The 64332-nt window shown below is 32.7% G+C and overlaps 5 protein-coding genes across 5 annotated transcripts; all 5 read right to left on the reverse strand.

Annotated features, from left to right (window-relative positions):
* Positions 1 to 715: 715 nt before the first annotated feature.
* Positions 716 to 7285, reverse strand: LOC132756073 (uncharacterized). Its single transcript, XM_060747057.1, has 5 exons — positions 7126 to 7285; positions 4807 to 5073; positions 3449 to 3595; positions 2338 to 2591; positions 716 to 1805 (listed from the first exon to the last, which is right to left on the reverse strand). Exons 1-5 carry the CDS (start codon positions 7211 to 7213, stop codon positions 1482 to 1484), a joined length of 1080 nt encoding a protein of 359 aa, XP_060603040.1. The 5' UTR covers positions 7214 to 7285; the 3' UTR covers positions 716 to 1481.
* Positions 7286 to 10666: 3381 nt separating this feature from the next.
* On the reverse strand, positions 10667 to 20043 carry LOC132756074 (uncharacterized). Its single transcript, XM_060747058.1, has 5 exons — positions 19893 to 20043; positions 16609 to 16878; positions 15324 to 15467; positions 12928 to 13160; positions 10667 to 11282 (listed from the first exon to the last, which is right to left on the reverse strand). Exons 1-5 carry the CDS (start codon positions 19987 to 19989, stop codon positions 11037 to 11039), a joined length of 990 nt encoding a protein of 329 aa, XP_060603041.1. The 5' UTR covers positions 19990 to 20043; the 3' UTR covers positions 10667 to 11036.
* A 924-nt stretch (positions 20044 to 20967) lies between these two features.
* On the reverse strand, positions 20968 to 38431 carry LOC132756075 (alkaline phosphatase-like). The gene is made up of 11 exons (XM_060747059.1): positions 38227 to 38431; positions 29239 to 29304; positions 28366 to 28586; positions 27424 to 27598; positions 26759 to 26931; positions 26079 to 26189; positions 25150 to 25252; positions 24334 to 24474; positions 23348 to 23539; positions 22228 to 22353; positions 20968 to 21347 (listed from the first exon to the last, which is right to left on the reverse strand). Exons 2-11 carry the CDS (start codon positions 29297 to 29299, stop codon positions 21043 to 21045), a joined length of 1608 nt encoding a protein of 535 aa, XP_060603042.1. The 5' UTR covers positions 29300 to 29304; positions 38227 to 38431; the 3' UTR covers positions 20968 to 21042.
* A 4877-nt stretch (positions 38432 to 43308) lies between these two features.
* Positions 43309 to 44472, reverse strand: LOC132756078 (enterin neuropeptides-like). Its single transcript, XM_060747063.1, has 2 exons — positions 44139 to 44472; positions 43309 to 43682 (listed from the first exon to the last, which is right to left on the reverse strand). Exons 1-2 carry the CDS (start codon positions 44470 to 44472, stop codon positions 43309 to 43311), a joined length of 708 nt encoding a protein of 235 aa, XP_060603046.1.
* A 4401-nt stretch (positions 44473 to 48873) lies between these two features.
* LOC132756076 (CARD- and ANK-domain containing inflammasome adapter protein-like) lies at positions 48874 to 54534 on the reverse strand. Its single transcript, XM_060747061.1, has 2 exons — positions 54378 to 54534; positions 48874 to 52093 (listed from the first exon to the last, which is right to left on the reverse strand). The coding sequence occupies exon 2, from the start codon at positions 51189 to 51191 to the stop codon at positions 49863 to 49865; it is 1329 nt and encodes a 442-aa protein (XP_060603044.1). The 5' UTR covers positions 51192 to 52093; positions 54378 to 54534; the 3' UTR covers positions 48874 to 49862.
* Between the last annotated feature and the right edge of the window lie 9798 nt (positions 54535 to 64332).

A 64332-nucleotide genomic window follows, 5' to 3' on the forward strand; every position in this document is an offset into this window, starting at 1 on the left:
GGTGTAATAGTAATTAGGCGTAATGTTGACCTGGCGTTATGAAAAGGCGTAACGTTGACATGGCGTTATGAAAAGGCGTAATTTTTTTTTTTTTTTTTTTTTTTTTTTTTTTTTTTTTTTTGGATTTTACGTCACATCGACACAGTATAGGTCATATCGCGACGTTCAAGCTTAACTGGTGGAGGAAGACCTCACGAGAATGATAGTTAAATACAGAAATGAGTTTTGTTCGATTGTTAATCAGTTTATAAACGCACACTTAATCTTGTTCTTGGAACCAACCGGTACCGAGCAATGAGGGTGCAGTTTTATGCTCAAGTAAACAATTGTAGCGCCGATATATGTCGCTTAACATTTTTCGTTAATTTTTGGACGTTTATCGTTAAAGGAGTTTTGGACATTTATCGGCGATTGAGACATTTATCGTCAATTTTTGGACATTTATCGTCGTTTGGACATTTTTCGACGTTTGGACATATATCGGCGCTACAGACATGTATTCTGACAATACTACTATGCACGCATCAAATAAAATCATACCAGTGATTCAGTGAACCAAACAATGTGATGTTGAAAATATAAGTAAATGATGTAAACTGAATAACATCCCCAAAAAGACCACTTGTATGGTAATTGGGCCAGAAAAGAAATTGAAATCCAAACCTTCATTAGTTATAAATATAGAAGGTATATGCCTAAGTCAAACGAAATCTCAGAAATTATTACTTATTTATTTAGATGGAAGCTTACAATAGTATATATCAATATACAAATAAAGTATGTCTGAAATAAATTTTTAAAAAATTGCTCTCTTCAAATGTATAACTTTCTTTTATCAGCTGAAATGAAAGAAATGAAAGAAATGTTTTACAATAACTGTAGTTTACCTTGTTTTGATTATTGTTGTATTATATGGAGCACTTTCAACAAAACTGATTTTGAATTGCGCAGCTACGATTAAATTGTGTAAACCAATTAAAACGCCATCTTTTCAACTATTCCATAACTTAAAGTGTTTAACTTTTGAAAATAGATGCACGTCGCATACTGCATTCTTCATTTTAGATATCCTATTGTTCTCGAAAAATGAAACATATTCACTTAGATTTACTACAAATAGAAACATGATACATGTACAAAATACAAATGTATGTTAAAGGAATTTTTAGAAATAATGCTATGAAAGTTAGGGATAATTTACATTTATATATTAAAGAAACTCCGTCTCTATATGTATTTAAAAGAAATATGAAAAACATAATTATTTACTTAATATTAAACTAAAAAGAATCGGATGAATGCATGTGTCTGTCGATTTAAATGTTTGTTATTTATATTTTATATGTATGTTTCTTTCACTTGTTTAATAGAAAGCCATATTCTTAATAGGACATGTATGTTTCCGTCTTCTCTTCAGTTAGGTTTATAATCAAGCAAATATGTTGATCCAATTTCAAAGACCACAAAACCTTCATAATTTTTCAAGCTTTCGCGCTATCTAGTTTCACGTGCACATGTTCTTCTTTGGCGGTTAGGGGCGGTGCTTGGATATCAGGTGGCCCGTAAATTTCCGAATAAGCCGGTGGTGCCATAGGAATGTTTTCATACGAAAAAAGTTCGGCTGGTTCTTGGTAGCTGTATTGTTGCCCCGTTGTTTCTGGAGCTGTTGGGAAAACATTCCTGGAAGTCGAAGGGTTTGGTGCTTGCATTGTCTGGTACACTCCTCCCTGCCCAACACCATACAGCGGTTGATTGTACCCCTGGTGTTGGCCTGTAGAGCTCACTACCACAGGGCTCTGTTGATACTAAAAATAATATCAGATTATTAAAGAACAAAGAAAGTTAAACCTACACTAACAATGCCAACAAATATTCTTCTTCATAAAAACACGACTGTAGATGAATTTATGACATTATGTAATGGAATAATTTGCAATCTCGATACATTATACAAATTATCATTTTGAAGAGGTTATCCACGGTGTATAACCAACGTGGACAATGGCTGTCAAAAACGCGTTGCTGAGACCTGCAACGGACATCCTTCTTTCCATTCTCGATAGAAGAGACAGATATCACAAAAGATGATGTTATTTCGAATAGAGAGAAGTAAGTATTTGAAAAAAAGAAAAATACTACAGCCCTCTGCTGTATTGTTCTCAATATACATATAAATTATACTATTATGTTATAAACCTACATTTATTATAAATAATATAATATCTGTAATTAAGACAACATTCAATTCTTAGCAGTTTTTTGTTTATTTGTTTATTTTTTTTTTTTGGAGGTGGGGGGAGTTTTTTTACAAATACCGTAATTCATTAATACACGTACCTGATTTTCGACCGTCGATTTCCTGGTTGGCCGTTTACAACACAAACAGCAGACGATGATGCATGTGATAAACCCTAGCAGACACAGGCCACCAATTGTTGCACCAATAATAGTCCCCGCAATCCCACTGACGTCATCATCACAATCATCAGACTCGTCATCATCACAGGCATCTGGACTAATATCGTCACAGTCAATACCTTTGTTGATACAGAGCGAATTGTCACATTTGTGTGAATAAGTTGGGCAGGAACCTGGAAAGTTTAAAAAATTAGATATGTTAGAGTTGCATGGGATACGAGGTATTACCAGTTCAAGATGAATATTGAATTTTGCTTAAGCTGGTGCTAGAGTGTGTGGATGGTAGCTTGCAATCACAATGTACCCATCCGCTCCACGAATAGGCTAAATCAAACCAAGACTGTAATATTTTCAATTTTGCTGTGCTTGGCTTTCCTTAGGGATTCCGTTTTTCTTTATTGAAAAGATAAAAAAAGAAACAATCTCTTCTAACAATAAACACTGATTTAAGTTCTGATTTAAGTTATTTTTACGCGTGGAATTATGCACATACACTTGCGTCATATCGTCAGTGGCCCAATGGGTCAAACGTTTTTTCTCGGATTTGACAGAATAGAATTGCTTCCGTGACGTTTTTGGTTAACACATAATGTTGCTCTTGCAAATCATTTCTTTTGTATTGTTTACAGTAACTTGCATAAAAATCAGGTTATACGTGGAAAAGCCGAGCAGGGCCATCCACAAGGGTTGAAGCGCTCTTAGCTTGCATGTATGACGGGTATAAGTTAAATTGAAACCTCATTAAAACCAATAAGAATATATTTCTAAGTCTAACAAATTTGAGAAAAATCCTTAGTTAACTGGGCGCCGCCATTTTGAAAATCTTGGAAGCTACAATTAGATTTCAAGACGCTTTTGATAAATGTTAATGAGTCCAAGAGCGCGCAAAGCACTATAATTATAACACGTGACTGGAAGACTTTTACTTGCCAATAGCTAGGCAAATGAATAATTATGCCAGAAAAATGCGCCAAAATTATAAAGATGGTTAAACGGGTGGAAAAAAAGTTAATTTTCTAACGTAACTTACCATCATCTGTGAAGGCTGTTATTGTAATAGAAAACACGTCCTTTATATACTGCCCCCTGGTAGGTACATATTTAATACGTAGGTATGGAGAATCAACCCTGAATGAACCTCTTTGTGCGGCTTTTCCACAAATATTGTTCTCCAGTCCTGAGGTAAAAGAAAACTCTTTTAGATCCGTGTAAAGTATATATATTTTAAAGAAGCAAACCTTAGGCTTATCATAAGTCATCATTTCAGATTTTAAAGCTAGAATTTATTATTTATTATATTTACTATGTTTCAAAGTGTCAATAAGATCATCTCCACTAGTATTTGCTTTTTATCGGATGAAAGGTGAATATAAGCATAAACGCTTGACAAGTCATGCTGTTTACTAAAAATAGAATGATTACGTAGAGGATATATTCTTTATACAACTACAAAATGCAAATTAAAAGTGTGTATATACTTAAAACTGTTAAAGAACGCATAAACAAGTTTATATTTACAATTTTAAAGGTTTTGACAATATATTTGTATAATAATAATAATAATAATAATAATAATAATAATAATAATAATGATAATAATAATAATAAAATAATAATAATAATAATAATCATTATATTTATAATAATGATAATTCAATAATAATTGTTTAAAGACTTATACACCATCATTGCTGTGTGGTATTTTTCAACCTAAAATTTCAGTCATTTAAGTTTATTATTAAAAATGTCTAATTTTGGTGAACGTATCGGCCTGTATGACCTGATATTAAAGATTAAAATGCTATATATAACTCGGGACGCGAGGCGAAGGTTATATAGTAAATAACTGTTTAAAATATGGCCATATAAACTGTCATTCTTACATCGAACTTGTAATTCAATGTACTTCACGTTCTTTTTCTTTTTATTTTGATAAAACGAATCATATTTTTAAGTATCTGCGTAGATGTTTAAAACATTATTTTCTTGATTGTCCAATGGAAATCGACGTTACAAACATGCAATATCATAATTCATTCAAATGCAAACAAACTAGGAGTGCAATAATAAATTTTGAACGATTGCTTTTCTTTCAGTTTAAGCAATAAAAAAGCATTTAATTGCACGAAGTTACCTCGAAAGAATTCGTTAAATAATCACATGTATATTGATCGATTACATGTATCTAAATTACGTATGCTGTTTGTTTAAGTTTCATTTAAGTTTATATTTATTTCATTTTTTAATAATTCATATTTTTGTCAACTCTGGTTTTTCCTGCAATAATATCACTCGTTATGGATTACGATACAATTTTGTGCATGGCCCTTTTTTAAACCAGCGTTATTTTTGTAGAACTATCTTAATTTCATTATTTTACAAACTTACCCGGTACTCGTGTTTCGCTTGTCTGACCAACGTAAAGTTCTAGATGACCATTCTTGCAGTCAAGGTCAAGGTCATCGAAATAAAACATCAATTTCGGATATGTACCATACCACGCTAACACAGTAATCTCGCAGGAGCGCTGCTGCTTCGGGTTTGTCCAAGGATAGATGTTGGTGTATATATTGTTATCAGTCAGTTCGAGCTCCAGCTGATAGGTAGCTTTAAGGGACATGCTCAGTTGTCGGCCGCAATAGTCTTCCATCTTGTCTGAAGAGACATTGTCAATAACTTATCAGATGTTACTCATATAAAGAACTTAAAGCATATAAGGATTATATACAATACAAAGTGTTGTACCAAACCTTCACGCATGCGTCAAGTATCGTATGTTTACAATGTCTATTTATCGTCTGCGAATGGCTTACTGTGCTAGGATGTCTGTCGGTTTGACTTTCTGTAAAATTTACAGGGAAGAACTTAATATTAAAACGATTTTCATTGGTCATTTTAAAATTACAAACTGAAATCCGGGACTCTCATTGGCTATTGGCCATTCTAAAATTAGTTTAATAATCTAAAGGATCTTTCTGAAACGTATACACGTCCAAATAAAACAATAATCTAAAGGAGTGTCGGAAACAAAATTTCTTGTTAAATTTCTTGAATGTTTGAGATCTAATAAATGTTTTATTCAACAGAAGAATTTACCGAGTTATAAATGACATTCTAAAATGACGAGACTACGATCCCGGAAAAACAAGTGCATCCGAAAGACACAATGCAAGTAAACGCAATTTTACCTCGTCCGAGATACTTCCTGTTATATATAACATAATTCTTACTCGCATGTAATGTTGTAAGTTTAATTTAATTAATTTAGTTTGTATTATAAGTGTGTATTTTGGATTTTCAAAATTGTCTTCATATATCTAGTATTAAATTAACAAAAATTGGCCGAGGGTTATGTCGGGAGGTGTACCGGGGTGAAGTATTAATCATCCATAACATTTTGTCGTAAATCTACATGTATATTATTAAATCGTGTACGTAACATTCAAAAAACTTTAATCATTATCAGTCAACTTAATTTGTTACTAATGAATATTCATAGTCATGATATTTAACAAGTGTTGAAGTCACGTCAAGTCAAGTAAAACATTAGCATAGACTTATAAACATGATTGTGATAAAATGCGGAGAGTTAGTATCTTTAGTAAATAAACAAAGCCGGTGAGCATGCCGTAGGAGGGACACTGTAAAATTCCACTCAATTTATGAATTACCCATATTAACAAGTACATGTGTATATTTGACTAAAGCGTCCCAGCACGTCACACCTTTATCGTTTCAACGTCACTGACTTCAAATTACTTGCCACTTACCGATGCGGCGGGTTCGAGTAATGCGAAGAAGCCATCCAGCTAGCTTACTGAATGTCGGTGGTTCTACTCAGATACTTGCTCGTGCCTGAAATATTGCACGACAAGGTACCTTAAGCACTCATCTGCAAGTCGCTATAATTATGGCTTTTATAGAGTCGGAAAACTTTTAATGAAAAGCGTTCACACAAGCGTTGAACATTTCTACCTTTTAGATCAAGACAGGCAGATTTATTGCCCTAAATAAGAACATTCCTTTCATGAGGAAACCATTTTGTACTGTTTGTCCATGTAACGTCATTGCTCTGGCATGTATAAAGCTTATGGAGCAATGTCTTTCATGATTCTCATGCATGGAGTTCTTATTAACGTGTTATGGTCTACCTTTGAACAATATATATTTTGCTTCTGAAATACGTAGTCTTTACACGCAATTTATGGAATTAAGAAAAAAATAAAAATGACGTAAGCGACACATTTTAATATTGATATATAACGTCTTAAGTGGTTCTTGATAACTAATATATGTCACAAACCGACCGTTTTAAAAATCATTGTTATATCAATGCTTAAATGACTGGCGGCTTGATCGAGCGGTTAACGCGTCCAACTATTAATCTATAAGGAATACTGACCGCGTGGGCTCAAACCCTAACAGAGGCAAGCCGTTGTTTCCATGCGAAATAAACTTTACACTCATTGCTTCGTCCTGGTTTGTTGCCAGGAACGAATTCGAGAGTATTTTAATAAGTTTATAGCTTTAAACCATGCATTTGACTATATTTTTGAGTATTTTCTGTATTTCTTCCCAATAAAACAATTTTACGTATAAATTCACGGTAGTTTTGATGTTTTCCGTTATTCCTAACCTGCTTCCTAAATTAAGAAACAATTATTATTATAACGAACATGTTTCATGAAATTACGAAAAACTACTTACAATCGTGGCGCGCATTAATCCAAGGTAGAAAAAGTCCGAAAATAATGAACGTTACTGTCCGGGACGCCATTGTGTTTTGATAAAACATATGACGATATTCAATACAGGTTACCGTATCTTAAAGGACTGAGATTTACGATGCAAGTAAATAAACAAATAAAGGGTATTCAAAAGCGAGGCTTATCAGCAATTCTGAATTTATTGCCCGTACACGTGATGTGAGTAATGCCAGTACACAAATTCTTTTTATAGGAATATATGTCACGTAAAACATACAACAAGAGTGCATTAACTGTGACAATGAATAAATCTGAAAATTATGTGATATTTAATTCTTAAACATGCACCATAAACTCATTATTATTATTATTATCAGTTGATAATGATGATGATGATGATGATGATGATGGTGGAGTGGTGGTGGTAGTGATGATGCCGACGACTATGATGATGTTAATTATTAATGATGAAGGTATCATCATCATCATATCTTCATTATCATCATTATCATCATCTAATCATCATCTTAATTGTCATCATAATCATCTTAATTGTCATAACTTCATCATCATCATCGACATCAACAACAAGAGCAACGACAACACTATTCTTGTCATCATCATCATCATTATCTTTATTGTCATCATCATCATCAACATATTCTTCTTCTTCATCTTCTTCCTCTTCTTCCACTTAATCATCTTTATCATCATCATCTTCTTCTTCAGCATCATCATCATCATCATCATAAAAATCATCATCATCATCATCTTCTTCTTCTTCTTTTTCTTCTCCTCCTTCTTCATCATCATCATCATCATCTTCATCTTTATCATCGTCATCATCTCCATCATCATCACCTTTATTGTCACCATATCCATCATCATCATTCCTCTTCTTGCAGCCTTCTGTTCTTCATTATATCTTTTCTATAGTTTATAGATTCGGAAGAAAAAATTATATATAGGGTACTTTAGATACTTAAATTTGTTGAGGTTCAGTTTTATAGTTCTGGGGTGTTAGATAAGAATTTGGAGTTTTATTGGACTGGGTTTTATTGTGTGTATTTATTGTCGATATATGTTTTAATTCAGAGCGTTGTTCGACAGAGATCTTAATATATCCCGGTGTATCTAAAGTTTAGATATACTTAAATAAGTCTTGCATGCATTGCGTAGCGTTAATTTTGAGCTGTCTTAATTACATTGTCATATATATCTATTCTATGTTCCGTCCAATATATGATAAATGAACCGACTTCATTTCTTCATTCTTCAAAGGCTGGAACAAACAGAATATGTGCTTTTTATTTTAGCATTACAGTTGACAATAAGTCGGCATTGCTAATGCAATTGGTAAAACTCAATCGGAACACATCGACACTACAATAGAGTGAACTAGTTCTACCACGTGACTTGATGCAAAATATACCGCAGTGTGTTTTTTTAATGATGGGTAACAACGACATCTGCCGAATGTTTTTAAAGTAAAAATATCCTATGTATATGTTAGTGTTCATCCGAAACAGAAACTTGACGGAAGCGATAGCTTTTTGTAGTACAGCTACGGATGAAAACTAACATATTTAGTGTCAAGTTTTATTTGTCCTTTATAACGTCACAACCTTTTTTACAAACGCATGCATTTCTATGAATCACTATGAAAAATAGAAGGCGAATATGAGCGGAATTTGATATAGTATCTCTGAAAATTAACACACATAGTTTTTAAGAAATACAGCGTTTTCATTGGCTGACAAGTAAAGCTGGACTTTGATTTAAAAATATGCCTGAAAACCAAAAGTAGTTTTAAAATACACACTGTCATACAATAATAATAAAATATTGTCGTTCCAGTTTTAACGAATATATAATCAAGATGGCATATGTATTTTAATATGAACTGTTTACTTTCATAACTATAAATTTATCTAATTCAGATGAACCTTTACATCATAGTTATGGAATAAATTAAGTCAACAACTTCCACCATTTACTTACTTTTTTACAACAATGTTAAAGTTTTACATTAATACATTAATACCGTATCCTTAGTATTGTGTTCGAGGTCCTTATCCGAAAATTGAAAGTTGCGAATGTACATGTATATGAAACGGTATTGTACACATTTGTAAGGTTTGATTTAATAAACAATTATTATGTTGTTGATGTAAATGTATTAATAGAAAGATAAAATACTTTTAGCTTAACCTTTACTTACATACACAATGTATTGATTTCAACGGAAAAATGGTTGGAATAGCTTAAATGCGTTGACACTGAATGGAACGTGAGGGGAGATAAATGGAACGGAATGGAATGGAACCTATTCCACTGTTCCACATGCTATGTTTTCATAATAACTCTAAGAAAACAAATATATTAAGCTATGGGTTAGTGTGTTATAAATTAAAAAAAAAACAGTAACACCGACATCTGAATAATAATCTAATGCCCAAGATTTTGAAAAAATAACGTTCCGGAAATAACCGTTTTGCTACGATATTAGAATATTTGGCGGGAAAGCATTACCTAAGACTATGCTTGTATGTTTTATTCTGGTTTGGAATTGGGGGAGTTGCAGTTACCTCTTCTAGTTACAGCCTGTCCTCTCTCAGATAAATTCCTTCCTTAACCACGCAAACCAGAGTAATTGCAATAAAAAAAATCTTATTTGTATATGCTTAATTGTATTTTTTAGCAAGTGAAAAGGTGTGCAATATATATGTCGAAATATTGTAAAGGATATTGTTTTGTTATTTGTAAACCTATTTCATAAAACTCATGAAATTCTGCATACAAGATTGGAATAAATTGAATTTACACAAACGCTATGACGATCTGTTGTATATTTTATAGGAGCATTATGGGAACGCTTGGACAGACCTCGTATGGAGAAGCGTAAAATGTCAAGGGCTCGAATTCTTCTGTCCATTTTCTGCTTGGTTGCTCAAGTATAAAATTTAAATCATATTTAAGCATTACTTACTATCATAAGCCATAATTATCTTAGATATAATCTGAACCTATTTAAATCTTGCGGGAGTTTCAGTTTCGACATTTTACGCGATACATTTATCGCTGCATGTATTCATCGATATATCGATGGATATATCGCTGGCTATAATAGCTTAGCAGCCGTATCATTTACTTTGATTTACTATAAAATATGTTATATATTGTACGCATTCGGCTTTACTATTCCACAAAACCTGTATAAACTATGGTGGTTATTTAAACTTTCCTGCGTTGAGGGATGTACATGTACAGTGTTTATAAGAAGATAGAAAACCTCAAATAAAAGCATGTGTTTTTGGATAAAATCAAATATTTATGAAAATAAATAACCAATTTCCGTTTGTTTAGTAATTACAAGTGTTTTCAACTGGTTTTTAGCTATAAAATCTGCAATTCTGATATAAATATCTGTGTTATTTGAATGCGTTATCACTATTCTGTTGTTAAAAGATTTCAAGCTGAAAGGAAAATGTAACTTGATTTGTGTAGCACCAGAGTGAATAAAATGAATACAAGTACGAAAATACGATGAAAATGAAATTTTTTTATAAAACATTACAAAATGATATATATCACAGCTTTTTCCAATTACCCATATTTTTTACCCATTAAGATACAAAATGTTAATTCTGAATATATTTACGTAGTCTGTTATTGTCCAGTATAAAACTAAGAGGCAGTTTTACACATGAATTAAAAATGATGCAAGTTTATCAACTGTTCGCTTATTGTTATGGGATACATTTTGTTCTTGATGTTTCCCTAGATATTGAGGTACAAGCTTTTGTGAGTCACACAGGTTAGACATATTCTTATAGTCATTCAGTAGCTCTTATATTGAATATTTCATAACATTGTATCGTGATGACGTAGTTTACATATGACGTTGTTTTGTTATGAAGGCACATTGTAAGTGCCTGCAGCACTTTGATTATTGATGTTGTTGTCAGACGGTACAGTTGGATACATGGCAGAGCTGGCAGGATACGGCGAACCCTGATTTTGTATAGTGACAGACTGTTGTTGTCCCGGGGGTATGTTGTAATTCACTCCGTACATAGGCTGATTCACTCCGTACATAGGTTGACTGTATCGGTTCTGGTCCTGTGCGGTATATACAACAACAGGTGCACCTGTATTCTGCAATAAACGAGAGAAAAAATCTGATCTGTTAATTTTGTATAATACGGGCATTAGAGTCCTTGGTATTGACTTACACAACAAGTCATAAAAGTACCATTAAACTATTTATCTGTAAATGAAAGGTTATGTTACTGTATTAGATTAATATTTTTGAATAGATTTTTTAACGAGAGAGCCGTATGAAATGTTCTTGCATAGCAGACTGTCGTTTCGCGAGCTTTACCCTTGCCGGAACTATCTGCCTAGGATGACATCATTTTGTCGTTGTTATTAAAGTTGTAAATTCATACGCTATTGAAAGAAAATAGTTATGGATGAATTGACATTAATTTCCATGAACAAATATCTTATTGAGACAAACCACTTTAAATATGAAATATGTGGCAAAATATGCAAGAAAAAATATCTGACATCAGATCGGAATATCCCCGCCCATGGTTATTTTTTTCTATTTTATTCCTAAATACATACCTACAAATTGTTCATCGTTTGACACTTTTAACCTTGTATTTGTTACAAAAAACGGCCTACTTTCACTTTACCTCAATTCAATGATTGCTAACAATTGGTATTTATATTATAAACAAAAGGATTAATGGAAAACAATGGAAAACACTTAAGGAAAAACTATCAAATGATTCCAAGCTTATGCGTCCATTTGCAACCATTTCATTCGATCATTGTCCCTTGATTAACTCATAATTAATCCAATTTAATATAACTATTGGCTTTCCCTCGGCAAAATAGTAAGACATAAGAAAAGAAATTCACACAACATTATATACATGAAGTACTAGGAATATTGTAAAAATAAATACAAAGTTTGTTGAAAAAAATACCATAACGCCAGACTCTTTCCAATCATTCTCCTACTGTGTGTTTATTATACACGTAGCCTTATTTCCCCTGATAGATATCAGTTACTTGTTAAATAAAAAAGAAGATGAGTAACTTGTAAACTAACCAGACACTACCTCAAGAAAACAAGCCAAAAATATATTACTTAGTTGATTTTACGAAGGTATCTAGAAGCCTAAAGTAAATAAATAAATAAATAAATAAATAAATAAATAAATAAATAAATAAATAAATAAATAAATAAATAAATAAATAAATAAATAAATAAATAAATAAATAAATAAATAAATAAATAAATAAATAAATAAATAAATAAATAAATAAATAAATAAATAAATAAATAAAAATAAATAAATAAATAAATAAATAAATAAATAAATAAATAAATAAATAAATAAATAAATAAATAAATAAATAAATAAATAAATAAATAAATAAATAAATAAATAAATAAATAAATAAATAAATAAATAAATAAATAAATAAATAAATAAATAAATAAATAAATAAATAAATAAATAAATAAATAAATAAATAAATAAATAAATAAATAAATAAATAAATAAATAAATAAATAAATAAAAACTGTTTCTGTTTGATCAAAACCTTTATTATGACATGAACGTTTATCTCGACATTTCGTTATCTCGATATTTTTCGAAGGTCCCGGCGACTTCAAGATAATCAGAGTCGATTGTACATGTTAATGAACAGATTTGCAGATTGTGCATAGGGCGTTATTGATTATAGCTATTGAGTTCTATAAAAACTCCTAAAAATTTACCTGCACAGTCGTTCCTTGCCTCATCCCAGTTCGTTTTGCACAGCATATACAGCAAATGATCGCACTGATGACAATAGCTAACCCAGCCACAGCCCCGACAACAATACCAATTATAGCACCCGTGCTTAGATCACATGATGAATTGTCACCGCACGAGTTATAACCATTACACACTATATCATCATCTATACATCTTCCGTTAGAACACGTGTGTCCATAGCTGGGACAATATCCTGTAAAAAGATATAAAAAATGGTACTGAATTAACAACACATATATGTCACTTTACAGGGGCAGGGGAACTCTCTTATTTAATTGCTGTGTCGCCTTAATGGTGAAGTAATTTTTTTAAAAAGAATGTAAAATAATCGATTATAAATCAAACCATCTTAAATAACATATAATAAACCATACTTAAAAGCAAAATATTTTCTACAGTAGTGAACAAAGAAAGTACTAATTACATATTGAAAACAGCACTTTCAATCCACGACAATTACGAAAATAAAGGTCAAAATATGCAAAAATATTCCTTACTGTGTTAGTCACGCAGTGGAAATATGTTAATAAATACTGCAAAAATCAGTCATTCATTGCATATAACATGTAAATCACTACTGTGAATATGTATATTTTTCTCAAAGTGGATTTTCTTGATATTTTTTATCGTCCGGAGGCACGTGGCTTTCATAAATTGAATAATGGAGACACATATATATAGGATTAAAAATAATAACGATAAAACTTGTATAGATTCTTCCAAAGCAGAATGTAACAAGTCTCCCCTTATTTGTCACAGGGACATACACATTGTACATTATTCATAATTTCTCAATTAAATGGATGAAAAAAATGGTATGAAACTTTGTATGTTTATGAACTGTTATCGCATATTCTGTCAAACATTTTTATAAAAGAAAACTATCCATATCTCTGACGCAGTTCAGTAAGTTTCGCCATTCATGTCTTGATTGTTTATTTGTTTGTTAGTTTGTTCGTTCGTATGTATGTTTGTATGTTTGTTTGTATACACTTTATTGAATATATTGAATAAGCAATAACCACTCATTTAATGCATGCAGAATAAACCTATGTAACATACTTTATTAAGTGTTATGAAATGCAACAAACCAGATGGCTTGGTGCGAAACAGCGCATCTTGTACTTTATGATATATGAGCTTAAACCGTGTCTCAACAAACCCTCGATAATGGTTATACATTTTAATTAGACCATTTAATTAGAACACAATTTTTTTATTTTTCTAAAGGAAAGGTCGGATGATGCTGGCTAGGTTTAAAAGTACTAATCAACTCGACTTCCGTATCTTTAAATCTAATGCCATTTTCACCATTTCTATCCACAGAAATAAAATAATTTCCGGCCAAAGATACCGCCATTCGCTAAATAAATTATATAAGATCGTGGGAACTGTGACATCCGACACCTTCATATAGGGCTCATCGTGAAGTCGGGGGTACTCCTGAATCCCGACCGTCACTGGGAAGTCGAGGGTCAGTAGTGCACCTGGCACGGCCTGGGGCGCGTGTCATCGCAGGAAGACTTTATTGGAGCTTCCATGCCCCAGGTCGTGCTCTGGTTGAGTTAAGGTCCACGATAGAGTAGGCGGAGACCACCAGTTCCCGCCGATCTGAAAACTTTTCTATAAAATACATTATAAATTATATTCAATTAACTTTGCATAAAAATACTTGAATATTAGGTAACTTTAACAAAAGGGAAGTAAATCTACTATGTAAAGCTATTTTTTGTTATCTCCCCTCATCTGCCATATTGAGATTATTTAAGTTACCATGGATTTTCTGTTCTATACCCTATCTTGTTTGTTATTGTTCAACATTAGACTTCTCAGTTAATACCTTGAAAATGATTCGCATGTTTACTGAAATACATGTAGTATATTCACTTTGTTTCATTTTTGTTTCGCATCATGATATTGTGATATGTTAAAAATGTTGATTATTATAATGACTTATCGTCGATTTAATTTTATACATGTATTATTTTTTCCCCTTTACTTCTGTTTTTTTTTTTTTTTTTTTTTTTTTTTTTTTTTTTTTTTTCTTTTTTTTTCTCTCCAAACCTAAATTTTAACTACATTTTTCATTGTAAATTTTCTAGGTCCATCCAGTGACACTTTTTTTTACAATCGAATCACATTGGTGAAAAACAAATACAGAAAGAAAAAAAAATAAAGAAAAAAATAAAACACTACCTTTGAGTGTAAGATCAGCTTTCGCTATCAGTTAATATGTTTTAGCAATATATACAATAGTTTTGCCTCTTCACGTACTTGAAATTTGAAAGTATACAAATCTAACATGTAATATCAAATTATTTACCATTATATTCTTCTTTTCGCTACTTATACATACCTGTACCATAAGCTGTTATGACCACTGTGAATATATCACTAATATACTGACGTTTCTTTGGGACGTATCTTATTCTGAAAGACATGTCTTTTACTGTATAAACACTATTCGGTTTACTAGACCCACAAATCTCTCCTTCCAATCCTGAAAAAAAACAGGACAGACTTGCATTGGTGTAATCAGAACCTTTTGAACGCGTAGACAGACATTACATGTACAGCGTTTCTCAAAACGTTACAAACAAGGTTTTACGTATCAAAAGGTATGTTAAATAACGCGCACTTTCTCATTATTCAAACATATAGATAAAATGAAGTACTTACAATTGAAAATCTGCAAAGTATCTTAAAAAATATGTTCAAAATTTAATGGAAAATCGGAAGGTTAGTGCAATTCTTACTCCGATTCAAGTGAAAATGCGTTGCAACGATTTTCATTTATGAGACGTTTTGCACAATAAAATTGATTATTCTAGAAAATGGGATGACCTACATCAAATGGTACACAGATCTCAGAGAAATAAATTCCAGTCACGATATGTTAAAAAAAACATCAGTGGAGTACCTTTAATCAGTTAGAAACTATCGACTGTCTTGCAAGATCCCTTTAAGCATGTTACATGCAAACTCAATGGCGTTGTTAAGGCGTGACCGGCTTATTGATTACGCACTTATGAAATTATGGAGATATTTTAAGGCCTTCTTGCTTAATAATAACTTAACAAAAATTTGAAACGTTACTCCATCACCACATTTAATTATTCGTAACATTTTCGCTGTGCTTTATTTGTTTTCATTTTTTCATGCCAAGGTGAAAGGCATCAAATGTAAATATGTGTCAAAAGCAAAATGTTTGGTAGAAAAGCAATTAAACATGTTATAATGATATTTTTATCTCCCGTGTGTACAAACAGGACTTAATAGAAAAAGATCGTCCTAAAAACCTTAGGTCAGTTAAATGCGATCGCAAAAAACAAATATTATTTTTTCACACGTAGGCTTGACGACGCGATATATTATATATTAAATGGAAAGAATAGTACAGACTCCGCCTTTACCAGTCCTGGTGATGACGAAAATTGCATCGTAGAAGGTTTTGGGTGGGTAACGATTAAAAAAAAAAGATAATCTATTGAGCGGCAAACTAACAGAAACTAACAGAGAACTAACATATACATAATATCTTGACATAAAATATTGATTTTCTTGAAAAATATGCTACCTTAAGTTAAGTCATGCCCGTTGCATTCAGTGCTTTCAGCACTTTGGTTTAATATGATGCTTACCATTGACTCTCGAGTGTCCACTTTTGCCACTGTAAAACTCAAGATGTCCATCGCTACAGTCTAGGTCTAAATCATCAAAATAGATCATGAAGTCAGAATAGTACGAATACCAGGCTTCAAACGTAGTCTCGCACACTCTGTCCGTGCTTCCGTACGGATAATTATTATGATGGAGTTCATAGATGTATTCGTCATCCATTTTGAGCTCAATTTGTTGTTCATCTTTGAGGATGAAACTAAACTCCTGGTTGCAGTAATCCTGCATGTTATCTGGAGACAATATACATAAAATGTAGCATAACTGTGGTTTCTTTAATTGATATAATAGTGTAAAACTTAGTGAAATATTCGAGTCCTAATCTCTAAATTGAAGACCCAGTTGATAATTTAATGATAAATTAGATGGGTACTTTAAGTAAATGCATGTTGCAGTAAAGCTGCAAGTCATCTAGACACAAACTACATAAAGATATAGCAAAACTGTGGTTTCTTAAACTGATATAAGACTTTATCGCATACCCGTGCCGCTTTTGCGGCTTCGTAAAAAATGGTATTGCACGGCCGTGCATATATATTTTGACGTGACACGTTTGCGTTATACAAACAGTGTAAAGAAGCGTTAAATCTTAGCGTTATATACTATAATATATATACTGTAGGCTTGTCAATGCAAAATGACTCTTATTCACTTTAAACGATCTTTATAAACTTAATTTCGTTTAAGTTCATTACTAAATTTATTGAACTCGTTGATGATCGCCAGAGGCTCGTGCAATATAATTTTATTCAACTCGTTCAATAAATTCAGTATTGAACTTACAGTCATTCAATATCCTATATGTAAAACACAGTTTAAACATTCGAGCCTTAATCTCTTATTTGAAGACCCAGTTGATATATAATACTATGATAACAAAATTGTGTATTTAGGAAATATATATCAGTTTTGAGTGCATTGTTGTAGAATAATGTATGGTTATGGTTCAAATGCGTAGGATTATAATCATGAAGGCCTAATGTCTAAGTAATGAACTACAAAGCATTTGAACTATAAACCGTGCATTGTTATACTATAATACAAGAAATACAAGATACTGAATGAGTGTTCAATACTGAGCCTCTGGCGAGCATAATATTATTTTATTCAGCGAGTTCAATTAAATTCAATAATGAACTTACACGAATGTAATAGCGAGCTCGACGAGCTGGCCCGAAGGCTTTACGGTAACGCGAGTACCTGCTAAGTGATGGTTTTAAAAACTTTCGTCCGAAGTACCGAATTGGACACATCGCAACTTTTCGAATTACAAGATGACGATACAAGCCGATGTACTCTGATTGAAAACGGAAGCGTAGACTGGTGTCCTGAGCACTTATATAGGAACCATAATAGAAAGGAGGAACCAGAATAAACGGAAGCAGTGTATAAAATACCGAATGACAACTTTGAAACGGAAAATGTAAAATAAAAATGAACGATTATTTTAAACTATCTTACGGTAAAAGAAAATCGAGCTCGCTTTGAGCCTTGCCTTTTTCATTTTAGCGAGCTCGAAGAGCTGGCCCAAAGGGCCTGCTTGCAAAGCGAACTTCACAGAAACGCGAGTACCTGATAGTTAGTGATGGTTTTGAAACAATACAGGATTGGAGCAGTACCTCTCGATGCTTGCAGAAATCATGATCACAAAATAGACAAATATCGTCTTTTTCGCCGATTTTTACATTTTTCGTTCAGTATCATTCATAAATCGGTGTGAAAACATGAATTGGACCTATTAAAGTTCATTCCGTTGCATAAAAAGGCAAGATTTTAGAAACTTTTCGAATTACATGATAACTATAAAAGCCGAGGTATTCTGATTGAAAACGGAAGTGTAGATTGGTGTCCTGCGCAATTTTATGGGAACCATAATGCGACAGGGAACCAGAATAAACGGAAGCAGTGTATAAAATACCGAATGACAATTTTAAAAAGGAAAATGTAAAATAAAAATGAACGATTATTTTATACGAGGCTTGACCGGCTATAGACTACACGTGTATGTAAAATAAAATAAAATAAAATATATAGAATTTAATACCTATTGAACAATGAAATTTTCACTGTCAGTTCTAGTTGGGCGCCGCCATTTACAATGTAACTCAATGATAATGGGGGGGGGGGGTACAATAACGGAACAAAATTTTTCGGATTAGTAATACTCGTTTAGTGTTCCGAGTGAAAACGGAAGCGGTGCATGAAATACCGAATAACACCTTTAACACCCCCCATATAAGACAAGTCGCGTGCTTTAAATGACGTACCATTGACCCGCGCCTTTTATGAATGAATTGCGTTCTTAGGATGACGTCATTTTTCCGTTATGATGTTCATACGCTACTATAAGAATAAAGTGCGTAATGAGAATATCAGTTTTCGATCATAATTTCTGTTTCGAAAATAATTGACATGCAATATGCAAGAAAAACAATAAAACACCGGCTGTTGGTACAAAGGGGAATATCTAGCTCTCGGGTAACTGTTTAGCGGCGGAAACTCGACAGGGCCTCGTTACCGCTTTAAACATTTACCCTCGAGCTATATATTCCGGTCTGTACCGGCAGTCGGTAGTTCGTATGAGGCAAATGACGTCACGTCTAAATATATACACGGCCGTGCAATACCATTTTACGGAGTTGCAAAGTGGCACGGGTATATGATAAAAATAAATATATATATTGATGAATATTATGAAGGCCGGTTACCAGCCAACTTTTTGTGATTATTAGTAACGTAGTAACAGGGCCAAGTAATCAGGACTAAACAATATGTTGAACTACAATGAGCGTAGAAGTAAAATGTCTTGACGTCACTAAGTTAATAAACGATATATATGACGTCATATCACGTCTGAGCATTTCCTTTTATGTTGCGCAAAATTATATGGTGTAATAATGCACTTGCCTGCCCTGTCTGTTTGAGGAATATTGTTGCGTTAGAATAAATTCTATCTTTATATTATTAAAAAAAAACGCTTTAAAAAAAGAGTTCTAAACACATTAATTTTGCCCACTCAGAATTTCCTTTCAGGCAGAACTGTAAAAGTTTACAACGATCGAATAGTTCAAAAGGATGATATCAAAATATATTTCATTGATGAAATACAGTACTTTATTGGTTTTAAAGGCTGACGGTATAATACTTACATATTATTTAAAGTTTGAATGGTTAATATATCAACAAGCAAATGTAGACATAATCATTAAGTCATATTGTTTACAATTTACAAAAATAAGTTACTTACATCCGTGACATATCCCATCTAAAGCCAGCAACACTATTCCAAATAACAGTAATTTCGCCATATACCATTCTTTTCTATAATGTTTAACGTCCGCCATTTAAAGAATGTTTTAGATATCTGACCTTAATATGAGTTTGTTATCTCTACGCCAGATAGGATTGGTCGTTTATTACGTATGGGGCTGTGATGTAAAAATCTAAAACACTTAGTTACCCATATCTTCTGTTTACATTAAGTTGTCATTTCGCCAGACGACTTAAAATGATCAATATGTGTTGAAATACCAATATACATGTATTATATAGCATACATATTGCAAAATACATGGCTTATCAGACAAGGTATTTCATTCAATACATTCATAATTTATTTTTTTGTGAAAAGAACTGAACTGTAGGATTTATCTTCCCATTGATCAAAAAGATTCTCATATTCTACCCTATCTAGAATCACGTGCGTTGAGTCCAATATACGTTGATGCTTCCCTTATATAGAATTATAAAGTCAATATTTGTTGTTGCTTTGCTTGTAGAATACACGTTAATGTTTTCCTTATGTAGAATTAAAAAATCAACATAGATTTATGCTTCCCTAATATGAACCTTAAAGGTCAATATTCGTTGATACTTCCCTTGTTTGAAGCTAATAAGAATCGATGTGCATGCGTCTCTCTGTTTCCAGGAGAAAAATCAATGGAAACATGTTAATATCAATATATTTAAAACATTTCTATCATTTAATGTTATGAAAAACGACACATTCCATGGCAATAAACCCGTCAGTATTCTACATTGGGCACCTGGACATAATGTTAAGGTCCATCTTTGGGTAAGGATGTACATAGTGTTATGCATTTACTATCAAATTCATGTGTATAAAACAAAGATTTTTGCTATTCGTTTGGTAACGCTAAACACATTTGTTTGTGATTTGTTATTTTCAAAGACAACTAATATATGACTTATTTCATAATCTAAAAAATGCAATGGGAATCTGGGCGTATCTGTTGTTGAATGAAAACATAATCAACATTTTTTTGCTTTCATTTATTGAAGAAAAAACAACAAACCATCAATTCGCATTAGGTTTTTTTTTTATTTTGATATGTTAAATTATGGAATTAAACAACTAAATTGTAGTCTATCTGGTTTCATATAGAAAGATAATAAAGTAAAAAATAAACAAATATATAATTCGTAGGGACATATGAAAAAGCACCATTAAAATTATGATGATCAGTGTCTGTATCATTTTTATTTTCACGCCCACTTTCACAAGGGACACCAACATCACCGATGCATGCCGCATGGGCCATGACGTAAGCGATGACGTTCTGCTCTTTAACACCGGTCAAAAGATGCGCCATTGGTCCGCGTGCGTAAATCGGCACATCTTCACCACTATGCGTCTCCCAGGGTAGATCTACGACAACGTCCTGCTTGAATTTTACATCAGCTAAATAAATAGAATAGTTACTAAATTCACACAAAAGCAGAATCTTATCTACGATAGATCGTCAATATGTTTTAATAGATTAGATTTGACCTATATCATTTACCGATAATATTAATACTGTAAATATCTTGGACATAATATAATTATACTATATCCCAGTTAAAATATAAAAAGAATTTATTCAACTACTTATTTAAAGAAAAAGTATGCTCATCTTTAGGTAAGATATTTTTGCAACAAAACTTCACTGAAGTCTAGGAAACCTAGAAAAAATGTATAAATTTAATACGAGAATGCACAAACTTTGTTTTAAAAATCTGTATATCCTATTACTAACCAAGTAAGTTTGATCTTTTGTTAAAAAAACTGCCAGTTTACATTTATAAAAATGACACGTCTATGAGTTTTTACTGTGTTTAACCTATAATGTGTATAGTTTCAGACGTAACGTTAACGTAACATAAATGTAACGTAACGTAAATCTTCTCTTTGTGTAATAATCTTGTATTTCATAAATGCAGTTTTTTAGAAGAGAGACAACCTTGGCATGTATTTATGTTCATATTTATACTAGTTATCTCCCTTTATAAGTTATGTGTCTTTTTTTTTTTTTTGAATTTTGTTTTGAGTTGATTTCCATCATAAGGTTTAGTTAAAAAAAACTTTACAGGCAAAATACTGCCAAACCTAATTTCCCTCGGTAAAACGTTATCAATCTAAGATAGAGTTGTTTTTCATTGTTTTATTTCAAACTTAAAAAGAGACGTCAACTCCTAATCATACACGAAATAATTTCAGTAGATCTGATTGAGACTACAGCAGCTATAAGTTTTTTCAAATACCAAATTTTAGCATCATATATCTTTATTTTTAAACTTACTTGTATCAACATCTGTGAGATTTCGTCTAAAGTAGGAATGTTTTGGACCATTGGCATACGAGAGTGTTGTATAAGGTAATTCATCTACTGCTAGATATGCCGACCCATTGTCAATTTTAACGACATCTACGAATAATGTAAAAAGCATTTGTAAATCAATCATTGCAAATAAGGATCTAAGTATTGATTAAAGTCGTGGTATACCTTAATTTTTGTATCAAATATTGATTTTGAAGTGTATAAATCTTAATCTATATAATTATCTGATGCAAAAAATATGTTTTGAATTATACAAAAAAATGCTTCCAAAATACTTGCTTGAAGTAAGAATGGAAGTAATTTGCCATAAAAGAGAATGGCGCATGCGCGAAATCATTACTTAAAGTTGAATTCCCGAGTATTATTTTTTTCTGCAACATTTTATTCTGTGTACGTTCACTATTCACGTGTAGGATATAACTGAGACATTCTGTGTTCAAACAATTCCGAGAATCGACCATACAATTATGGAACCAATAAAATTTTAATGTGGATAAATGCATGTACTCCCTGGTATCACAAAACGTAAAATCAGTTGTTTTCATAAGCTGGCGGTGATACACTGCACGTGACCGGAAGTAAAAGATATTTATTCACCCATATACACATTGGGTTATATAGGCTTGCAATAAATAATAATTGTCCAATTTCTACTCAGTGCATTACACTATCAAAAAGCTATTTAAGTCATTTAATAAAATAAAATTCGATCTAACAATTAAAGCTTGCTTGAAAACTAGCGAAAATAACAACAACAACAATAACAATAATAATAGGTATAATAATAATAAATATAATAATAAAAATAATAATAATAATAATAATAATAATAATTTAATAATAATAATAATAATAATAATAATAATAATAATATTAATAATAATGATAACAATAATTATGATGATACTGATGATGATTCTGATGATGATACTGATGATGATTCTAATGATGATGACGATGATGATGATGATGATGACGACGACTATGATGATGATGATGATGATGATGATGCTTCTGATGGTGACGATGATGATGATGATGATGGCGACGACTATGATGATGATGATGATGATCTATTTACCTAATATGTTATTTCCTCTTTCCGGGTAACCAGCTATTGTCATTGTGTGAGAATGGTCAGCTGTAACAATCACCAATGTCTCGTGTTCATTTGTCATATCTAGCACGGTTTGCACGGCCTCTTCAAACGCTATGGTCTCTGTAAGCGCTCTTTTTGCCTGTATTGCGTGATGACCATGGTCAATCCTAGCACCTTACCGTGAAATAAAATCAAAGTTATTATAATAACTAAAGGATATGAAAAAATATTCATTTAGTTCTCACTAGAGAAACCATTTGAGGGGCGGGGGGTAAATGTGTAAGAATTTAATCCATTGATCACGGTAAAGTTCTATATGTTGTGTTAAGCTACTGCACTGATCAGGGAAGTTAACTGCTACGGGCAATTATTATTCAAGTGCACGTGCAACGGGTTCATGAATTGTATATTTTTCCATAAACTTTTTTTCCAAGTTTTAATATGAAACGTTGTTCAAGAAACTGATAACTTAATACAATGTTTTGAAAGAATCTTAATCTGATTGAACTATTTTGTTACGCGTAGTAATTGTGGAATTGAATACTGCGGCATATGACGGCGATACCGCCTTACAAAAATCCTTCCATTTCTATTGTGCAAAATAACGCAAAAATAAAAAAGGTTGCAACACTTTCACTTAAATCGGGCTTAAGAATCGCACATATATCAATATGCCATTTAATTTTTAGTTTATTCTTTTATTAGCCTTTGCAAATTTTTTCTATTAAGTGTTTCACTTTCTATATGTAAGAATTTCAATTTTACGTTTTTAGGCCTGAGTTCCCAGGTAAAAACAAAATTATTTTACTTGTAACATATTTTTAAGAAGAATTCCCTCTATGTTTTTGAAAAATAAAAACAAAATCAAGTTACTTCTAACATAAAATTATGTTTAAGAACATGTGTCTGGGTGTTTTGTGAAGCCAGTTATTCTTGATATACCATTTACGAAATGAATCGATTGTTACCTTCTACCATTAGAAAGAATCCGTTTTCATTCTTATTCAGAATTTGAATGGCTTTACGAGTCATTTCTGCTAAGCTCGGTTCCCCAGCATCGCTGGTGTTTCTTTCATGCTCATATGACATGTGGCTTTTGTGAAACAGTCCTAAAATATAATAAAACAAAAGTGAATACAGCCATATATATCAATTACCAGCTTCGGTTGTTCATCGTTTCACATCTTAGATCAAGACGTTTTGTGTACTTTTCATTGGCCAGTAACCAGATACCGCGGGCACATCCGCGCAAGCACACTCTTAGACACACCAAGTGTTCTAGCCACATCATCATGCGAATGTCAAACACTATAGTTTGCACCGTGATAGTGACCTTAGGTGCATAAAATGTCGCATGACATAGTTGCAAGTGATAGTCGACACAAAGGTCCTAAAAATTCCAAAGGAGATTACAAAATTATGAACGAAAAGGATGATGGTATATGACTGGCAAACTTAAACATCTTAAACCAAAGTCATTAAAACGTGTCTTTTTAATATTTACCGTATATCGCATGCGAAATGATTTTATGGGTAAATGATAACGCATAAAATTGTCATTTACGTTTGATATATATAATCACGTCAACGCTGCATATGTCGTATGACAACCCTTCAACTTAAATGGAGGCTGTACAACCCAGATCTTCCGTTAGCTAGCTAGATAAATTCTTAACAGAATTGAAAGCCGACTCTTTTGATAAACCATTTATTATTAAACCACAATATCCATTGAAATAAGTAAGCAGGTAACTACGACAATACGAAAATAAACTGCAATTTACCAAGTAAATAGTCGGTATGTTCAGGGCGAACATCTCTGAGCTGACCTGTGTTATGTACAACCCGGTGTCTCAGCTGTTTTCTCCTTTTATCTTCCTTCCATTCCTTTAACCAAAGACAAACCGTAGTAACTTCAGTAATAATTAGCATTTTTTTTTAAAAAATGGCTTAAGTGTCATATTTTATAATATTTTCCCAAAGATTTCGTAGAAATGCATGAAATATTAATACATGTACACTTCAAAAATGGCTTAGTAGACTTAGTACCGTTTAAGTATATTAGGGCTCATTTTAAGCCAGTAACCTGAAGGGACCGAATGTGCAAAGCGTATCCTTACAGTACTTCCAATATCATGTGAAATACCAATGAATTTATTTCAAAAATTCATACACATGCTACCCCTAGTCCTCTCTATGGATTGTTCAAAGTATGGCATATCCATTAAACTTCAACTTCAGTTTATCGGTAAATTGCTACTTATCAATTGTTAATAATCGGAAAATCAATCTCAAAATGTTGCAACGATCGTCCATCAACTGGCCTTAAGTTTACTTTTTGGCGCGGTTTGCATCATGTTATATGCAGACGACATAGCAAGTTATGAGTGCAAATAGGCACTAAATATGTTCACATTTGTTTTGTTTTGTTTTGCGGCCCACCAACCCAATTTTGGTCATATGGCGCCGAAACAGGGAAGATGATTTTGGCTAACCTCGGATGTTAGAAACTTAAAGCAACACCAAGGATCAAAACCACCTCACTTGCTTGAGCTTAGAGATGCATAGATTTTCCACAGATTCGAACCCATTTAGTCGTCTCTTACGATCACTCAGGGTTAGGTGGTGGCGGCAATTCAAATGCCTCAATCCGTAAAGGCAACCCCGCAGCCACAAGAGGCAAATATTCTAACGTCTGCGAATACTTGAGTACCTTTAAAAGATTCTGATCATCCCGTCGTTGCTCCCTATAATCTATCTCATTGGTGGTAGGGTCCGGGATGGTATTGGGGATAAAGTTGCGCGTTCCTCCTCCCAGGATAACCTTGAATATATAATATTAATAGATTACATTACTTGTATAATATAATGTTATTATAATACAGATATAAAATTTACCCAATCTGATTAAAATCAGCTCCTAAATAACGCTACGCATTAGGAGTTAAGTACATGTGCACTGTAGTCAGATTGCAATAATGAGTGTAGTACAACTGTCCTAAGTGTTGATATATTTCTTACCATTTATGTCATGAATAATATTAGTATTGTTAACATATCAATAGCGTTTTGGTCAGGGGTTACGTGGTGACAACCATGTAATGAAAGTTGCACTTTTAACAGTTGATATTATTACCCCTCACTTTTTCGTAATGTTAATTTCCCATAGGCCAATGGAGTTATTTATACTGTTAATGCAAGAAGAAATTTATACTGTTACAAAGCAAGCACAGCAAACTGCCGCTCCGCTTCAAAATTGTGGTGCACTGAAAAACCAACGGACGGCATTTCCGAGCGGAAAAATAAATAAAACTCTTGAGAACTGAAGTGAAAATAAAAGCTATATTTTTGCGTGAGTCAACAAGCTGGGGTATATATAAACTGTTCACAGACCTGTATATGACTGGCATTGCGAACAAGCTGTGTAGCTATATCTGTACAATAACCTTCACGTGTAAAAGGAATTTTGTGGTCATTTTCCCAGTCGCGGTTTGATGTCGCGGCGTATAACGCTGCAGGCGTCGCGTGCGTTACACGTGCTGTTGTCACAAATCCATTTGATTTACCTATAAATAGATGCGTTGCATTAAGTAAGATGCTGTCTATCTTTTCAGCGAATACATAAATGTGGCTACAAATACTTTTTCCTATTGATTTATAATGTACCATATGTAACAAACAAAAATGTAGTTAAAGGTTTTGAAACAAATCACTGGGACTGTCTTCAACATTCAACACGTTTATTTTATAGCTCGACTATTCGAAGAATATGGTAAACTGCTTTACACATCCCGACGCCGGTGTCACACTTTAGTTAAGTTTTTGGTATCTGCAAAACTACGGCAGAAAATGTGATGAAACTTCACACACTTATTTAAATGCATATTAGAGCGTCACTAGCCAAGGTCTATAACTCTAGCATGGACTTTGGTATCATTATGGTCCTTTTTGAATTGAGAAAATTTTACATTATCCAGGTTCTTTTCTTTTTCTTTTTGTTCTCCTATTATTTTATACTTACGATATAAACTATATAAAAAAAAACAATTAAAACGCACCAGCATCTTTTGACCAATGGAGTATATTTTGGAGCTTGTAGTCTGTGAGATCATGGCATACATCATAATTGACGGCACTATCAACTCCTAATGTCCTACTTTTTACCTTCACTCCCGACACAATAGCTGTCATGGTGGCCGCCGAGTCGGGGACCTGATAGTCTGTTGTGTATACCTTGTTAAATACAAACAATGGTTATGTGTCTCTTTTCTGAGAATTCCCTTCTTTGGTATAGAGAAATTGGTTTAAACATATTTATTTAAGCTCGATTGCGAAACAAGTTCTTGCAACTTATATTAATCACTTTCGAGTCCGCTTCCTGGCACCCAACCAGTACTGGTGTCATAGGAAGAAACATGGTCATGACCCGATTAGGGCTCGAACCCATGATCACTGGGTTGAGAGAAAGACGCCTTAACCACTAGGCCGCCGCTACTCTTGAATATGTGTAGTATGGAGAAATAGACCATAATATTGTTATTGCTGTTATCAAATTTGCTTTCTTCTCGTAGGCATAATGTTCTCGAATTTAAATATAGTCATTTGAGTGTAACACAAATGCTCTGTATGTGGTATTATTGCAAATTTGCTTTATGATATGGAAAGACAAGACAAAGATAATTATATAAAAAGTGCATGTCTTATTGAGAGATATCCTTTTGTGCATTTTCATTGCAGAAAAGGTACATACAACCTTTAGTAGTATTTTATAATGATGGGGTCAAATTTTTCGTGCCTTAATCCATACCAGGGTCTTTCAAATAGAAATTTATTTGAAAGACCCTGTCCATACATATACATGATTATTAGTTAAACCTCATTTTAATAGTATTCTTCGTTAACTTGAAATACAATTTCGTTTGGAACAGAGGTATTTACATGGTATGTAATATACTAGGACATGTATCATAAGAAATAAAAAATGAAGAAAGAAATAATACCTTTGCTAAGGCCGTGTAGGGGAATTTTTCGAAATTTAGTTCTGTTTCTTCCCCACTGTTTCCTTGCATTTGACCTTTGAGTGTCCTTGCTGCGGTGATTGTGCTTAGGCCCATTCCATCACCAATCATTAATACGATGTTCCTCGCTCTGCCGGTGTTGTGTTTGAGATTCAAATAGCGATTAAGGTTGTCCTTTGCGATGTTCCGCCAATAGTTGACATCTTTGTAAGTTTAAATGAATTAAAATATAGATGAAGCAATACTTTGGTAACATTTTTGTTCGAGACATACATATTTGCATATTATTCTTCTTGTAACATATGTTATTTATATGATTACAAAAGATGAGATATTGATAAGAAGTTTGTTGATAGAAATTATATTAATTATATCAAAAGCAATTGAAGAAAAAAAAGATAAAACATACTTATCGAACTTTTGACAGTCTTTGATAAAATATTTGAAAAAAAAGACAGTGCGACAGAGTTTTAAAGCTGCATGCCTCAAGGTGAGCCAGATAAATTTAAGAGGATCAACTTTGTGAAAAATGTACTGAGATTTTAAGGAAAGTAAAAAAGTCACAATTCAAGTAATTCTTTAATTTAAGATCTGTATGAAATGAACGACTGGTTTGGTAGTATCATCATATTTCTATTGCGTGACTAACGCAGTCAAGCAGATTTTGCATATTCTGACCTTTATTTGGTAATTTACTTGTATTGAAAGTGCCTTTTGTAATGTGTACATTACTTTCTTTGTTCAATTGTCGAAATTTTACTTTAAAGTACATTTTCGGAGTTTTTATGAAAACTATCAATAATCTGGAGACATGCTGTTTTTAAGGAAGATAATATTCAAAAAAGGAAAGGTTACCTTCTATTGCTGAAACGACTGTTAGAGATGTTACTAACAAAACATTCAGATTTAGCAGCATATTATCTGAAATAATTCAAATGCACATGTATATCATAGTCATAAATTATAATAAAGTGTTTTCCAGTTAATCACAAATACACTGAGTGTATAACTGAGCCTAAAATAATTGCAAACTGAAAATTATATATCTAAGTACTAGTATATATAAATAATTGGAAAAAAAACGAAAGTATTAATTAAAACTGATTTGATCAATGTTGTAATCATTAACATAACATTAACATACAATCTTTAAACTTATGATAGAGAGAACTTCCAAAGGGCCAGAAGTAAAGACACGCTCAGTATCTCCAGAGCTGTGTAGGGTTTCCAGAAATATACAAGACATTGTATTAATTTTACAGAATTTAAAGGTGATTTGGCCAGAGTGAGAAGGCAAAGAAGCACACAGCGTCAGTCGATGGTTGTTTAGAACCCAGTAGACTGTTTAGCCTTGTCAGAAAAATAGAATGGACCCCTGTGTTATTATAATGTTGTGAGTTTGATGAAAGATGTCCTTCCGCAACCAGTTGCAAGTGGTTGCCAAGGGAAGACTTCGGTACGTGAGTAGATCAGATACGTTGTTGTCAACAAAATGATTCTTTCAAAAGTTTGAACCGTCTTTGAAGAAGCTGGCATTTAAACCAATATAAACGTTTCTTATGTCAGGTAAATTGATTGTATCTCAAGAAATGTAACAATCGGTCAAATTCTAGGTATTGCTCCTGACTTGCGTCATTACAATTCTCCACTACTTGAAATGGGTTATGTCATCTCTGTTAAATGAATTATCTAAGCTATCACGAAACATTTAACTATTTCAGCTGTTTGATATATGTCGGTTTGAGCAATGGTTCGCCAAAAACGTACTAATCCTGGTTCAACAAAGGTCATCACTGGGTGAAATTTTGGGACCTTATTTCTATAAGATCGTCGATTTAAAACAGATATTCTTTGTTGATGTTTGGTTTCACACTTTGGATATTATAGTATAATACTGGCTTTTTTGAAGTTGGGTTGATTGCCAAAATTATAATTAGGAGTTGAAGAACTGTTGGAGCCACATGGTTCAGACCGGACATGATGAGGGATACTGTGTTTGTGTAGGAGACAGTAGTGTAAGTAGATTGGAAGATATTGTCACTGAGTAAATAAACGGATTTTTTAAAATCTATAAATAGGTCGGTTGACCGCAGCATATGCAAAACCACCAGACGAGTAAGTTTGAAGACCTAATCGAGTCCCCCACCCCCTAACAGTCTTTGTAAAACCATTGTTCATGTACCTAATACTTTAGCTTTTTAAAACCATGAGACTTTTAGGTCAACAATATCAATGAATGAATGATGTGCATAAATAACAAAACACAGTATTATTCAAATTGTAATATAGTGAAACACAGACTTAAAAATAAAATGCTGAAAGACTTGTGTCTGCCATTTTGTTACTCAGTAAACACACTCTTAAATATTATTCGGAGGCAAATGAGGATTTTTTTCGGGGTATATACATACATTAATATATAATGCAATAAAGTGCGTGTCAAACGAAGAAAATGGTCATGAAATGTGATGATTTAATTCATCATTTAGATTAATAATAGTAAACATTCTACTGCACATCTATTATCATCGCTCAAAATTTGTTCAGATCTGATTGATCACTGTTCATATAAAACAATTTTACTTTACAAAAATGCTCTGATTTTTTCATAATATTCATGATGAATCCTCCCTATTAATATATACATGTACATGTATACGCTTTATAAACATTTGAATTTCAAAACGTTATGAAAAAAAGGTGTTTTAACGAAGTATATTTGTTATTATATCTAATTATTATCATTTTTTATTACTAATCTTGGTTGGAAAACATTCTCCTGAAATTACAAGTTATCATGTCTTCATCAAATAAGAACAAATTATTTCGTTTCTCAAAATTTGGTAAAGAGGCTTTTGAAACACGTTAAAATGCTCCTGAAGTTATATATTATTATTAAGTTTTATGAAAACTTATCATAACATATTTAATAATTCTAATCCAATTTATTGCATTATTATCATTATTGTATTGTGTGTCGAAGTCATACTTCACATGATTGGATGTTTTGTAAATGGTCAAAGGCAATTGTTTTTATAAACTCGAAACTTGTCTAACTATATGGTGTACATTACACTTCGTTCATAAAGAGCTGTTTTCAGAGTAAAAAACTTTATTTTGCTAATAACCGCTTTGTTCAGGAACATTTTGATGACGTAAAATTAAGCATCATTTTATTTGTAGACTCAATGATTAGCGGGAACATAATGTTATATTTATTGAAAGGGTCACTCTCATTACGACAATATTCTCTTTGATCCAGCCATATTATCATAATTATTATGGTATCTATTACGTTATCAAATTATACTTTTAAGTACAGGGAGATGTATTGTTCATATTTTCCTGAGTTTGTTTGTCAAAACATTATTATTCATAAGTTACGTTAAATTCTGTATTTTGCCACAGAACTGACAAGGCTTGAGAAGAATATCTTTTTCCACTATGACAATCGCAACTACTCGGCCCTTTCCGTCAGTCTCCGGATAGGTTTTTATAGATAATAGCCGAGGCAGTTCCGAATGCCACTATGATTCAACAATTCAATAATAAACACGGTCAAAGACCGGATCCCTTGGTAACCCCGGATCATGTATTGTAGGACTGGTGTAACCTCAAAGTGCCGACTGACAAATAATTGTCGGGTAACAATAAAAAACAACGTTTCTAGGTAACCTTTATATATAACGACAAGAGGATTGTACTTGCATGTATTACATTTAACCAAACTTTGAAAATTTCCACGAATCATGTATAGATCAAGGGTATGCATCAAACATGCATCAAAATATATACCATGTACTTCTGCATCACAAGTTACCATTTTCACATAAAAATCAGTTTCGCAAAGCAGATGAATGATATCATTATCATTAAATACAAAACGTTGAAACTTCAAACATTTTTGAGAGCATAATAGGAGGTCACTATCCAAGGTCTATATCTCAAACATGCATTTTGACAAAATTATGGCCCTTTTTGAACTTAGAAAAGTTTACATTATCCAGGCTCTTGTTTTACCATTAGGCACTGAGAAAATACGAGCACGCTGTCCTACCGACAGCTCGATCTTGTTAATTATGTTCTCTATTCATTTTTTCATCATGTTAACATTATGCTTGTAGTGTGATTGATGATTCTAGTACTGTTTGATTATAAAATACAGACGTATGTCTTACTTATCATACTTACCCCAAAATTTTTATAGATGTACTGAAATAATCTTTCACTGCACGTAAAGAATAAATATTTAACATAAAAAAATGACAGGCGTATACTCACATTTGGTGTGAAAAAAATCATCAAGTTGTCAAACAAGTGTTTCTGCATGTCAAATGTATATTTATGTAACGCCAATTACAATGGTCATTCACCGTACAGGATGACACAATGATGTGTACTGAAAATAACTTTTTTTCTTGTATTTTTTTGTAAAATTATCTGTTTTATTTCTAATCAAAAGGCATATATACTTTTTCCTACTTTTTTCAAATTGTGAATGCATGGAAATATATTGAAAAGGTTACAAAACGGACAAGATCAATGGAAAACGGACATTTAATGAATTTAGCAAAATAATAATGATAATAATTATAATGATGATGATAATATAATGAAGTAACATGTTATTCCTCTCCCATGCTAAAGTAATGTAACAATACATGTATTAACATGTTGTATATCAAAATACATGTAGTAGTAACATGCTGTTTATCTCTCATAACATTTGGTAACATGTTGTTCCTCTCACGTGAAAATATGATAAAACATGTAGTTTATCTCACGTGCTTATGTCATGATACATGTAGTAACATGCTGTTTATCTCTCATGACATTTGATTACATGTTGTTCCTCTCACGAGAAAATATGATAATACATGTAGTTTATCTCACGTGCTTATGTCATGATACATGCAGTAACATGATGTTTATCTCTCATAACATTTGGTAACATGTTGTTCCTCTCACGTGAAAATATGATAATACATGTAGTTTATCTCACGTGCTTATGTCATGATACATGCAGTAACATGATGTTTATCTCTCATATACATTTGGTTACATATTGTTCCTCTCACGAGAAAATATGATTATACATGTAGTTTATCTCATGTGCTTATGTCATGATACATGCAGTAACATGATGTTTATCTCTCAAGACATTTGGTTACATATTGTTCCTCTCACGAGAAAATATGATAATACATGTAGTTTATCTCATGTGCTTATGTCATGATACATGCAGTAACATGATGTTTATCTCTCATGACATTTGGTTACATATTGTTCCTCTCACGAGAAAATATGATAATAAATGTAGTTTATCTCACGTGCTTATGTCATGATACATGCAGTAACATGATGTTTATCTCTCATGACATTTGGTTACATATTGTTCCTTTCACAAGAAAATATGATAATACATGTAGTTTATCTCACGTGCTTATGTCATGATACATGCAGTAACATAATGTTTATCTCTCATGACATTTGGTTACATATTGTTCCTCTCACAAGAAAATATGATAATACATGTAGTTTATCTAACGTGCTTATGTCATGAAACATGCAGTAACATAATGTTTATCTCTCATGACATTTGGTTACATATTGTTCCTTTCACAAGAAAATATGATAATACATGTAGTTTATCTAACGTGCTTATGTCATGAAACATGCAGTAACATAATGTTTATCTCTTATGACATTTGGTTACATATTGTTCCTCTCAGAAGAAAATATGATAATACATGTAGTTTATCTCACGTGCTTATGTCATGAAACATGCAGTAACATAATGTTTATCTCTCATGACATTTGGTTACATATTGTTCCTCTCACGTGAAAATATGATAATAAATGTAGTTTATCTCACGTGCTTATGTCATGAAACATGCAGTAACATAATGTTTATCTCTTATGACATTTGGTTACATATTGTTCCTCTCACAAGAAAACATGATAATACATGTAGTTTATCTCACGTGCTTATGTCATGATACATGTAGTAACATGATGTTTATCTCTCATAACATTTGGTTACATATTGTTCCTCTCACAAGAAAATATAATAATACATGTAGTTTATCTCACGTGCTTATGTCATGATACATGTAGTTACATGCTGTTTATCTCTCATAACATTTGTTTACATATTGTTCCTCTCACAAGAAAATATGATAATACATGTAGTTTATCTCACGTGCTTATGTCATGATACATGTAGTAACATGATGTTTATCTCTCATAACATTTGGTTACATAGTGTTCCTCTCACAAGAAAATATGATAATACATGTAGTTTATCTCACGTGCTTATGTCATGAAACATGTAGTTACATGCTGTTTATCTCTCAAGCTAATATGATAATACATTTGTTGACCTGTTGTTCCTCTCACATGTTAGTATCATAAAACATGTAATAACATATTATTCCTCGCTCAAGCTTATATGATAAAACATATATTAACATTTTATTTCTCTCACATGTTATTATTATCATACATATTTTAACATGTTGTTCCTCTCACTTTATAGAATGATAACATATGTATTAACATTTTGTTCCTTTCACTTGCTAATATGATAATACATGTAGTAACATGTTTTTCCTCTCACGTACTAATTTAAATATGATAGTACATTATGTAACACGTTGTTCCTCTCACGTGCTAATATGATAATACATGAAGTAACACGTTGTTCCTCTCACGTGCTAATATGATAATACATGAAGTAACACGTTGTTCCTCTCACGTGCTAATATGATAATACATGAAGTAACATGTTGTTCCACTCACGTGATAATGTGTTTATTCATGTAGTGACATGTTGTTCCTTTCACGTAATAATATATAAGTACATGAAGTAATGCCCCGGTCACATATTCACGGATAATGCCACGGAAGAGCTACGGTCTAATCGTTCACGGATTACTACGGAAATGTGAAATTTCGTAGTCCGCTACGGTTCCAGTACGGGCACACAACGGTATAAGTACGGAGTCCGACGGATTTACCACCAAAAGCCCACGGAGAGACACGGATTGTTACGGACCGACACGGTTTAATACGGAGCGACACGAATCAGGACGGACGCACTACGGATACACTACGGTCTGCTACGGTATAAGCACGGGTTAGTACGAATAAGTACGGTCTGATACGGAGAAGAACGAATTGATACGGAGAAGAACAAATTGCCACGGATCTATACGGACCTAATACATCCGTCCACAACCTACTGCATGCTCATTTTCAAAATGCCTCAAAGAAAAGAACACCTGGAAATCGAATTGCAGAGTTGAATGATTTTGGCGGAGAGGATTCGGCCTGATCGCGTCCGACCCCCGAGACACATCAGGTCCGATTAAAGTGAATTTCTTCCTCAACAATATCGGCCGTCAGAGCCTCATACTAAACATGAAGGGGTCGTCGTAAAAGCCCATCTCTAGTCCACCATCTCGTCTGTCTTCTCTTACCTGATTAGATATGGACTAGTAATCGTTAAAGAAAAATGTTGATCAATACTGCTTCTCTTATAATTTAAAATTGGCTGTTCATTTTGCAATTACATTAATTATCGTGAATGTTTATGTTTTAAAAATATGTAAAAAAGCTTGTTAATTAATCTTCTTAATTATCACTCAAGGGCCAGTGTCCAAGGCTTATGAGACACTTCGTTTTATGTACATATTTACTCAAATTTCACGATCCAATGTTTCGTCGTGCTAGTATAATAAGGTCCTAAGTGCCATTATGTAACATTGCGGGAAATCGAGCTTAAAAATTTAGTTAACAGAAAAATGTTACTGGACCATGTCATGATGGAGATTTTTTGAATGAATCATTAATATGTTCTATCATAACTTGCAAACAAAGACTTTACACGATATCTTTAGAGATATTTTCTAAAACCGGATATTTCATTTTGAGATAGAGCTTTTTGCTTATTTGTACTTGCCGGAAGCTTAGAATTATGTTGCACCCGGAGATAGAGCGTTTTAAAACTGCCCAGGATAGTATGAACTAGGATATAGGATATTTTAAAACTTATAAATATGTTCAATTCTAATGAAAACAAATAGGATTAGTATGGTATTTGTATAAACAAACTTAAAATTCTGGTCAATAATAAACTTTGTAAAATGTTATAATTCTATTACTTATGAATTGTAGTACGATATTAATATATTTTACCTCTATGCATGTCATCAAGCAGTTCGACCACTGCCTCCGGATTCTGAGGCATTTCAATATAAAGTTGCAGCCAGTAAATGGCAATTATCATTTATTGAATGTTCCCGCAAATATGTTTTTAACAAGAAGGTAGTACCCTTGAAATAGTACATGATACCTGATTCATCCCTACTAAACAGTGGTGGACCGTACAATTCCGTACCATTACGCAATAAACCGTATAAGACCGTGCTAATCCCTGCCTCTCCGTAGTACAACGTATTACGGTCGTGGCTTTCCGTGACAATGCCGTATTAATCCGTATTAAAACCGTAGCTTATACGTAGGGTAACCGTACAAATACGTAGTTCTCCGTACCAAACTGGAAATCCTTGACAAGTTGTTGGGCTACGAATCAGTACGGACTAGTACGGTTTTCGTACGAACCAGTAAGTATAGGTACGTTTTAATACGGACTAGCAGGGATACGCTACGGTGGATTTTTCCGTAGCAAATTTTTGTGCATGTTCAAAAATTGTCAAGGATCGCTACGGATATACCAGGACTACTACGGTTGATTACGGTTACAACACGGAGAGCTACTGACCAGTACGGGTAGCTACGGACGATGCCGGAATTAATCCGTGGCTCTTCCGTGGGCGTATTCCGTGAATATGTGACCGGGGTATAACATGTTGTTCCTCTCACGTGCTGATATTATAATACATGAAGTAACATGTTATTCCTTTCACGTGCTCATATGATAATACATAAAGTAACATGCTGTAACTTCACGTGCTAGTATGATAAAACAACAGGTTGTTCTTAGGTCATGAAGTAACGTGCTGTAACTTTCACGTGCTTTTATGATAACACGTAAGTACATGTTGTTCCTTTCACGTGCTGATTTGCTAAAACACGAAGTTACATATTATTCCTCTCACGTAATTATATTTGAATAGTGATATATTCTCTTTCAAGAATTATTTTTCTAATATCTTTGCTCGTATTATTACTTATTTTTCATATTTGATAAGTTACATAATGTTCCCTGTCCTCCAATAATGACTACTCTTCACAGAAACTAATTAAGTATTTAAGACACTCGTTCTCATCGTGTAAGTACACATTTCAACATTTTCAACGTTTCGAAAATGAATGTTCATACATATATTAAAATCAAATTAGGAGTCATCTCTAAGATTATATTCAAACATTTTAACCGTGACATTTAAAAACAACATCTCCAGATCTCTCAAAAAGCGTGTTGTGAAATTTGCCTCGAAGCTCAAAATAAGTACTTTTAAAAAAGGAATAATACTATTTGGAAAATTAGTACAAACATTAAAAATAAATCAGAATTTTGTAAGTCTTAGTTATACATGTAAAATTATATTATTATTCTATTTATATGTATATATGTAGTCGTGTTAAATAACTATTAACTTAAAACACTTCCTTGTCTTTTCATCTCTAAAGTTAGGTGGGGTTTTTTTTAAAATAAAACCTGCAAAATTTAACTTGTTAAAACCAAATCGTCGTGAAATTTGAAGAAAAAAATCAACATTCTTACAAAAAAATAAATATATGAATTATTAACAAAACTTACAATATAAGTCTTAACAGTTTTTGAATTTATAACGAGAGAAAGAAAACTCCATTTACCTGCTTGCTTTTAAATCCAGTCGCTTCTGTAACCAGGACGTAAAACTGACCAGCGCGTTACGCGCACGTGATATATAATCACGTGATCTACTCGTATAATCTACTTAACATTGACATCTGATTGTTGTTTTATTTCTGTTTCATTGAAATAAAAAGATACAAATGCCGTAGGGATAATTACCGTGTTTTGTTACACAACTGTCGTACATCCGCAAAATTACAACATTAACAGAAGCGTTAACTTCTTGTTTGTCCAATTTATCATGTTAAACGGAGTCAATGAAAACGTTAAATCATTTGAAGTTGGTTCATATGACATTATGTTGTGTTTACAAATAAAACACACATTTCTTTTCTTTTCTTTTTTTTTTGGGGGGGGGGGGGGGCGGTCTCTTCACTTTTTACGTTTATTTTAATACAAGTAGTTAAGAACAGTCTATAACATAATTTTCATCATTTCCAAGATATGGTTTCTGACATTTGTACCAAATTACTTAAACGAACTCATATTAGGGCAAACTATACATTTGAACATACTTAACTGAAATTAAATCAATCGATGTCATTCCCATAGCTTATAAGATAAGATTTCGACCATAGTTATTTTTGAAAGGTTGTGTGTAAAGTTCCCTATTATTGTTTAAAAAAACATAAAATATAACCACTTTTTATAATTATGATACGTGATTTACCACAAGTGTACGAGGGCCATTCAATAAGTTCTGTCACTGGGTAACTGCTACGTTTCATAAAAATGTTTTGTATTTCAAACCTTCAAAGTTATCCCAATATACCGTAATGCATCTGTTCAGTTCGAAGACCTGAAAATAATCTTCTTTTTGAATTGCCAAGAGAACTCCTATAGCTAGTGGGATATCTTTTACCAAAAAGCATTTTATTAAGCCCGGGAAACAGAAAGAAGTCGCAGAAACTTAAATCAGGTGAAAAAGGCGGATGATTTACAACTTTAACATTTACAGAGTCATTGAATGAGTTTACATTCTCGCTTTTGTGAGGAGGCATTGTCATGTCATGTATAAGATGGACTCCTGACCATACATTGCCTGTAAAATACCTTTCAGTCCAGAATTCTTGTAGAACTGCCTACAGTGTGACCAGATGGCGACTGGTCCATTGGAATTAAAAAGAATCAAATACAACATCTTCTGTATTGATGGTCCTTTTGGAAGTATAGGACTGTTTTTTCACTGTTTGTAATCATCCCTTCTTTGAAGCTGCAACATATGCACCAAAGTTTCATTACGTAATACATTGCTGATACCAAAAACAGAGAATTTAAGTTTCGCGTGATCTCATATATTTGTTCACTTACATTTTTGATGATACTCATTATGGTTAATTATTTGTATTACATTGCTATGTTATGATACAAGGGAAATGTAAGTGCAAAATAGATAAAATCTTCTAAATAACACTAAAATATCAACAATTTCAACTTAACTCAGCTAATCTTCTTATTCTTAGTAATTGCACTTAAATGCTGTAAATGTACACCCAATAAAACTATTATATAGAGGATATTTGTTTGTTTGTGTGTAAGATGAAATTTTATTTCATCGAGTGGGCTTTAAAAACAGTATTCTCACGAGTGGCGTAGCCACGAGTGAGAATACTGTTTTTAAAGTTCACGAGATGAAATAAAATTACATCTTACACAACAAACAGACAAATTTTCTTTTTATTTTATGCTTTAAAACAAGTTAAAACGAAATTTCCATAATTTTAACGTTGATATTAAAATCTGTTTCCCCCATTGAGAGCCCCATTTAGAGGGAATTTCTCATTAAAAACAAGAAGTCTTGAGCTGAAAAATAAGTCCGCCAATGGAGGTTAAATGAATGTGATATTTATTCATTTTATTAAAAAATATGAATGATCACTTGTTTTAATAATAAAAACAAACAATTCTTGTAGGAGAAAAAGTCCAACCATCCATCCATATTTCTGTTACTTACTGCGAATTTATATTAGACCTGGCTTTGTAAAATGTAAACGGCAGCCATTTTTTAAAGTCGTGTATTTCATGGGAGGAAAATAATTGTGTAAGATACAGAAGGATATAATTTGGATTTGTTAGTCATACACCTTTTTAAAAGAAAGAAAACTTATTTGAAGATTGTAACAGACAAAAAATAAGTGTTGACAGAAGTGAAAACATTCAGAAAAGGAGCTAGGAAAATGGAAAACTTGGAAGTTTGCTAAGGCATTGTAAGGAACGCTGGGTTGATTTACTTATTTTACGAGTGATAGCTGTCCATGCTTTTCAATTTTTCATAAAGCATACGGCAGTTTTTGCTCGTAGGATACTTTAATATGCCCAAATGTCATCAAGAGCAGTTTTGCATGGGGTAGGAATGTATTTTTCAGACTGTAAAAACGAAACAAAAAAATTTAGAGACGAAATTTTGTGATTGGAATTTGAAGGAATAGAAGTAAGTTTTCTCTCTTTATTTTACTTTTGACATTTATGTTATTTATCTATTGCAGCTTTGCTATTTTTTTAACAGCCTGATATTGTCAGAATTGTCAGTAAAAATATAATTGAGGTACCACATGGGGAAAATCTTAAAAAGTAGTTTCGTCATTGAAAAAAGTGAAATTATATTTTGATAATTTTCACTGTGAAATTATCAAATATAATTTTCACGGATAAATCAGTAATCCACTGAAAAGCATAAAATAAAATTTTCTACGGAACAATTGTGTTTACAATTGTTCTAATGATTTTACTTCTATGAGTCAGTATCAAATTTGGCAGGTTTTTAGGTACGAAAATACAAGTTCATATAGAACAAATAAAATCTTTATACTGATGGTGTGAATATAAGGATGCAGTGGTATTATGTATAATGCTTTATAAAAATTAGATTTGCATTTAACCGGCCTAAACCTGTAAAAATGACGCTGTACCAAATCGTAAGGTTCTAGTCTTACTTAATAAAATATTCTACCAATTGTGGCTGACGAGTGGCCTTTAAGGGTTGAGGCATCAGAATTGCGGCCACCGTGTATCCCTGCGTGATCAATTATCCATGGTGTTTTCTAATAATAGTCTTTATTCTTAAATGTTTTGAAGGGCAAATTTTTGATTGATATAGGAAGCCCAAAAATATGGTCTGTGCAGGGTTTCATTATAAGTAATATTTCTGTAGAAAAGTTTCTTTCTATCGGTTCAAAAGATACAGAGCACACACGAAATTTAAATGTTACCTTGACCTGACAAAGGTCAAACCTGCGCTCTGCACATCGTCTCATTATGGTTATTAAACATTCTGCCAAGTGGTTTCACTTTTAAAGATACAGAGCGGACACGAATTATGTTAACTTATTTAAGATGTTTGGTTTTACATTTAAGGAATCTGTTTCGCTTAAGAAATTAGTATAGTAATTTTGGCAGACTGTCCTCGCAAACTGCGGCCTTGCATTTTAAACAGGAATAATATCTAGGGTAACAAGACAACTCACCCCCCAGACGATTCACCCCACAAAAAAGCAAGACAACTCACCCCTCAAGACAGTTCACCCCTCAAAATAGATAAGACAATTCACCCCTCATAAATGATAATCATGTTTATGGGTAGAAAGGATTAAAAAAGTCTGTATATTTCAAAGATTTAAGATAATTACCATATCTATCCATCTATCTAGATAATACAGACTTCCCGAAAGTTGAAAAAAACTGTCAGACATTCGGTCTGACAAACCATGAAAATCCGTCAGACCGAAACGAAATCTTTCGGACCAAATAAAATTGATCAAAATCAAAGAATAACGTGTGTTTGTATTTCTAAGACACTTTTTGTTTTTAATTTTTTCGCCGTAAAAATCGGCACATTCCTTACAGCGCATTTTCATCTCCTCCCTATCATACACCAACGATTCACTGTCTTGCTTCTAATTTTCATTATATTTTGTCTCAGGTCCTTCTTTTTATCCTTTTACTACTGTTCTGCGCGTTCCTCTGACGTAAATTTTTGATTTTTCCAAGGTTTGGCACCTTTAGCGACGCCATTTTGTATACTTGCGGCTTGGATAAAAGCCGGACAGTCGGACCGATCCGGAATAAAAACTCGTCGGACCTGATCAAAATTTATCGGACATGTCCGTCGGACCGACGTATTTCGGGAAGTCTGATAATAGTCACTTAACACCTAATTAGAGATAATTACGATCAAAGGAAGTGTGAAAGGGATTAAGGCCTATTGATAATCATTAATTAATTCCTTTCAAAATGAAAGGGATTAAAGAGCAAATGATTATCACATGTTAATATCTTTGATATGTCATCTTATAATAGCATCACTAGCACTTAAACAAATTAAGACAAATTTATGGTGAATTTGTAATTTTTATAGTTTGTATGTAAATAAAATGTAAAAATATAATCACATAGTAACAAATATTATTTTTTAAGTAAAAAATTATTATAATTAATTTAAATATGACTAATTTATAAATATCAATTTAGTAAAGAAACACAACAAATTTGTTAATTGCATCTTCTAATTTTAAGATAAATTTCATCAAAATTAAAGTTAAGAAAATGGGGGGTGAATTGTCTGTGTCAAAAATCCAATAATGTGGGATGAACTGTCTGGGGGGTGAGTTGTCTGGAAAAAATGGCTTAGGGTGAATCGTCTGGGGGGTGAGTTGTCTGTAAGCCATATCTAGCGTTGAAGCAGTTCTCATCTCCAACATTCAAGCACATATTGATATATAAACAAGTGGGTCGCAATTATACTTACTTACTTACTAACCTTACTTTACTGACTGACTGACTCACTGACTGACTCACTCACTCACTCACTGACTCACTCACTCACTCACTCACTCACTCACTCACTCACTCACTCACTCACTCACTCACTCACTCACTCACTCACTCACTCACTCACTCACTCACTCACTCACCAACTCACTCACTCACTCACTCACTCACATGCATCAAGCTCTTGTCTTGGCTTTATTAAAGCTTTGATGATGGTGACTTTCTCCTTGTATGATGGTGACTTTCTCCTTATATGATGGTGACTTTCTCCTTGTATGATGGTGACTTTCTCCTTATATGATGGTGACTTTCTCCTTGTATGATGGTGACTTTCTCCTTATATGATGGTGACTTTCTCCTTGTATGATGGTGACTTTCTCCTTACATGATGGTGACTTTCTCCTTATATGATGGTGACTTTCTCCTTGTATGATGGTGACTTTCTCCTTATATGATGGTGAGACTTTCTCCTTGTATGATGGTGACTTTCTCCTTATATGATGGTGACTTTCTTCAGTATGATGGTGACTTTCTCCTTGTATGATGGTGACTTTCTCCTTATATGATGGTGACTTTCTCCTTGTATGATGGTGACTTTCTCCTTGTATGATGGTGACTTTCTCCTTGTATGATGGTGACTTTCTCCTTGTATGATGGTGACTTTCTCCTTATATGATGGTGACTTTCTCCTTATATGATGGTGACTTTCTCCTTATATGATGGTGACTTTCTCCTTATATGATGGTGACTTTCTTCTTGTATGATGGTGACTTTCTCCTTGTATGATGGTGACTTTCTCCTTGTATGATGGTGACTTTCTCCTTATATGATGGTGACTTTCTCCTTATATGATGGTGACTTTCTCCTTATATGATGGTGACTTTCTCCTTGTATGATGGTGGCTTTCTCCTTGTATGATGGTGACTTTCTCCTTATATGATGGTGACTTTCTCCTTATATGATGGTGACTTTCTCCTTGTATGATGGTGACTTTCTCCTTATATGATGGTGACTTTCTCCTTATATGATGGTGACTTTCTCCTTGTATGATGGTGCATTTCTCCTTATATGATGGTGACTTTCTCCTTATATGATGGTGACTTTCTCCTTGTATGATGGTGACTTTCTCCTTGTATGATGGTGACTTTCTCCTTGTATGATGGTGACTTTCTCCTTATATGATGGTGACTTTCTCCTTGTATGATGGTGACTTTCTCCTTACATGATGGTGACTTTCTCCTTGTATGATGGTGACTTTCTCCTTGTATGATGGTGCATTTCTCCTTATATGATGGTGACTTTCTCCTTGTATGATGGTGACTTTCTCCTTGTATGATGGTGACTTTCTCCTTATATGATGGTGACTTTCTCCTTGTATGATGGTGACTTTCTCCTTGTATGATGGTGACTTTCTCCTTGTATGATGGTGACTTTCTCCTTATATGAGACTTGGACATCTGGTTGCTCTGACTGTCATATTACACTGTCGCAATTATCAGTCTGGAATGTTGCCATTTATAGAAATAGTTATACTTTATTTTAAAAAGAAAATGTGTTTTTGTTTCTTAAAAATGATATTTGGTTATAGTTTGAATTACATCTGAATAAAATTACCATGAATACCATAATCTTACTTGGCCTGGTAATTTCATGCAATATGAAGGTCAAGGGAAGTAATCGAAGTATACTGTACAGTTCTTTATCATGCTACAATACATTCCCTTTTTTCAAAATTTGCTCAATGCATAAGTAGAAAATTATCGCAGTGTTTTGTTTTATTTTCAGCAACATATAAACGAGTCAAACTCCAATTCATACTCCCTTTAAAACTGTATCAAAACAGCATTATATGTGAATTGAATAACTCTGACATGGCAATATGAATAATAATATCTGGAGCCTGAAGTATGTAATGCACTTTTAAAATCCTTTACATAACATCAACATTATAAAAACGTGACCTTGTTTAGACATTGAGTTGATTTTTTATCACAATAGATAAAAATCCAAACTCGTTCTCGAGTCTTCCGATCTTCGTCTTAAACGATATCCTTAATAGGCAGATATCTACAATTATAAAATTTACACATATTCCAGTAATAATAGTGTTTAAATCCTGCAAAGGGATTCATTTTGAGGGAAATGTTTTGAATTGAAACCTGATGATTCATATAATAAAGAATTACGGTCTGAATGCAAGTGTTGTGTTGCTTTTTTCAAAATTGTATATGATATATTGAATTAGTGTAATACAATTAAAATAAGGCTCAAAATTATAGTACCATAAAGTGTGTTCTTTTGAAGTGTTTTATGTATAAAATGTTTTATTGGATTAAGCATAATTAAGACTGAAAATGCTGAAAATAGTATTTATTCCTATTTCTGAATTGTATTTTTTTTTACTTTTCTTTGTTTTTCTTCATTCAATCATTTACTTTGTTTCCCAAAGTAAATTTACATAGAATCAAACAAATTTGTTAAGAATTGAAAGATTTTATAAGACTATTTCAGAAAATAATTTTAGTTTAAATTATGCTTATATGCTGCATTGACTATTAACATGAATTGCATATGGGGCAAAGTTGGTAGTTTACCCTAAGAATCACGGCAGTAAGCCACATTAAATTTACCAAAGCACAGTTCCGCCACCGCATCATTCCTGGGCAGGCTGTCAAGCAGTTTATCATCACTTTCGCAAGTAACTGATAACTTCTGCACGTGCCAGAACAGAGGAACAGTGCGAATGACAGTAGAAAGGATTTAATGATCAATCACTGCAACGTTTGGAAATCGGACCCAGGGCGCTGTATCATTAATTCTATTGAGCTAACCGGACGGTCTTGAGGTGTATATTCATATACTTTGTAAACTTATACCAAACGAGGAAAGAACTGGATACGTATAAGTCGGTTCATGGTTTTATTTCATCTACCCTAAAGTTTTGTTATTTGCAACATTAATCTTAATACATGTATATAAATGACAAATACAAAATCATACAAGATTTAGATTATAAATTGGCATGATTTACATGTACAAATAGACAATCATTATTATCATCAATGTATGTGTAACTAAGGAAATATGAAGGTCAAGGGAAATAATCGAAATAAAACTGTACAGTATTTTATTATGCTGCGATACATTCCCCTTTTTCAAAATTTACAAAATCATTTAATCGCATTTATTTATATATTTTATTATTTCATTTATTTATTGTTTCATTTTCAATTTTAAGCCTTCTCTGCATTACTACATTTATTGGAGTCAATCAGCATTTTCATATTTCCTTTAAACTCTATCAAAACACCTGAATTAAGGGGCTCCACTGCGATTTTCTTTTTGACGTGAAGCGACCGAAAATATTTTATCAAGATTTTTGTTTAACTAGATCAATACCTCATGTACAACATTTCAGATCATTCGCTCACTCTAATCAATTTTATTGTGCAAATTGGACTAATAAATGAAAATCGTTTCAACGTTTTTCATTCAAACTGGCCAAAAATCACATAAAATCGATTATAAATTGAATACCGTGCATATTTATATATCATCTATTGCTTGGTTTCAAATTTAAGTGTACCAATTTATTTAAGAATGAATTTCAAAATTTGATATTTTAGACTATTGGACCACAGTGGAGATCCTTTAACTAATGCATGACCAGTACTTTCAAAATCCTTAACTTACTTCTCAAAAGACATCAGTCAATGTTTAGATGTTGAGTGTAAAGTTGATCACCAAACTTCTAACCCCGTGTTAACAGTGATATAGGGATCAGGATCAAGATCATGAACAAAACTTCTACAAAAAATATCTACATTGTTTATTCTGATCGATTAAATATTCAATATCTATAAGTAAAAAGTGAACTTAAAATGACATATGTTAATGAAATTTTAGCACAAAATCATAAATGATTTACAAAATAATTATGCGCGTTGAAATATCAAAATATTGATCTTGATCCTAAAACTGATCCTTATTTTGATGCACTTATTATTGTTATTTGTTTTATGTATCCTAACTTATATCCTAATATGACCAATGTGTGTTTCAAACAACAAGGAAAAAAATACACAGGGCCTTGAGATAGATGTTAAGACAAACGTGTCGTCCATGTCGATGTCCCACTATGTCGATGTCCCACTATAATGATGTCCCACTATGTCGATGTCCCACTATGTCGATGTCCCAAGTAAAACAAAAAGTTAATTTCTATACGTTTTATTATGTTAAACATATATCGGTCTACAAATAAATGTATATAAATACAAAGATAAAATGTTTACAAAAAAGAATACTATTACGTTTGCAAATAAAAATCGGACTAAATACATATGAAAGACAGTTCTATCAACTTTGAAACTTTTTTTTAATACTCTCTTGTACTTGGGTCGGGTCAATATCCACCCGGTGCAATAGCTTTGAAAAGTAAAGTACAGAATAAAATTAAGAATTGATTCCACCTCAAACATGCAATCTTACATGAATGACATTATATTGTACTTTTAATGGTAATACTAGTATTTTTTAAACATGTAACGCATAAACAAGATGACTTTGGCACCTACAGTGTGTGTTGCAACATGCATACATACCAAATAAGTAGTTCTAAATAAAAACGAAATGCAATATATGATTAAAACTTTGACTCGAAACTACACCTTGCTTGAAAGGTTAAAGTTAAAATACTTGTAGATTCGCTCCTCCCAAAATCGGAAGTAGCATGTGCTTAATTGTTGTCGCAAGACAGGGTGCACATTGAACTGTATAGGCTTGCAAGGCAGGGGTTTCGTCTACGTATTTCTGAATTAGCGCAAGGTCATACATATAATAGAGCCTTCTTAATATAACTTCATGAATATTCATAATTGACAGCACCAAGTTGAAGTGGATCGAGTCTAAGATAATTTCACATGCAATTTTTTTTCTCATTTAACCTATGGTTATGTGTAAACTACATGCATAGCATGTAGATTTCATACTGATGCATAGTTATATAATTATTATGTATAAAAGATAAATGCTAAAGTATAATATATTTTTCGATGTGTCACATTCAAATTGAAAGAATATACTTGGTATATATATATAAGTCTTCTGACCGGATATTTCTTAAATGCTGAGAGAGTGTGATTAGCCACAGATTGCGCTTAGCATGTGACAGATTGCACAGTTCACAATACTGGTTACTTGAGATTATATGTATCTCATTGCAAAATCACGTAAAGCAATGAAATCTTTCAGTGTCTTTGGATATTTTAGACTATTGGACCACAGTGGAGTTCCTTTAAGTAATGCATGACCAGTCCTTAACTTACTTCTCAAAAGACATCAGTCAATGTTTAGATGTTGAGTGTAAAGTTGACCACCAAACTTCTTACCCCGTGTTAACAGTGATATAGGGATCAGGATCAAGATCAAGAACAAAACTTCTACAAAAAATATCTACATTGTTTATTCTGATCGATTAAATATTCAATATCTATAAGTAAAAAGTGAACTTAAAATGGCATATGTTAATGAAATTTTAGCACAAAATCATGAATGATTTACAAAATATGCGCGTTGAAATATCAAATATTGATCTTGATCCTAAAACTGATCCTTATTTTGATGCACTTATTATTGTTATTTGTTTTATTTATCCTAACTTATATCGTAATATGACCAATGTGTGTTTCAAACAACAAGGAAAAAATACACAGGGCATTGAGATAGGTGTTAAGACAAACGTGTCGTCTATGACGATGTCCCACTATATCGATGTCCCACTATGTCGATGTCCCACTATAATGATGTCCCACTATGTCGATGTCCCACTATGTCGATGTCCCAAGTAAAACAAAAAGTTAATTTCTATACGTTTTATTATGTTAAACATATATCGGTCTACAAATAAATGTATATAAATACAAAGATAAAATGTTTACAAAAAAGAATACTATTACGTTTGCAAATAAAAATCGGACTAAATACATATGAAAGACAGTTCTATCAACTTTGAAACTTTTTTTAATACTCTCTTGTACTTGGGTCGGGTCAATATCCACCCGGTGCAATATCTTTGAAAAGTTAAGTACAGAATAAAATTAAGAATTGATTCCACCTCAAGCATGCAATCTTACATGAATGACATTATATTGTACTTTTAATGGTAATACTAGTATTTTTTAAACATGTAATGCATAAACAAGATGACTTTGGCACCTACAGTATGTGTTGCAACATGCATACATACCAAATAAGTAGTTCTAAATAAAAACGAAATACAGTATATGATTAAAACTTTGACTCGAAACTACACCTTGCTTGAAAGGTTAAAGTTAAAATACTTGTAGATTCGCTCCTCCCAAAATCGGAAGTAGCATTTGCTTAATTGTTGTCGCAAGACAGGGTGCACATTGAACTGTATAGGCTTGCAAGGCAGGGGTTTCGTCTACGTATTTCTGAATTAGCGCAAGGTCATATATATAATTGAGCCATCTTAATGTAACTTCATGAATATTTATAATTGACAGCACCAAGTTGAACTGGATCGAGTCTAAGATAATTTCACATGCATTTTTTTTCTCATTTAACCTATGGTTATGTGTAAACTACATGCATAGCATGTAGATTTCATACTGATGCATAGTTATATAATTATTATGTATAAAAGATAAATGCTAAAGTATAATATATTTTTCGATGTGTCACATTCAAATTGAAAGAATATACTTGGTATATATATATAAGTCTTCTGACCGGATATTTCTTAAATGCTGAGAGAGTGTGATTAGCCACAGATTGCGCTTAGCATGTGACAGATTGCACAGTTCACAATACTGGTTACTTGAGATTATATGTATCTCATTGCAAAATCACGTAAAGCAATGAAATCTTTCAGTGTCTTTGGAAGAGGAAGTAACGGAATGCGTCCTAAAATAGACGTATCACGTGATGCGGTATTTATTCCTACGCGTATTGACTTCCGGCAAATCTCTTGCAGAGTAAGCGGTTGACTAGCCCTCTGGCGTAGAAACTTCAAAATTTCGATTTCTTGCCGCCCTCTGGTATCATATCCCGGAAAAGCTAACTTCAGAAATGAAAGAGAAAACGTTGGTATTCTTTTGGCACATAAATCGACTTCGTCGGGAGTGACTCTGTATCCAGCATGGATAAGCAGTTTGACCACGTAATTATCACATTTTGTAAATGCATCGACGAGAATGCTCCTTCCATATCCCTGAGACTCTGGCAACAAGCAGCCATGATAAATAAGTTTTCCGGCGATTCGGCTGTTATATACCGACATGGCAGCAGTTAACGGAGACCATTGACCGTCAGAATAGCTGAGTTGACAGCCATTGTCGATAAGTACACTGAGAATCGGTTCTAAACATAAATAGGAAGACCTATGAGCAATACGATAATAGAACACTGCGGTAAGAAACGGGGAAGCATTGCATTCAGCTATTGCATTAACGTCAGCGCCGTCTTTAATCAGCTTTCTCAAAACGTACTCATTGCCCATGCGCGCAGCTTCGTGTAATGGAGTCCATCCGGTTTTAGTTTTGGCGTTGACATCTGCGCCTAGATTACACAGCATGCATGCAACAGTTTCTAAATTTGTATGTATCGCTCTATGTAGAGGTGTACAGCCGTTTAAGTCCTGTGTTCGAAACTTACACGCATGCGCAATCATACATGCAGCAACGTTGCCATTGTGATGGTCACAAGCCACGTGTAATGGAGTGTGTTTCTTATTATCCAAAAGATTAATATCCCAACCTGCTTCCACTAAAGTATAAACCACCCTCATATATCCATATTCCGCAGCCCAATGAAGCGCAGAACGGTTGTTTTCATCAACATAATCCTTCGAAATATCATCGCCTAATAAAGTTTTAACTTTTGAATCTTTGCCAGCTTTTGCTGCTTCTAGTAGCAATTCATTACTGTCAAGTCCAGTGTTCTCCGCGAATCTGTCCTCGTGAGCTTCCTTAAACAATAACTTCTTCCTTTGAGACAACCTGTTGAGTCTAGCTTTGGTAAACAGAATTCGCTCTGAAAGACATAATCGTTTTGTCGGTCCTCGAGGTAAAACAGGCGTCGATCCACTAGCACCGCCCGAACAGCTTGGCATAGGATTGAAAGACGTCGAAGTGCTTGCTCGTACTTCCATCATATTTAAGTCCTTTTTAAATTTCAAAAGAACGGGTGTTAAGAAATATCCTTGTTTAACTCCGATGTGAGCACTTTAAGTGTATGCTTTTGTTGAACTTATATAACATAGAAGAGAAATATCTTTGTATAACTGCGAGGTTAACACTTTCAGTATGCTTTTTGGTGAACTTATATAGCATTGAAGAGAAATATCTTTGTATAACTCCGAGGTTAGCACTTTAAGTGTGCTTTTGGTGAACTTATACAGCGTGGAAGTGAAATCTCAAAATGTAAATATCTGCCCATTAGCGTCTCTGATAATGTTATTGATTAATTAACAGTCTAGACGGTTCCAGCATCATTTTCACTGAACAGATACCTATATACATGCCATTCAGAAAGTTCGGTGAAAGTAATCTAAATATTATTCCAATCTTTTTACACGACTTCTTATCACCCAGCGATGAAACTATTCAAGATTTTTTAATCCTAATCCCGCTGTTTTAGTTGATTTATATCTGACAGATTATAATTATCTTCATAAATGTATAGAAAGAATATAAACTTTCTCTGTATCTGTTTCCCTCGAACACGTGGAATTCTAAACACTAGGCATTTGTTTAATATACTCATAAAGCATTTCTCAAAACTCCGAGAGAAAAAAAACAGTTACAATATCAGTTATTTTTCCCTCGAAAACAGACCTATGAAATTAAATACTGTTTTAAAAAAATCAACGTGGTTCCAACTGTTTTGTAATATAATGTTTGTTCATAACAGAACATGGCACAATTCCATGTAATTTTGCGATTTCGTCTGGCTATCTGTGTAATCTCTCAATGCTGTTTTAAGATCGAAATAACTTCTAAAAAGTTGTGTTACTACGCAGTGAAAACTTCATGCTGCTTTCTTCTCAATGGTTATCTAAAAATAAAAAAGAGGAAAAAAAACTTTGTGAGAAAACGATATGCACAGATATATCCGGAAATTAAGATTTTGTGTTCTTTTTTTTTTTTTTTTTTGAATAAAAAACTAGCAAACAAACTCGCATGGATCCAGACCAGCCTTGCTCATCCGCGCAGTCTGATCAGGATCCATGCTGTTCGCTTACAAAGTCTATAACAAGTAGAGAAACTGATAGCGAACAGCATGGATCCTGATCAGACTGCGCGGATGCGCAGGCTGGTCTGGATCCATGCTGGTCGCAAACCCATTATGTTTGTTTTGTCGTAATGCGGTTCAAATTTAGAATACGGTGGGTTTAAATCTGCAATATATTGCAATACATACTGTCATTAATCATGGGAACTGGGAAATGAATTTTGAGATTTTTAAAGTGACCATTCTCTACTTTTTTATTTTTGTTTGTACTCCCGCTTGAGATTAAAAAGTTCCATCACTTATGATTTGTGGGAACTTGGTAATGATATTTTAATATTTTGTAAGCGTAGTCCAGTACCGCATGTAAATACTGAATTAAAGTAGGCAAATTGCATATCTAGTCTAACAAAAATATATAACCAATATTATGGGTAGCACCTGGTTATTTCGGTTATATTGAGAGCGGATATTTTATTTCAAAAATAAATTGCTCACAGCGAGAGGCATGTGGATAAAATTCATTCCGAATGTGTACTCAACATTTCGAGCATCGCTAAGGAGAAATCATCTAATTACATATATTCTACAGGTAGCTATGCTAAACATGTAGATTTTATCGATATATTCTGCATGTATAATGTGTTATCGCGATATATATCGCCGATGACATGATAAAACCGGTATGATAGGTGCTTAACACGGTTCGATAATTAGATTCCTGTTTTTCTCTAATCTTATTGAATAATTAGTGCGTGATAATACCAACGGTGGTGTATCTAAGAACCAAGTTATAAGAATGATTTTAAAGATAATTGATTGGAGGTTATTCTGAAATAAAGAAGAAGAAATACAGTTACAATAATAATAGAAATTTAAGTGTCTGTTTGTTGTCTTGCATAACTTCAGTGAATAAAGTACGGAAAACGTTCTCTGTAAAAACCTAGAGAAAGAAGAAGTTTATGAATTCCCTATTACATCTAGTTCGTGATTTCACAATTTTAATTCACGAAGTTGAAATCGTGATGTTCAAAAGTGCATTAATGAAATTGAATCCATGAAGTTGAAATCGTGAATTCATGAAGTTGAAATATTGCATTAATGAATTCCGTATGTTAATCGTGATTTTGTGAATTCGTGAAGATAAAGAATTCAAGTAGTTGAATTGTGACCACCGGTCGTAATTATTATCTCTACTTCAATGTATGAATTGAACTGCAGTCATTTATCATTTTAATTCACCCTCAAAAACGTTCTATAGAAAATAAAGGGTATTATGTATATTTTATTTTAAAACATTGCCTTAAATACTGGTATATTTAACAGAGTTTCTGTTAGCTGTAAAGAAATGCGTTATATAACATGATGTTTGTTTGTTTGTTTTTGGGTTTTACGTCACATCGACAAAGTATAGGTCATATCGCGACGTTCCAGCTTTACTGGTGGAGGAAGACCTCAGGTGCCCTTCCGTGCATTATTTCAGGCACGAACGGGCACCTGAGTAGAACCACCGACGTTCCGTAAGCTAGCTGGATAGCTTCCTCACATGAAAGAATCCAAAGTCCCTGTCGGAATTAGAACCCACAGCGGTGAGGGGCAAGTGGTTTGCAGTCAACGACCTTAACCACTCGGCCACGGACGCCCAAATACAACATGATGTGTAGATATGATACTTCGATTATATTAATTATATATGTGGTTTTTATGACATAAATTGTCAGTATAACTGTTACAAAGAGTCGTTGAACACCTGTCTTATTGACCACTGTGACATATTCATATTATAATTATGATAAGTTAAGTGTTGTAAGCAAATAAATAACCAACAGCATGATTGCAGCATTTTTCGGTGGAAGTAAGCAATTTTTTTTCGTTTTTCTAATTAAACGACCGAAATATACGACAGACTATTTAAGAAAGAAAGATACAATAGACCTATACTTAGTGTTTTATTTTAAAGCGCGCGGATTTTAATTCAAGAATTTTAGGTCCCATAATATTATATAAGCTTAATGCATGTTTGGTTGTTTTGTTGCAGTTTCGCGTTAACGCTGACTAGAAAAGTCCCTGGAGCATTTGAAATGCCGTCAAAATAAAGTATAATTTTTACCTTGGAAAGATAATCCGTATAGCATCACATATTATATCTTTTTTATATTATTTTCACCAATGTTTATGTTCTTAAGTTCCGAAATCATATGCTAACGTTCAAATTGTTGCATAGAATCTGCGCAGTGATTCCTTAAAAACAAAGAAGCTATACTATTACCGTAATATCTCAAAATTGAGAAAATAAGAAAATAATTACGCAGAAAGAATAAATGATTAAACGGCACGATCGTTTGGTTATCTGTCTATCTAAAACATGTCTAAATTAAAAATCCGTGTATTCCTTGCTTTTGTACACATACTTAAGAATATTATCATTTAATCAGTTCAAAATTGAGATCAATTTTTCCGCGTACATTACTTAGAAAGAAAAAAAAACTAATATACATGTACGTTTTGAATACAAAAAAAAGAAAGAGCAAATGTTTTGTTTTGTAATTATTATAGTTTATCAAATACTGATTCACGGTGACTATGCATTGGTGTTTTAACTAGTTTATTGTTTTAAACGAATTATTAAAAACAGTTTTATATGATTAGGGAATTCGAATAATTTCAGCTATATAGCGTAGTTTAATCCTAAGTCTACGGGCGGGAACGTAATATGCCATGTGACCAGTGCCGACCAATCAGCCAGCACATCCCTGTCGTCTGATCATGGTCTGTACTGCTTTGCTATTCATTCAGTACTTATTTTGAAATATCCCTAAAATGATGAATGGTTTTGTCCGGAATGAATGATGGACGAGTCCATTCAGGATATTAAGCGTGGGAAAATTTAAAGTAAAGTAGCAATTTAACTTCCTGTAATAATACACTTACTGAACTAACAATGATGAGTTTCGTTTGTATTTATTTATAGTTTTATAGTCCCGTGAAAATCCAGATGACTGTGTGTAAAGTACTTCCTTATTCATATTGAGGAAAAAAACTTCAACATGATACAGTAATTTAAGCTGTACATTTCCTTATATAAGAGATATCGATAAAGTTAGCCACTTTATAAATAACGGAACTATTTTTATTACGCTTAAGCTATGCCGTTTTACGCATACTATATATACATGTAATGTAGCATTTGAAAATAAAAATATATATTATTATTTTATATATGTATGTCAAATGTATCCATGTTTAAATTGTCATAGTCATAGTGGATAAACAAAATTACTGAACTATATCTTGCAATGAGTACTATTATTGTACATTTTTATTTATTTTTATTTATTATTATTTTTTTATTATTATTATTATTATTATTATTATTATTATTATTATTGCGGCTACAAGCATCTGCTATTTCCGGTCACTGTACTTTTCTTGGGAGCCGTTTTACCCTCTTTCAAAAACAAGATGTAGACTCATTTATCCACGGCGATCATGTGCGAACATTTTTATAGAATAACCTGATAAACTCTCATATAAAATTAAAATGCCTAAACAAGTGTACATTAAATGAGATTCTATGTGAACAAAATACAATAAAACATATAAACTCCTGTCATTTGAATTCATTTCATGAGCTTAAATAGCGAGCAGCCTCGGAATCTGTTGATATTTATTAATCCCGTATTTACACCCCACCCACTCGTTTTAGTATAATGATTTGACTATAAGTCTTTTATGGTAACTACGGTAACCGGCCAGGTAAAAGATAAGTAATGATTGCATATTCACACGAACCTAGGAGATTTTTACTATCTACCATGAAAATATTGGCATTAGTTTATAAGACATCTCTTGTTCCGTAAATATACCTTGGAAACATCTTCCTGTAATTTCTCAATGAGCTAATGCTGATAGTATAATGTTCCGGGGAAACAGTTATAAATATCGGCTGCTTGTACTTAGTTTAAAGGAACTCCGCTGAGATCTAAAAGAATTAACCTTAACATAAAATTTGAACTTCTTACATGGATCAGCTGGGGCACTTAAAACAGAAATACATTCAAAAGATAATTAAGAATACGAAATATACTCAGAAATAAATAGAAAATCGTAATTTTTGTGCTTTTCTTGGAACAAAATGCTTTGCAACGGTTTTCAATTTTGGTTCATTTTCACTCAAAATAATCATTCTGGAAAAACAGAGTGAGTTAATGATCAGAAAGTTTACAAGCAAGCTATTGATCTAGACCTACATCAAATTGAAAATCAATCTCGAAAAAATATTTCCAGTCCCGAAACGTCAATAAACTTTAGCGAAGTCCCTTTAAAAACACTTTTAAACAACAAAAACAAGACAAAAGAGTTTCTGGATTATTTCCGGTTACTGTTAAAGTGTCTGACAATATTGTATAGCAAAATGTGAAGCTCTTTGCACGTAGGTTATAATTAGGATATGAATGAAAACTAAATGTTTAAATGAAGGGACACCTAAAACCTTTTTTCCTCTGTAAATATTTAAAGGCACATTATGCATCGTTAATCCTTATTTTTTAATAGTTTAGAAATGTCAAACATGTGTTTAATTATGTTCTAATAAATGTTTTAGAACACGTCAGACCTGTGTTTTATGAGAGGAGGAAAAAGCGCTCAACGTGAAGTAATGTGTAATGTAAACTAAGAAGTACGAGTATTTTTACTTCCATACAAAGTAATAATAATAGTTTTTGTGAAGTAAAAGAAATAGCATTCCTAAAAATGATAATTGTATCCTGTTCTATTCTTTGTGAAAACGTGGCCAGGTGTACATTTCCCATAGTTTATGCTAAATAAACATTGTATATGATGTTAAAAGTGAACTTAAAGCTGCATGCCTCCAGATGAGCCAAAATATTCGAGAAAACCAATTTTGAGAAAAATGTACTGATATTGTAAGGTAAAAAAACCAATTCAAGATAGATGTAATAATTTCCATGTTATTTGCGGTAAATGACCGATTTTTACAGTATTTTTCACCGTATTTCTACTGATTAACTTAGGCAGTAGGGGCTATTTTTGCATATTTTCAACTCTTTTGGGTTGTAAGTGCTGTTTGCATGTATAATTTATTTTCTTTGTTCACTTTAAAACATTTTTTTTTCTTTTTCATACATCTTAAAAAATTCTCGAAAATAAGCATGAATCTGAAGGCGTTCTGCTTTAAATTGGCACAATATGGTGGGACAAAAAACGAAAATCGAAAAAAGAAGTTTATTTCTCTGTTAAGATCACTTTACGGATATGCAATGCAGTTGTGCCAAATAAAATACGGCTAAAAATAAAATAACAGGATGTTATTTTTTGTATTTCTTTTAATGGAAAAAATGAGGAAATCTTTTCCAAGTTTTATCAAAATTATAAGAAAAAAGACAACTGTAAATTTGAAACTTACATTAGTCCACCTATAGTTATAGTTTCTGAATCACCTCTGACTATTAAGTCCCTCCCTATCCTCAATCTATAAAGCGTTATCCACATTTAATAATTAACAAGCCCCAGCTAACTGGCCATACTCTATAAATCATATTGATTATATTTCGGCCAACAGAAAAGAAAAGGGGTTAAAGATTAATGCTTCTGACAATTTTTGTTTAGATTTTTAAAGAGAAACTGTAATTGAAGTTCATTATCTAACCGACTTCTGAATTAATGCCCTTTGTTACAGGTTTAAACCTATTGTTAACGTATCGACTATCGACGTAACGTGATGCCACACGGCGTAAGCTGGGCAATTCACTGTGAAAGTAATGAAAACTAGAGGTTAGACCAATAAAGCTGCACCATTGATATCCGTGGTGGTACTGTTTAATATTTCATAAGATAGCTAGTTGAATGACAGTTTGATCTGTCAGAGTTAATAGGCTGTTATAAAATATCCGATTTAACAACAATAATCTATACTCGCATGTACCTATTCACCCTTTTCAAGTTGGTTGCATTTATTTTCAGGCATTTTGTGCACTAGTGGGTCAAAATCGTATCGATTTGGTCAGGATAGCGTGTTTAAGTTGTATCGAGTTGGTATGCATATCATCGTTAGTATGAAATGATCATCCTAATCAAATATTATAAAATACAACAGATACAACACAACTGCTAAGGTTCAGAACTATTCATTGTTTAGGGAAGAAGATGTGTAAGCGGCCGGATAGCTCAGTCGTTAGAGCCGCGGAACGATATTCCGAGGATCCCTGGTTTAAGTCCCGGTCAGGTTCACATTTTTTCACTATATCGCCAAACAAACCACAGATACAAAAAAAACCGACAGATACAGCACATCCAATCACAGATCTAACATTATAAATCACAGATCCAACACAATCGCATATACAACATAATCAACCACAGATCAAATACAATCAATCTCAGCTACAACACAGCCAAACACATTAACAACACATTCAATTAGGTAAAATATTAATTAAAGAATATCTATTGATAAATGCATACTCTATTATAATTAACTAACCGTAGGAGCTGACGTTAAATGGGCCTTAATTATTGTTCCACATTTTTAAAAAGCTCTGTATATTTTTCTGAGAGCCACTTTTATTTCCTAGTAAATATAAAAAGCTCTGTATATTTTTCTGAGAGCCACTTTTAATTCCTAGTAAATATGAAACATTTAAAAATAATAGTATTTAAGAAAATTAAGCGTAAACTACTGTTGAGACATTTAATCAAAGTTCACAATCAACGGCAAAAATCACGAGGACAGCATTTCCCTTTTCTTAATTACATGCGACTGATGTCTATTTATTTTGTATTCATTAATTCATTGTTGTTGCTGTTGTTTGCGGTCATATTTGCGGCCGTTTGCGGTTGTTTCGTCTAATTTTGAAAATAAGCTTTTCATCTTTAGATACACCACAATTAAAGGCACATCATGAATATTGACATCGCGATATCCTTTGACATGTTGAGAATGACCACATCACAGGTTGATGTACCTTTATATCCGTTATTTACTGGCCATTGTCCCCCATATCATATTAAAGGTTTTAAATAAATCACCATTTTCCTTATTTTAATTTTGCATAGGTAGTGTTTAACTGTATAATGGCGATCGCTCGTTTTGTGATTCAAATGATAGCAAGAACAAAGAAAGTGTCGATGTCTTACTTATAAGCGTTCTGTTCACTATCATTACAAATGAAAGTAAAAATAAGTGTTCTGCGCATTAATTTAGTCCCCTAATGAACCCGATATTTTAGACCGACTCCAGGCCATTAATGTTATGACGTCACTTGACTTCGTTACCTTCACAGATAGAATATTCTATTTATCACATATGCAAAATAAAGATAAAGACTGTTTAAAGGAAAAATAGTCATTTTTTTATCGACACGTCTATAGTGAAACGCTAACATTTCGCGCGTCTTTACATCATGTTAAAACGCAAAATTATTGACGCCACGTCCCTTTTAAGGTGCTGCAAAAGTGGCACGGGCATGCAATAAATCGTCATAATTATGGAACTACAAGTTTTATGGCAGCTCTATAAACACTCAGCAGTTTTTATAGTAATTTAGAAAAGATAAATTGTGGAACTTTATCCACGTAGCTACAAAAGTAAATGAGAAATTTTAACCTTGGCTTGTTTTTACGAGGGATACCAATAGAACTCCATCTTTTATAACTTTATAATATGCTCCAGGTACTGCTAGATTTTTCTTTTCATATCAGTTATTGTTGTTTACCTGAGATCATAATCTGAAATTGTAACGTTATGTTATGTTTGTATTGCAAAGGTCATTTATTTGTAGATGTGGCGTTAACTTGGTTTATTGGTTTATATGTTTAGACATTGAATGTGTAACACTGTTTATAAAAGTTAAATTGTCGTAAAGAATTGTGTGTAACAAAACGACGGACATCGTTAATGTATTTCAAAAGGATATAAATTCACTTTAAACATATTAACAGTAATATAAACCGATAAACCGACGGTGTAAATTTTTACTGAAATTAAAGAGGGTTAATATATCACAAGCATGGTAATGAATAGGATGTTGACGTTTTGCATTAGAATTAGCAAACTGATTATGATAACATATAAATTTTGTATTGTATTGATGAATGATGCAAGAGGATCTCGCGCTCTTAACTTTGCATCAAGAAGGTTTTTATGCGAGTTTTGCGCGTGTATTTACTTGCTATTTTTCTGTAAAAAAAATAGTCTTATACTAGACTATAGCTACTTAATATTACTAGGACAAAATTTAAGAATTTGTTTCTAAAATAATAGATAAATGAATAAATAATCCCATTGATCTATAATAAATAATCAGAGTCATTACGGTGCATAAAATGTGCTTGCCACGTGTTTTATAACACGTGAAAAAATAGGAGGAGGATGTTATTCTTTATTCATTATTATCATCATAATTAGTATTATGATGAATTTCTTTGTATTTAGAGGATCCTTGATTTTAAAGTTAATGAGAACGAAAAATATACTAAAACAATTCCCCTTATAATTCCCCCTCATAACGTGGTAACTTTTATAGGGACATTCATCAATGCATTCAAACATTATTTTTTTTCGTTGATGCTGATTAAATTCTATTTTAAATATTAAACATTTTCACAATATATATGTATGGACTAAATATATGAATATAAGGAAAACAATGAAAATGTCAAAAAAATGCATGCACTTACCCCTTCCCATATATCAAAGTATTCACAAAACACACTTATGTATATGTATATGTTCCTGTTGCAGTATTTAAAGACCTTTGTTGTGAAGCACAATTTATGTACCGCGGGTACGGCACAAGACCACGCAATTATACACCCACGGGCTATCTATCGTCCGCCTTTAAAAGCACACCAACCAATTAAACTTTAATATATACCATTTTAACTGTGATTTACTCGTACAGTCAACAACGCGACCTATCATGACAAGAGTCAAAAGCTCGTGATTAAAGTTAAATTACTCTTTACAAAGATACAAATCTTAAGTACTTTATAAACCCATTTAAATGAGTGTCCGGTTTATTGTCTGTATCCCTGTATCCAAATAAGCGAGGTTTTATTGTGTATTCGCGGAGTCATCAATAGAATAATATATATGTGATAGATATCCGATCTTAAAAGTACATATTTTGTACCATATAGCCACCTTCTACGATACTTATAATTAAAACATCAGTTTTTAATAAAATAATTCCGCTCCATTGTTCGAAAAAACAAAGAAAGAAAATTATTAATGTAGGTAATAACTCTTATAACAAGTTCTCCTCTTATTAATTTGTTGGATGTTGCACATTATATAAGTGCTTTGTGTATGTATTTGTAAAATCAAGTGACCAAGTAAATAAAAGTCATAGGAGCATGATTAAATACGGAAGCGTGTAAGGGCCTCCACTCGGGACATTAATTCACAGTTTAAAAACATCAAAGCGGCCATCACTTTTGCAAAGCATTTTTATAGAGATCCCTAGTCCCAAGTATAATCTATCTGTCCGAATTATTATAAATATGATTAATATTTACATCTTTCATTAATTATTAATATGTAAATATTTACATCTTTCATACGTTTGCGATAAACGATAAGCTTAAAGGCCCATTGTGCCAAAGAATGTATTTTTTGTTATTCTAAAGTTTTTCCGTTTTATACTTTTTGTGTCCTGCAGTTGTTTCCAAAATGTTACTCACTGTCCAATTCGCTGAACCATCTATTACTTTTGTTGCTTTATTGTATTTAATACAGTCATAGTGATCGAGTATTTTGTATGGAAGTCAAAATACTACTTTGTTTACATTTACTGGTACGTTGATGACAAGTAATGTCACATTCAGCACTACTTTCTTCAGGTTATGAGCATTTAACATACTCTAAAATTTTACCATTGATTTTAACATTTCGAAACGCATGTTTGCCCCTTTTAAAGAAAAAAAAATGAATATTTTAAGGCATAATTACTGTGCCTTTAAATGAAGACGTGCATAACAATCTATTGAAGTAAAATCTTACTTGAAATAAGTTAAGAGAAAATTCCGAGCTGATATTCCGTTAACAAAAATTTAAGGGACATTGTCATTCTTAGTCGTCTGCTGTTAGTAATTAACCATACTTGAACAAATTACGTTGTAACGGGAATATTAAGATCATAGTTAAACAGACTTCACCAGGACGGAAACCGTACTCGGAAATGGAAAGAGAAAATATCATTTAAAACCCCTTATGTGCCATTGACATTTAAAAAGGGGCCTAATTATTCAATTAACACAATAGACTGTTCTGTCATTATTTAAAGGCACATTATGACACAGAAACGAAAATATTTGTCCTTTTTAGAAACACGTGAGTTTCATAGTGTGCAAATAATAGTTTCAGAGCCTGTTTGATGCGTATCACCTGAAGGAAGTGAAGATGAACGTGATATTGTTATGAAAGTAACAAATGTAAACAAACTGGTAATTTGACTTCCATACAAAATACTTACCACTGTACCTCTATGAATGTAAAAAAGCAACAGAAGCAAATGATGGTTCTAGCTTATAGCCAATGAGTAAATTTTTCGAAAATATAACAAGACACCAAAAATACACATGATTTTGAGAAATAGAGATAAAATCATTTCTGACGCATAATGGGCCTTTAAATAAAACAAGTCGAGCTTCCATTTTTGGAACGGTCCAAACTCCATTATCAGTTTTGGGGATATCAAGATGAAAGTTTAATAAGCTCACAGTACAGAGCCTGTTCAGACTGCACGGGTCTTCAGGCTAGCCTGGCTTTATACCGGCGGCAAAGGCTAGCAGCTGGGTAGGGTTAAAGATCCTGTATGTTGTGAACAAAGTTGTATACCGTATGTATGTAAGTTAAAGCTTAATGAGGGTCCATCCGCCACTAAGTGAAATTATATATATGTACATAATAATGCAAATAAAACAATTTTCAAACATCGAAGAATATGTAAATTATGTACTGCAAATATTTGTGCATATTATATGTAATCATTAAAATATATGCATTCTTTTCTTATTGTAAAATTTGACTAAAACTTTATAGAAAATAAACTTTTTATTATCTCCATTTATTTACATGAAATGTTTAATTCAGTAATATCTTTATAAATAATGCTTTTTGGAACCTACAATATTAATAAATCTTAATTTGAGTATCATATTTATTATTTAAAACCATAAGAAAATTGTGTTACAGGATCTTTAAACCCACTTGTTATCATACAGACAGTTTTCCTGACGTTGCTCATCAGTGGTTCAATATATCGTGGAGACAGATTACAAAACATCATGAAATGAATGCAGTTTATAACTATTAATTAAAAATATCCCGGAAAGAAATTATTAGAGCTGCATGGTTTTGTTATAGAAATAGGTTCAAATGTTTATATCGGTGTATAAAAGAGTTATTTAAAGCTTTTTATTACATCATCTTCGGTTTGTGTAAAAAAATTCAACATATAAATATACATGTTGCACGATAGAATACCAACAGTTAGATAACCTTTTTCTTAAATTATTTTAGATAATTGAATAAAACATCATAATTAATATAATGCACAATTATATGCATCATTGTTTACGTATTTTTTTTCAAATTATGAGGAAATAGTAAAAATAGATACATACCATGAACATGTTCGATCATTCATATTATCCGATCTTATACTGCTACATTATCCGATATTCATATTATCCGATATTCATATTATCCGATCTTATACTTTTACATTGGAATATCTTAACAATTAAATACGAGTCGTCTCAGTGGGAGCAATCTGTCGTTTATAATGTACATGAAGGAGACAAAGCTGTGTGACTCATATTCATACATGATCAATAAAATCACAGATACAGAGTAAAATATTACTATAGAAACCGATATAATGTGTGAACAAGGACAGCTATCGACTGACACGGAAAATGGGAATAGTGCATAAGAAAAGACGAACGAAAAATAAAAGACTAAAAAAGAGCATACGTTATTTTTATTAAATATTTAATATCCACACATGAAAGAGCCACCGCTACATGCTAAAAAAGCCTTA

The sequence above is a fragment of the Ruditapes philippinarum genome, unplaced genomic scaffold (assembly GCF_026571515.1).
Source record: "Ruditapes philippinarum isolate M1 unplaced genomic scaffold, ASM2657151v2 ctg6345_1_1_1_1, whole genome shotgun sequence".
Classification (NCBI taxonomy): Eukaryota; Metazoa; Mollusca; class Bivalvia; order Venerida; family Veneridae; genus Ruditapes; species Ruditapes philippinarum.

What these genes read in the sequence shown, in the direction of transcription:
- LOC132756073 (XM_060747057.1), bottom strand. Translation starts at nt 7,213, where the DNA reads ATGTTTTATCAAAACACAATGGCGTCCCGGACAGTAACGTTCATTATT. An exon ending in GATTAATGCGCGCCACGATT is followed by an intron (nt 5,074 to 7,125) that starts GTAAGTAGTTTT and finishes ATGTCTCTTCAG; the next exon opens with ACAAGATGGAAGACTATTGC. An exon ending in AACAGCCTTCACAGATGATG is followed by an intron (nt 2,592 to 3,448) that starts GTAAGTTACGTT and finishes TAAACTTTCCAG; the next exon opens with GTTCCTGCCCAACTTATTCA.
- LOC132756074 (XM_060747058.1), bottom strand. Translation starts at nt 19,989, where the DNA reads ATGGCGGACGTTAAACATTATAGAAAAGAATGGTATATGGCGAAATTA. An exon ending in AGATGGGATATGTCACGGAT is followed by an intron (nt 16,879 to 19,892) that starts GTAAGTAACTTA and finishes TATTGTCTCCAG; the next exon opens with ATAACATGCAGGATTACTGC. An exon ending in GGCAAGGAACGACTGTGCAG is followed by an intron (nt 11,283 to 12,927) that starts GTAAATTTTTAG and finishes CGTTTATTGCAG; the next exon opens with AATACAGGTGCACCTGTTGT.
- LOC132756075 (XM_060747059.1), bottom strand. Translation starts at nt 29,299, where the DNA reads ATGCTGCTAAATCTGAATGTTTTGTTAGTAACATCTCTAACAGTCGTT. An exon ending in CCATTGGTCAAAAGATGCTG is followed by an intron (nt 26,932 to 27,423) that starts GTGCGTTTTAAT and finishes ATCTATTTATAG; the next exon opens with GTAAATCAAATGGATTTGTG. An exon ending in AAGAGGAAATAACATATTAG is followed by an intron (nt 22,354 to 23,347) that starts GTAAATAGATCA and finishes CATTATTCGTAG; the next exon opens with ATGTCGTTAAAATTGACAAT.
- LOC132756078 (XM_060747063.1), bottom strand. Translation starts at nt 44,472, where the DNA reads ATGTCCAAGTCTCATATAAGGAGAAAGTCACCATCATACAAGGAGAAA. An exon ending in CACCATCATACAAGGAGAAA is followed by an intron (nt 43,683 to 44,138) that starts GTCACCATCATA and finishes CCATCATATAAG; the next exon opens with GAGAAAGTCACCATCATACA.
- LOC132756076 (XM_060747061.1), bottom strand. Translation starts at nt 51,191, where the DNA reads ATGATGGAAGTACGAGCAAGCACTTCGACGTCTTTCAATCCTATGCCA.